General features: G+C 32.4%; 1 protein-coding gene and 1 long non-coding RNA gene across 2 annotated transcripts; one reads left to right on the top strand and one right to left on the bottom strand.

The window, feature by feature from the left end:
• Positions 1–40,925: 40,925 nt before the first annotated feature.
• Positions 40,926–41,543, bottom strand: LOC127115459 (uncharacterized). The gene is made up of 2 exons (XR_007800736.1): positions 41,429–41,543; positions 40,926–41,246 (listed from the first exon to the last, which is right to left on the bottom strand). It is a non-coding gene; the product is annotated as an uncharacterized LOC127115459 (long non-coding RNA).
• Positions 41,544–65,882: 24,339 nt separating this feature from the next.
• Positions 65,883–66,776, top strand: LOC127117552 (lachrymatory-factor synthase). The gene has a single exon (XM_051047611.1). The coding sequence runs from the start codon at positions 66,135–66,137 to the stop codon at positions 66,642–66,644; it is 510 nt and encodes a 169-aa protein (XP_050903568.1). The 5' UTR covers positions 65,883–66,134; the 3' UTR covers positions 66,645–66,776.
• The last annotated feature ends 5,313 nt before the right edge of the window (positions 66,777–72,089 follow it).

Raw genomic sequence — 72,089 nt, 5'->3', positions numbered from 1 at the left:
GAAAACCGATGGTATAGGTAGCGGGAGCGCCTGCTTTTATTTATAAAAAAATAAATACGTTACCTCGGTTTTATGAAAAAACGACATAAATATATGCACAGGGTTTGAGATTTGATTCTCAGCTCCTTCAATTTTATGTTTTATATGGAACCAAAAATACACCTTTAATTTTTATAGATTTTACATCGGATATGTTACCTTGGTTTTCATTAAAACCGAGATAAATACTCTCTAATTTTTTTATTCTTTTTGGAATCAAAAAAGAGCCTTTTATTTTTATAGATATTACATCAGATATGTTACCTAGGTTTTCAGTATAACCGCGGAAAATAATCTTTATATTTTTTATCATTCAGTGTCAACCTCATTCACTTCTCGAGCTCTAGCGAAAGAACACTTCTTCTTCGTCCAATAAAAGAACACTTATTCTCCAATGAGCCATAGCGAACCAAAAAAATATCTCACCATTATTCATCGGTATGTTATTATTGTTGTTGTTCTTGTTGTTGCTTTGGTCCATTACTGTTGTTCTTGTTATTCTCCATAACTATTGTTATTTTTATTCTCTTTATATTTTTATTCCCTTAGTGTCTACCTCATTCACTTATTGAGCCCTAGAAAAAGAACACTTATTCTCCAAGGAGCCCTAGCGAACGAAAAAACTCCCTCACCATTATTCTCTGTTATGTTATTATTGTTGTTGTTCTTGTTGTTGCTTTAGTCCATTACTATTGTTCTTGTTATTCTCCATTATTGTTGTTATTGTTGTTTTTGTTCTTGTTGTTGTTCTTGTTGTTGAGAAGCTTTATTTTTGTTGGTTGTGTACTATTTTTATTTTTGTTAGAAGCTTTATGTGATTATGGATTTTAGTTGGATGAAAGCCAATAGATTAAGTAAAGAGTATGAAAATGGAGTGAAACGATTTCTTGATTTCGCAGGAAAAAAAACCTTCTCGATAGAAGAATCTATTGAGTTTTGTACAAACTATTTGTCAAAATCTTGCTTTATAGGAATTCTTGAGTCCCGTTATGATGGATTTTATGATGGTAGAGGTATTCAAGGTTTAAATGTTAAGACATTTTTCCGAGAAGTAGTTTTTCAAGCACATTTGTATATATTGAATAACCTTACTGAAGTTCAACCTTACTTGACCTCTCACAAAAGTCTTTTAAAGGAAAAATTCCCCCGGATGAATGAAAAATGGTTGTTGACAGAGCATAACAAAAATTTCATAAATTGGTTAAATGAAAGTATTTCTAAAGAGAGTAGTGCACCAGATCTTTGCAAATGGTTGTCATGTGTGCCTAAGTTTAATGTAATTACTTGGAGAGCATACGGTATTTCAAAATATTCATTCTATACAAAATCAAAGGATGATCGTAGCACCATGCAAAATAGTGGGGTTATGGTTGCGGCTGAATCCATGTAATTTTCTAGTTCCAAAGATAACAATCTTGTACTAGCACCTATAGCGTATTTTGGGGTCATTGGGGAGATTTTGGAGATTGACTATGTTTCTTTTAAATTGCCTTTATTTAAGTGAAAATGGATTGACAGTAACATTGGTGTAGAAACCGATGAATCGAGATTCACACGGGTTAATATTCGTAAGGAAACTTATAGGAACGAACCTTTCATCATGGCAACCCAAGCAAAACAAGTTTTTCATGTCACTGATCCTTCTAACACTAGATGGTCAATTGTTCTTCAAGGTAAACATCTTCCTGATAGTACTGATGAAAATCAAGATTTTAACTATGAGACGTCTTGTTTAGCAACACATATACGTTAAACATCTAAAGAAAATTATTCAGATGATGTGCATGCTATTCGTCGTGATCATGAAAGTAAATGTTTTATATCCCTTTGAATTTAATAATTAATCATTTTACTCTTTTTTAATCATTGTACTATATATTTAAAGTTGTTGTTGATTTACCTAATTAGTTTCAAATGTTGTTCAAACTATAAGTGCTTAAGGACCAGTGACAAATCCTATTGGACAACCTACAAAACTTTCCATTTGGTTTTGCTTTTGTTTCATAATCCTTTGTTTTAGTTTTGATGTAAAATTATAAAGTGTGTGTCATTTTGGGTTTGCAATTGGTTCAATCAATGAATATTTGTGGTACAATGTTTCAGATTGAGAAATTGGTAAAATATACAATGTTTCTGTTTCAGAAATCTGCAAAATATGGTTCTATATTCAGGAATATGATTATATAAATGGTTCTGTAATACAGGTGCAAACGACAGTACAAAAAAAACTTATCCCCTCAGTGTTTACAGAAAACCAAGGTAATAACATTGAGATATTACCTCGGTGTTTACATAAAACTGAGGTAATAACATTGAGCGCGTCATCCAAATCTGAAAATAATAAAAATGTTGATGATAGAGATCAAACCCACGACCTTTTAATTTCTAACCTCGGTTTTAAAAACACCGAGGTGACAAGTGATTGCTTTTAATGTCGTCATTCGTTACCTCGCATGTGTAGCTGAAATTAAATGCATTTTGCGGCCGACGTTATATGTGTTATTTATAGTAGTGCTTCTCGCCATGTTTGATTTCAACATAGGACATCAATAATATCTCTTTTTCTTCTTTCTCTTCAAATTCAACATAGTTGACCTTTTGCTCCCAATCAGGACACTCATATTGATAGTATCCTAACCGATGACACCCAAAACACTCTACAACAGCTTTATTGTAGGTTTGTCGTCCCTTCCTCTTCCCCGACCTCCTTTAAACACACCTCAACCTCCTCCTCTTCCAGTTCTATCTTCATGAGATATCTTAAAAACCTTCTCTTCTTCTTTATGGCGTGTCATCCATTGTTCATGAACAAGAAGACTACTTTGCAACTCATCAATAATCATTGTATCCAAGTTGTTGGGTTCTTCAATTGAGCATACAACATAATTAAATTTTGAGACCATTGATCTCAAAATCTTTTAAGTAATGATTGTTTGATTCATACTTTCACCATGAACTTTCATTTTGTTAGCAATGGTTAGAGTGCGAGAGAAATAAGCATTAACAGTTTCTCCTTCTTTCATATGAAAAATCTCAAAATCCTTTCGTAAAGCTTGAAGTTGTGCCCTTTTGACTAGGTTTGAAGCCTAGAATTTTTACTTCATTGAATCCCATATACTTTTCGACATGTCCTTATTGAGGATTTTTTCAAGCACGTCACTAGAAATTGTTTGAAAAAGGTAATATTTTTCCTTCAAGTCCTTAAACTTTTGCTCTTCAATCGATAGATTTGTGTTGCTCCTCTGTTGGCTCTACTCCCGCTGTCATAACCAATATTCCATTCTCAATGAAATCCCAATATTTTTCGAACGGAGAAATTTTTCCATCAACTTCGTCCAATGATCATAATGATCCATCAAACTTTGGAATAGCCGACAGTACAAAACTATTACTATCACTTTCCGCCATTCTCCTAAACTCCTTCTACTTTAAAGAAAATTGCAATTTTTTCTTTCTTGATATAGACTTTTTTTTCACTCCAATGGTTTCTCTCATACAGTAATGTAAATCTAAGCCATTGAAAAATATTGAATGTTATATATTAAAACAAAGTTTAATGATATAAACTTTTCAGTATAGGGAATATGTTTCGGATCAAACCAATTTTCTTTAATTATTATTTTGTGATAGAAAAATTTAATTTCAAATGCATGGTAAACGTCTTATTTCTCAATCAACTCTTCACACATATGTTTTAGATTAGAAACTAAAACTAGTAAATACCCGTGCTATTGCACGGGATTGTTGTTATAAATAATATTATTATATATGTTTACCATTATACCTGTTTTTTTAATCATAATACGTAAAATTTGTAAAGGGCATTTTAACATTTTCTTTGTGAATACTACATTAAACTGATTAATTTAATAATATCAATTTGTTGTACTATATTAATTTTATAATATTATTCAATTAACCCTGCATATATTTTTGACACATATTTATTTATATATAATTTTTTTAATATTATCTTTATTTTCTTTTTCATATTTGACATAAAAATAAATAAATAACATTTTACTTTTAAAATTATATATAAAATAAATACCCATTTGATATAAATATTTTTTAATATCATTAATATAAAAAAATTATAGTAATTATAATAAATTAATTATAATTTTTAAAAATTAATTTTAAATATTAACAACTAAAAAAATTGTTAGAACATACAAAAATGTATGGAGTGTTGGTCAATAACTAATTAGTTCAATTTTATAATTCATAAATAATTGGTTTATGAATTATAAATTTTTAGAAAAATGAAAATAAATTATAATTCATAAACCAATTTTTCATATAATATTACAAAAAGTAATAATTCTAATTAAATTTTAGTGATAAAATATTTTTTCCTATGTATATTACCTGAAAACCATGTTATAGTTTGTATTTTTTTTTTAAAATAATTTCTGTATTATAAATATTTTCATTTCAATTTTTAAGTATATTAAAAAATATTAAACTTAACAAATTAGTTAGTGACATAACATTTGTTCAGAGTATGAATTGTAAGTTTTATTGAATTTTCAAGTAACTTTAAAATATAACTTTAAAAAATTATGATTAATGTAATATAATTATTTTCATTTTTGTTGTTAACTAATAATTTATTGACCAACACTTCATACATTTTTCTATGTTCTAACAAATTTTTTAGTGATTAATTTTTAAAAATTATAATTAATTTATTATAATTACTATTATTTTATTATATTAATGATATTAACAAATATTTATGTCAACTAATCTTACAGCTATGGATATTTATTTTATATATGATTTAAAAAAATATAATTTATTTATTTTTATGTCAAACATGAAAAATAAAATAGAAATAATACTAAAAAAACATATAAACTAAAGCCCTTTGGAAATTTAACGTGTCTTGATAAATAAATAAAAGGGTATAATGGTAAATTTGGTGGCAACGTGTTTTCTCATGGTTTGAATTTTGATTCTATGATAGTTTTAATTTGATGTTTGTATCATTTAGTCAATACCTCACCTTAGAGGTCATCTATAATTTAATTTAATTTTTTTAATTTTAAATCAAATGTCATCGCCATGAATGTTACTCGTATCTTCTTCTTATTATTACTATCAAATCATAGTAGTTTAATTGTTATAAAAGTAGAATAACCAAACATAAATCTCTTCAAACAATACAACAACAAAATCCTGTGCCTTCTTGACACTGTCCACCTTTAGGGTGATGCCTTTCCTTCACACAATAATTGTAGCATTGACCTGAACCATCTGGACATGCTCCCATTATAACGCAATGTCCCCAAGCTAACACCTCACCTTCAACTACAATCAAAGATAAAATAATATTATTGTTAATTTAAAATTTAAAATAAAACTCTAAAATTCTACCATGGTAAGTTATTATTATATTAAAAAGATAACCGAGTTTATTTAGAGATTTAGTTTACTACCTGCCACCATTGATGAAGCAATGCACAAAATTGCAAAGATGAAAAGAAGAGAGTTGATGCGAGTTGCCATTGTCTTTGAATGAGATGACAAATAAAACATTGCAAGAGGCAATTTATAGCAAAACAACATAAAATATTTTAATGGAAATTTTGCAAACATGAAATAATATTCAATATTATGAATTTTCAATAAAATTAAATTAAGAAACAAAAGATACTTCTATTTTAAAAATATATTACGCATTATTCTAGTTATTTTGAATTATTAATTTTCCAAAATTAAAATAAACAAACAGTTGATTTAGTTCTACTATCAATATTTAATTATTTAGTCTTTACATTATTTAAATCTACTAAAAAAGTCTTGAAACTATTATTTTATTTAAGTATTTAATTTCTTTGAGGGATTATATATTTGTAGAAAAGCCTAGATAGGGCAAGAGAGTTGAGAGACGAAGCTCAAATGTCACTTATCATTATGGGTTCTCTCGTCCCCTAAGTGCTCCCTACTCGTCTAATCGGGAAAAACGTGGAAAAAGATGTTCTTCGGTTAGAGAGAAGTCAGAGTGAATAGTCTAATCTACGTCTTCTTAGAAAATAGGGATTTAACGATCCATTATTGACCGAGTGTGTGGTTATCATTTCCAAGGAAACCCTAGGCCCAAAAGCCTTTACAAATTCTCTAACCTTATGATTGAGGAGGGCAAATCATTACATACAAACAACTACGCATAAACACAAAGCTTCTCGCCTCACACGAGTCAACTCTCTCCATAGCCAAAATATCACCTAATAGGGCCTCTCGCTATTGAGGGAAAGCCCTACACCACAATCAAATACAAATGTATTTGGTTATCTCATACCCGCGTAGGGATTCAACACATTCCTGTACTTTTTAACAAGTAATATGACATCCACCGTGGCCCCCCTTAAAACTCATTTGGGTCACACTTCCATCATCATCACTCTCACCACCCGCCCTCAAAGGATTCCACCAAAACTTCATCACTCGTGGTAACACCATAGCTCGAAGTTTCATCGATAGAGGGAGTTCTAACTATTCATGAAGGAAATACGCCAGGAAAGTGCTTACCGCGAACGTAATATTCCTCAGGTTCTCTAGAGTCGATCAGGAAGAATCAAGGGCCAATATCACCTTTCTAGTAGTGACCTTGTTAAAATTTGTTGCAGAGACTAGAACAGATCTATATTAGTGTGATTGTGAAATTAGATGGTATTCTGTCGATGATTGATTTTGACAGAGATCCGAGGTTCACGTTCAGGTTTTGGGAGAGTTTGCAGGAAGCTTTGGGCACTAAGTTAAGGTTGAGTTTTTCCTACCATTTGCAAACGCACGGTCATACTAAGAGGACCATTCAGTCTTTAGAGGACTTGTTAAGGGATTGTGTTTCAGAGCAAGAAGGTACTTGGGACAATTATCTATCGCTGATTGAGTTTACTTATAATAACAGTTTCTATTCTAGTATTAGAATGACACCTTTTGAGGCCTTGTATGGCAGGAGATGTAGAACACCTTTGTGTTCGTTTGAGTCTGGAGAGAGTGTGGTGCTTGGACCTGAGATTGTTCAACAGACTACTGAGACAGTCAAGATGAACTTAGAGAAGATGAAGGCCTCACAGAGCAGGCAAAAAAGCTACCATGATGAGCGGAGTAAGGCCCTTGAGTTCTGAGAGGGTGACCATGTGTTTTTTAGAGTCACTCTTGTGACTGATGTTGGTTGTATGCTGAAGTATAAAAAGCTCGCTCCTCTCTTCACTAGTCCTTATCAAATTGCCCAGAGAGTTGGAGTGGTTGCCTACCAAGTGATCTTACCCCATCTCTTTCGAACCTCCATGATATTTTCCATGTGTCCCAGCTTCAAAAGTATGTACATAATCCATCACATGTGAACAAAATGGATGATGTATAAGTAAGAGATAATTTAACTGTTAAGGAATTGATAAGTGCAAATTTTGACTATTTTTGTACATAAAACTTGGCATTTTCAGCTTTGATTTGAGATTTCAATGATTAATTTCCCCGATTTTTTATAGAATATTCTATATTTTAAATTTGGCATTGGTATCCTTGATGTGTGTGATAAGTATGGAGGAAACCAAATAATAAAGGAACAAAACCAAGAAGTTAGGAGCAAAGTAAATTTGTTAAAAATAAGGCATGCTCGTCGGGCGAGCATTGGCAAAAAGGAAGCGAGCTTTCCAGGCAAGCGTTGGCGAGCTGAAAGAAATGAAATCCAGGGGAAAAACTTGCCTTGGTTTCTCGAAAAGGGCTTGTGATTTTGAGTTTGCCGGTTGAGGCCTTGGTCGCCGAGCGAGAGAAGATATTTTGCTGAAGGCGGTTTGATACATTTTTAAGTGACAGATGGGCAGTAAAGTGATTTCGTCAGGCGAGACAGAAAATTCCCAATTTTGTATAAATAGGTCCAAATCAAATTTTAAGGTATGTCTTGGGGAACTTTTAACCTCATTTCCATCAACACAATTCTTTGTGGAGAGTAGCTTAGAAACAACATTAGGGGTTGCAACATGAAGATCCGGAGTTGAATTTGCATCAATCTTCTGTACACGGCGAAAGATTCTTCTTTATATTCCTTCTTCTCTTTGTACCTTTCTTATTGGAATTGTATGTAAGTTTACTTTGAAAGTATGCATATTTATTTATCATGGCGTTGTATACGATCTATTTTATGAATCTATATCGATGTCATCTTTGTTTACTTGTTTTATATTTGGATTTGAACCGCTATTGAGAAATACTCTTCAAATCTTGATCTAAGATGAACATATGTTAGATTCTAAACTCTATACATAGATTTATATTTCACATTCGTGTGAGTATCGAATCTTAATGCTCCATATTGTTTGATAGGCTGAGAGATCATCGACTAAATAATACGGTAGAACCCTCATCAGTGCTTCAGACATGAACACTGATGTGAGCGATACATGATGATATTGATAAGTGTTTTAGGTTGTGTACAACTAATTAGTAAATTTACGTATTAGATAGGTGGATGAAATTCATTCCTGATGACTTCTCTCTATTACTTTAATTACTTATGCATATGTTTTACTTTCCGCATCTGTACGCTTTCAAATCTTACAAACCCAAGCTTAAAATCGTAGAGATCGTTGAACGTCATTGATATCACACTAATCCCTGTGAAGACGATAAAAATCAAAATACTTACTTTTTCTTACTTCTTTACCGCTTCAATAAAATGACGTCATTGTCGGGGATTGATGTTTAGATATTAAAGCATTGCAATAGTTCTATTTTATTTAGCTTTATACATTTTGTATATTGTATATATACTTGTTTTCCATCACGTTTTCTTAAGTGATTGGTTAAAGGTAACTACGGAAGAAGGAACCAATAACTATCCAAGCACAAAGAAGCAACAAGAGGGAGCATCTACTTCAAAGGCGTCGAGCTAACAACGTTAAAGAAGCGCTTTTGGGGAGGCAACCTATATTAGTAAGTATTTAATAGCTTTTCGTTAATTAGTTTAGATTGTGTTTTGTTTAATTTGTTCAAGTAGATAGTATAGAAATTTTTATGTTTGTTCTAAAAGTTTGTTTTTGAAATGGCTTGAAAAAGCATTGAGTGATTATTCAATGTTTGAATGTTTTAACTTGCATCTCTATGGTAATGATATGAGTTGAAAATTTGATACATTATCAAGGTACATGTTTAATACTTTCTATAACATAATATGTATATGAAACTTAGGTTTTGTACAAATTTCATGTCATTCATTCTTTTTCTATACATGTTTATGTTTGATTTTAGATCATAACCAAATTGCAGGAAACTTTCCCTTATTTACTATATGCACAGACGACCAAAAATTCTTGTTTTAACTCGTTTGAATTATGTGTAATCTTACATTTGTGTTGATTTGTATGAAAGTAATAAAATGATCAAGGAATTTTGTTTGGTTTTGAGCACAACCACTTGACCAAAAAGTAGCCTACCTTGTGAGTGAATGAGTATTCATTAACCCCTTTGAGCCTTAGTATCATGATCTATATCAATTTTAAACTGTGTGATTTTTCCTTTGGACGCAAATAGTAGTTTATCATTGATTTTAGATTGGATTCTGAGATTTTTTCTTGAACCCTCAACCATAAATTGGGGTTTGAATTTTTACCATTGCCTTAGAAATTTTGGGAGCATTCACATTACAATATTTGATTGTATTCAAGTTAGGGAGAAAATGTTGGTTGATATGAGGTTGAGAAAGAAAAAGAAAATTTTGAAAAAAAGAAAGAAAAGAAAAGTGAAAAATAAAAGAAAAAAGGAAAATTCTTGAAAAAACAAAGGACCAAATGTATTGTGTTAATAAGTTGTGTGCAATGGTGTAACAATTGGGAAAAGAGAAAAAATGAATGAATTTGTGAATGCTTGAGATTGTGAGAAATGGTCACTCTCATTTGATTAGGAAGTTTTTGTTTCAATTACCTTGAGATAAGACTCTTCTTTGTTAACCAAGCCACACTAAAACCATTTAAAGTCCTTAGTGATTTATGCTTTTATACTTTCAATATGGGTTTTTTAAATGAATGCATAATTTGGTTATGATGTTAACAAAATTGTTGGGTTTTGATTTAAGTCCCTCATGTTTGTTTTTCGTCCCTTGATGAATTTGTGTGTTAGTTGTGATTCATTCTTGTAGTATAGTGGTAAGCATTACTTTGCTTGGACTTTTTCAATTTGAACCATACATTTATTTTCGTTTCTAAAAACTTATTGATCATGATTTCTTGGTAGTTGATCTTGTTTATTTAGGTTTGATTGACCACTGTTTGAGGACAAACAAAGTTTTAAGTTGGGGAGAGTTTGATAAGTGAAAATTTCGACTTTTGTACATAAAAACTTGACATTTTCAGCTCTAACTTATGATTTGAATGATTAATTTCCCCGATTTTTTTATAGAATGTTATATATTTTGAATTTATCTTTGGTAACCTTGATGTGTGTGCTAAGCATGCAGAAAATCAAATAATAAAGGCACAAAACCAAGAAGTTAGAAGCAAAGCAAGTTTTTTGAAACTAAGGCATGGTCGTCGGACGAGTATTAACGAAGAGGAAGTGAGTTCGTCAGGAGAGCATTGGCGAGCTCGGGGCAAGCTAAAATAAAAGAAATACAACGGAAAATCTTGCCTTGGTCTCCCGACGAAGGATTGTGATTTTGAGTTCATCGGGCGAGGCCTTGGTCGCCGGACAAGAGAAGATATTTTGCTGAAGGCGGTTTGATGCATTTCTGAGTGACAGATGGGCAATAAAGTGACTTTCGTCGAAAGAGACCTAGCTTGCCGAGCGAGACAACAAATTTCCAATTTTGTATAAATAGGTCAAAATCATATTTTTAGTTATGGTTTTGGGAATTTTTAACCCCATTTCCACCAACGCAAATCTTTGTGGAGAGTAGCTTAGAAATAACATTAAGGGTTACATTGTGAAGATCGGAAGTTAGATTTGCATCATTCTTCTTGACATGGCAAGAGATTCTTCTTCATATTCCTTCTTCTCTTTGTACCTTTCTTGTTTGAATTGTATGTAAGTTTACTTTGATAATATGTATATTTATTGATCATGGCGTTGTATACAATCTATTTTATGAATCCATATCGATGTCATCTTTGTTTACTTGTTTTATATTTGGATTTGAATCGCTATTGAGAAATACTCTTCAGATCTTGATCTAAGATGAACATATGTTAGATTCTAAACTCTATACATACATTTAGATTTAACATTCGCGTGAGTATGGAATCTTAATGCTCCATATTATTTGATAGGCTGAGAGATCATCGATTAGACAATACTGTAGAACTCTTGTTAGCGCTTCAGACATGAGCACTGATGTGACTGATACGTGAAGATATTGATAAGTGTTTTAGGTTGCGTACAACTGATTGATAAATTTACGTATTGTATAGGTGGATAAAATTCATTCCTGACGAGTTCTCTCTGCTACTTTAATAACTTGTGCATATGTTTTACTTTTTGCATTTGTTTGCTTCCAAATCTTACAAACCCAAGCTTAAAAGCATAAAGACCATTGAAAAACATTGATATCGCATTAATCCCTGTGGAGACCCTAAAAATCAAAATACTTACTTTTCCTTGTTGCTTTACCGCTTCAACAAATTGGCGCCATTGTCGGGGATTGATGTTTAGATATTAATGCATTGCAATAGTTCTATTTTTTTAGCTTTGTAGATTTGTCTACATTGTATATATACTTATTTTCCATCCCATTTGCTCAAGTGGTTGGTTAGAGGTGACTGCGGGAGAAGGAACCAACAACTATCCAAGCACAAAGAAGCAACAAGATGGAGTATCTTCTTGAAAAAGGCGTTGAGCTAACGATGTTAAAGAAGCCCTTTTTGAGAGGCAACCCAACTTAGTAAGTATTTAATAGCTTTGCATTAATTAGTTTAAATTGTGTTTTGTTTAATTTGTTCAAGTAGATAGTATAGAAATTTTTGTGTTTGTTCTCAAAGTTTGTTTTTAAACTGGCTTGGAAAAGCATTTAGTGATTATTCTAAGTTTGAATATTTCAACTTGCATTTGAATGGTAATGATATGAGCTGAAATTTTGATACATTGTCAAGGTACATATTTAATACTTTCTATAACATAACATGAATATGAAACTTAGGCTTTGTACAAATTCCATGTCATTCATTCTTTTGCTATACATGTTTATGTTTGAATCACTTTAGATCATAACCAAATGGGAGGAAACTTTCAATTGTTTACTATATGCACAAGCGACCAACAATTCTTATTTTAACTCGTTTGAATCATGTTTAATCTTGCATTTATGTTTATTTGTATGAAAGCACTAAAATGATCAAGACATTTTGTTTGGTTTTGAGCATAACCACTTGACCAAAAAGTAGCCTACCTTATGAGTGAGTGAGTAAGGGTATATATGTCTTGCTTGAGTTGTTGTTATTATTTGTTATTTGGGATTTAAGGGTATTCTAGTAATTTAATAAATAATAGGAATATAAAATATTGATAGCGGAGAAATAAAATAGAATTATTTAATTTAAAAATAATTAGATGTTTTAATTGTTTAAAGATAACTAGAGAAATTATCAGATTAAATAGAACATGAGTATTTTATAGTCAGTATATAATTTAGATTTTTATTAAATAATTATTTAGTGCGATATTCTTAAATAAAATGAAAATTTTATTTTAATCAGATATTAGAGTGGGTGAAAATAATTTGGAACTATTAGCGTTATATATTCTAAAGCGAGGGCTTGAGAGTTTTACATGGAAAAATTAGAATTTGGAAAAAGAGGCGGATATGATGTGGAAAGAGAGCAACGTTGGAGCGCTCATGAGAAAAGGGGGAGAATTTCATCAACCTTCAAACTTCGAGGTAAGGGGAGATTTTTTTACTCATGGGTGACTTTATGTAGTCAGGATGGTGAGGGGTCCTTACCCTCATGTGTCTGCATTTTCATTGTTCATGGTTTGTGACCTTGTTTGTGACCAAATGGGTTTGGCCAAAATCCATGAGATTACTTATTGATGTATTTCCTTGTATTTTGTTACTGTAACAAAAAATGTGTATGAATATGTGAATATTATGATATACCCTTTTGATATTTTTGTGATGTATGGTATTGTTAATGTGTATTTATCGATGAATGTTTGTGCCACCCTTTTGGTCTCTTTACTAAATACTGTAAATTGTTTAAAAAAAAAGTAAAAAAATAAGGAAAACTAGAATTTTATCAAAAAATTGAAAAAAGTCGGGACATGGGCCAAACTCGGTGGCCAGAAAATTGGATGTCGAGTCACGATGGCGGCGGTCGGAGATCGGTGTCGCGACAACGAGTTGCGCCATGATGGCGACAAGCCACACTACGTTGATGCTGGGCTGCACCACGATGGAGGAAAATAGTAGGGATGCGGCACCACGATGGTGGCAGCGAGGGCGCAGGCCAACGTCAATGTAAGGCAAGTTTTGCGGTCCCGAATCGGGGTTAGTCGTTAGGTGAGTCAACGACGCTTTCGGCAGCTTTCATGTTCGTGGTACAGTTTGGTGATTTGTTAGCAATTTAGTGCCAGTGACATTTTTGTTACCTTTGTGTTATTTTTCAATAATTTTGAGTCAAGCTGTCAGTTCTTAGAGTTCGCTAGATTTATCACCTAAGAAAGGCTGTCAAAAGATAATTTTTTTAGCACTTTAGAGTACTTTTGAATACTTGAGAGTCATTTTTGAGATTTAGGAATGATTTTAGAGTTTTTTAGAGTTCTTTGAGAATTCTTCTGAATTGTACATATGAATAGTTATAACCATTGATGAGCTATGCGTATATAATAAAAATGATAAAATCTTCTATTGAGATGTTTTGAGTATGTTGGCTGATTTTTGAGTTGGTGAGTAACAACACAATTTTACTTCATTGTTGGTAAATTTTTAGTTATAATATAATTATTAAAATTAATTATATGAATATAATTGAGTTGAGTGATTTAGATGAATTACAGTATGACCTGATAATTGGTGAATTTATGGTTCAAGATAGGATCCTATTTGAGTATGAAATTTTTAGAAGGATTTTAGTGATTATTTGAGTTCTATTATTATTTTATTCCATAATCATGCATATATATATATATATATATATATATATATATATATATATATATATATATATATATATATATATATAGGAGTTAGATAGGATTTCGGTGTAGTGATGTCAGGCTAAGAGAGAAACCATGACGGTCTCATATCCAGAGATGCACGTGGTTCAGAGAGAAACCGAAGACAAGGATAAATCAGTAATACACCTCTGATTCCCAAAAAAATTGGTATCACATGCATATTGGAGGAGAAGCGGGTGCATTTCATATTTGTATTATTAATTGTATTGTTGTTGTTGCTGTGTGAGAATGATCTATGTCTTTTTATAAATATCCTACTGTTTACTTTCAAAGCTAAAAGTTGTTAGGATTATTCTCACCACCTTTTTTTGCGCATAACTTTTATGCCCTTGTTGCAGATACATGTATCACGTAGTGTTGTTGTGTTAAAGAATGATGGTCATTGCCTCTTTTTTTTGTCTACTACCTTTTCTGTTGTTCTGGTATTGTAAGACAGTGGATGAGACATTATTATTTTTTATTTTGAGAATTACTATGTTAATTTCAAAAACTGATGCTATTTGAGTAATTTCATTCTATGAGACTGTGTGAAGGTGTTGTTGAATGTTACATTTTCCGCTGCAAGATGTTTAATTTAATAACATGTGTTTTATTTGAGAATGTGTGACACTCTTGAGTGAAAATATACTTTGGGTTATTATATTATTATGCGAGTCGAGAAACAGGGTGTTACGTTGGACATGAAGTTCAAAGTTGATCTAATTTGTATTTACCTTACGCGTCTATGAGTGATTCTCGGAATGGACTTTAATACAAATAACACATCTTACCTTGGTCGCAGAATTACTTTTAACTCGGTTACACATGCGAGGTAATGAAGGGTAACATGATAACTTGCCACTTTTACCTCGGCTTTTTTAAAATCGAGGTTAGAAAGTAAATGGTTATGGGTTTGATCCCTAGCAACAACATACTTTTCTTTTCAAACTTTTGTTGGACGCAACATATATCTCTCGGTTTTATTTAAAAATCGAGGTAATAAGATATATTTTTACATCAGTTTTAATAATTTGTTTTAAATCTCATTTTCACTGGCTTGTATCATTCATTATAAATCTTGTAAACACATAATATCAAATTTACATTGTTTTAAATCTTATTTTCACTGGCATGTACCATTTTTTACATAGAAACAAAAAAATATGTGATAGAATTGGAATATATCATATCAATTTAAATCTTGTAAACACTTAATAATAAATAATCATTGTTTTCAAAACCAAAGGTACAAATTTATATTGTTCTCGTCAAGACAGAATACACACATTTACATATTTACACATAAAAATGACAAAACCTCTGTGCATATACAAATTAAGATTATAACAACCAAGAAAACCTATTGTTGTCGATATTCAAAACAAGATAAGAAGGCAATGATCCAAGGTGATCGGATGTCATCTATATCTTCTTTTGAGTATGATGTTCTATCGTTAAATTCCTATAATTAGAACAAAATTTAATTATGATAAGCTAACAACAACATTAACTTAATATATATATATATATATATATATATATATATATATATATATATATATATATATATATATATATATATTGTGTGTGTGTGTGTGTGTGTGTGTGTGTGTGTGTGTGTGTGTGTGTGTGTGTGTGTGCGCGCGCGCGCGCGCGCGTATACCTGATACTTCAACCATCCATTTGTAATGCCTACATAGACAATAGGGAGCATATATCTCATAACATAGTATCCATAAGAATAATTGTTGGATTTTTTCGCTACTACAAATAATTTTCATTTATTTATATCAGTAATACACACAAATAATATAAGTAAAAAAACACAAGTAATATACTTACTTTTGGGTATAAAAAGTTTGGATTTTTACCAAGTAAATTCCATTTGATTGCATTATGTCCCTCCATAGTTTTACACATGTCAATTAAAATTAAACATGAATAAAAACTATTCAGATCTAAATTTAAAATTTAAGTATTAAGAACAATACCACTTACACATTCAAAGCGTTAACCACAACTTTAGGCAGCACAAAATGCAACAAACAAAACAAATCTATAGCATTTTTCCTCAGACATATAGTAATTAGTTACCAATGATCACTATATAAATATTCAGAATAATTAATAATATGTATAATATTGATTTATAAATGAAAACACAAATTAATATATATTTGCTCACGGTAAAATGGGGCCAAATAAGTAAACAAAGATATTTTTTCTGTCGAACCACGAGTAAGACCAAACAGCGATGGATCTAAGAAATAATACTTATTTATATTCCTTTCAACATAGAACTCATGCATGAACCTGCAAAAGTCAAATTTTTATGTTAAAGTACAAGAACATATGAATATAAATAGAAATCAACATAAAAATTATACTTACGAGCACCAAATTTGTAATACGGAATTATCTAGGTACTCATCTTCCTTCAAAAATTCATTAATAGAATCCTTAGAAATTACGAATAACTAACTTGGATCATGCCTTAATTTTAATACTCAAGCATATGTCATGAATACTTTTGAATATCATTGATAGTCTCTCAATGATGAACATTTTTGGTGGTGTGGTTTCAATACTGCACTAGTTGGTAGAAAAAAATTTATTTTGTGCTTGTACCACCCGTAACTTTATCAACTACATTATCTTGAATTTCCAAATGATTTGAATTTGTGTGGTTGAGTAGACCCAACTGTAGCGGTAAATTCATGATCATCAAGCTATGGATAAGCAAGACATCAAATAACAAGAGTCGTCATCGCGCTTTTATTGTTTCCAAGGGAAAAGGGAAAAAGTACGAACAAAACCCAAAATAAGAAGTTTTCAAATCAAAACTAATAAAATTCCAGAGATTACAAGTAAGGGGGTTGGTTACACATAGCGAAGGTGTTAGCACCCAAAGTGTCCTAGGTACTCCTAGGATGCCCTTTTTTGTGTGCATATGTATTTTTGTACAAAATGATGTTTGCAATAAATAGAGTGGAGGGATGAGAAAAGAATTCATTAATTATATTTTTGTGTTTGACAAGACCTTCGGACTTGTGCCTACGTACCAACATAAGAATGAGGGATCAAAACCTCGTAGTTCGTGGTATCAATTTCAAAGTGGGTGCATTGCTTTTTAACAAAAATTTAAGTTTGAAAGGCACAAAGGCCTAAAAATGGTTTGAATGAGTTAGTTCTTTTTGACTTTTGAAATTTTTAAGTCATGTATAGTTAAGTTTATTTACAAGTTTGATTAGGAAAATAAGTTTAAAAATGCAATGGCTTAAGGCCAAAGTTTCTAGCTTGCAAAAGTGGTCAAAGTTTGAAAATCTAAAAACACAAGCAAAGAATATTTTTGAAATGAGGTACAGATTTTGAAATTAAAGAAGTGGGGAGGAGATGAAGAGAGTAATCCTAAGCAAAAATTTAAAAGTTAAGAGTTGAAAAGATCCGACTAATGGACTACAATCCATAGACAAGAATGTCATATAGAAACCCAAATTCCCTTGGACTTTTAGAATCAAGCAACAAATAATGCACAAAATCTCAATTTGAAGAGCAAGACATCAAATAAAGATAGCCACATCCAAGCTTAGCAACTCCATGATCTTCCTCAAAGTTTCCCATGCATCAGATGAATTCTAAGATGGCAGAAATCACAGGTTCAAAATAACAGCTTCATAATGATCATGTTGCAGATGAACTTAAATGGATCTTCAATGATGTATCAGATGAAGTTTCAAATCACAAGCACTTGGTTACATGAAAGTTGGCATTGTCCAAGTCCGTTGCATAGGGAGTGTTGCCCAAATTCTAACTCCAATTGTCTCATATCAAACCAATAGTCCACACAAGATATTTTTTAGGTTTTTTTTGTTCTTATTATGTACATTAATGGTCAAAGACCATACAAACAAACACAATATACACAATCAAAATATATCACATAATATGGTCCAAGTGGACAAAGTGAAAATGACATTAACATACACAATTAGAATGATATGAATAATGACAAATGAATAAGGCTTAAAAAAATTAAATTGCATTGGAAGTAAAGGACTTGGAAATAAATGTTAGTTGTTAATGAGTTAGAAGTTAGTATTGCTTTTGCTTTGCTTTTGTTTAAGTCATTCGTTGGAGAACACTCAACCCACTTATCACAAGCATGAATCCTTGAACCAAGACATCTTCCAAAGGAAGGAAAAAATGTCAAGTTTTCACACAATACCATGAAAGATGGGAGACTTACAATCTCACTAACTAGAATGATATGCCTTTTGGATCAAAATTTAGCGTTATGTTAAGCAATCGTAATTGAACTTATGTAGAAGTCACAACTATTTGAGGTCGGGCAATAGAATTTTGGTGTTAATGCATGTTAGAGACATAGTATGATGAACTATGCTCATGAAACATACCACACACAAAAATAATATGCAAAGTGGGGAACCTAATCTCATCCATACTTATGCTGATTTTGCAATTAACTAGTCTTAGGATATTGAGATATCATAGGTCCAATGACATGAATGCATAAAGAAGGGGAATGAGATGAAAAGGGAGGGGAAATAAATCAAACTCAAATTGGAAAAAGGAGGACTTTTACCAAATTAAGATCATTCATTTATTTTGAGAGATGGAATGTACATTCCATCAATCCCTTAAATCTAATGATCTTAATCTAACAAAGTCAAATCAACCTTGACCAAGGCCCAACAACATAAGTCAAACTCACAAAGTCAATCAAAATGGTTCTACACAATTAATTTGGCATTTAAGCAATTAAAAATAATAAAAATAATGCATTAAATTAAATGTGGTTGATAAATTTCCTAAAACCTCATCAAAATACCAATGAAATGACCATGAGATTTATCATAGGTTAAACAAGGTCAAAGGACCTTGGAGATTTTTTTTTAGAATTTTTGGAAATTTGAAAGTATTTTTAAACAATTAAAAATATTCACAAAATCAATTAAGTCATGAAAAATATTAATAATGATCCAAAAAATAAATTTAATTCATAAAATGAAAGAGGATTTTATTTAAATTTTTTTTGGTGAAACTCTCATATTTTTTGGATCAATATTAAAATTAATATGAATTAATGAAAATCAAAGGAATAAAAAATAAAATCAGATAACCAAAAAAATGTGGACCACTTGATTTGCCTCATTAATTGAGGTGGCAGATCAAATGGTGGAGCGCGCGAGTTCCATGATGCGCTTGAGTCAAACATCCACACGCCCGGTAATCACAATGTACGCTCCTGATTAAAACATTTTAAACTCATCTAATGGCTCTAAATGCTTCCAGCGTATCACTGGAGCCAAAGGTCGATCATCTTCTCCGATGACCCTGGCCGGACTGGTTCAGTCATCACCACATCATAAATGAAAAAAGAGAACATGATCTTAAAGATAAAATGGCGTAGATCACAAATATCACCTCAATTTTAACTAACTCCAAATATATAGAGAGATACGTGGAGTTGAATTTTGAGGTGTGTCAACTGAGTTGCTTCGATTTGACCTCAAAGCAACTCAATCTTCTTGTCTACATTAGTAGGACTTCAGACAACCAAGGATCCAAGATAATTGATGAGTATTAAGAGAGAATCGAAGAGAAGAAAAATCTGGAAAATTACCTTCAATGTTGTGTAGAAATGGATCTCTCTTGCTTCAATTCGTGCTTGATCTTGCTTATGGAGCTTGTGGAAGTGGCTTAAGAACAATGCAAACCTTTGGATCCTGGAGTTTTTGAATCTCCAAACAGTGAGATTCAAACTCAAATTTCAAATGAAATTTCTCAGGTTTTCCTTTGAATTGAGAGGGTTTTGAAGATTGGGGGCAAAGCTGGCGCGTAAGGGTCCTTTGAATTGATGCAGGGGACCTCTATTTATAGCAAAAGGAAGTGTTATTTGCACATTTGAAAAATTGTCCAAATTTGGTAATGCAATGCACATGCTTGCATGGGCGTGTGCAGGCCTATGAAGCAATCCATTTAGGTCCAAAATCAACTAAAATGAGGTTTGCATGAAGCTTGAATGGCAAGGCAAAGTTATTTGAACATTTGAAGCTTTGATTTTGCCAACTGATACAGGTCTGTTTACACCATGCGCGTACCTATCAAACTTAGTCCAAAATGAATGAATTAGGACTCTTTGGAAAGCTTAGATCAAGAGGAACAACTCTTATGTTGAACAATTTTCCATTTGGAACTTTCATATTGATACATTTTGAGGTGTAAGTTTGGAAATTTCAACATGTTAAAATATTTTCTAAGTGTCAAGTAACATATTCAATCATTCCACCTTGCTTAACTTTTTATGTGAGCTCCAAATGAGAAAAGTGTCTTTATCAAAGTTGTATATCTTTAAAATACCTTCAAAATAGTCACAAATTTGACTTCATTTGGATTTAGAATGAGTGAGTTATACACTTTTGAAGTTGAGGAAAATCACTTGTTCAATGGTATTGGTCCAAAATGACCTATAATGTATCCTCATATCACATGCCCATAAAAGTTGATTTAGATTTCACTAAAAACATAAACGTTTAAGTAGACATCTTGAATTTGATTATGCAACTTGGAAATCTTTCATATAATAAGAATTGAGCAAGTTATGACCTTGGGAAGTTGACTTTCAAATTAGGGTTTAGACAAAATGACCTATAATGTTTCAACATAAAAATGACTGTCCAAGCAAAATTAGCTCTATACCTCAACATAAAAGTTGTCTGGAATGTCATTTAAAGTAACTTTTCTCTTGGAATCATTTTCATATGATGAAAATTGTAGGAGATATGATCTAGGGGGACCCAATTTTGATTAGATGAACTCATCTGGCCAACCACCATCAACCAACTTGCTAACTTGAAATTCTCTTGACTTTTTAGGCTCATGGTAGATCACATATGCATAAGATGATGGAATTTGAAGTGTCCCTTGAGATATTTGATAAATTGGTGAGGAAGCTTGTTGAAGAAGTTACTTAAGATACCCGGATGAACTAGGGTTTCCAAATAACATGTAGAGATCATTGGGACTCATATATGATGCTTAGAGCTCTTGCGGATCATTCCTTGGTTGTACTCTTAGCAATGAGGGTCTTAAACCCTAGATGTGGACTTGATAGATCAATGATGATCATGCCCTACCTACAAAAGAGTTAGGCAAATCCAAAGACATATTTTTGGTATTTTGGTTAGTAAAAATGATAATATACAAGAATGATACAATCACATGGTGCTTGGTGATCTCTCCCAAAACAAACCCAATGAACTAGGGGTAAGGAGATGATCCCAATGTTAATTCATATGATGGGATGGCATGAGGGATCTTAGGGTCAAAATTGGGGTATTACACCAACAAATTCAATTTCTGCATCATAAAAACAACATAAATATAATACAAAATTAAATTACGCAAACAATAATAACAATAACATACAACTTATACCTCCTCGGCCATCCTCTTTTGCTCCTCGTCGGCCTTCCTCTTTCACTCGTATTTCCCCTTCTGGACACTCTCCCACACCTTCTGCAACAACCTCTCCATCCCCTCCTCCAATATCCTCTCTCGCTCCTCCTCCAAGATCCTCCACTCCTCCATCCACTTCTCCATATCCTCCCTTAACTTAACAACAATAATCTCTTTAATCTCTCTCACGCGGTTTTCTTCTCTGGATGATTTAGATGGTCCAAAAAATAACTTGAAGCCAATGCCTCTTCCAAGAGTACAAACACACCCAAGATGATCCTTGGTTCGAATCACTTCTACCAAGATGTCACAATGATCTTGTGAAGTGAAGAGGCCGACCTTGGCTTGTTCAACCTAACCAACCTACAACACATATGAAATTTCATCTTTACCAAATTGGTCTAACCAAAATAAATATTATTGAAAAAAGTATCTACTTACGAATCGAATAGTATTTACATTTTAATGGAGTGAGGTTGCAGGACAAGATGGATGTTGTGGTGTTGGCAATGAAGGATAAAGCACTGAACCAATTTAAGTGATGGGAAGAACAGACACCATTGAGGACGTGGGATGAATTTAAGCTAGCCAAAATGAAGAGATTTCAACCAGGATTGTTACATAATCCTTTGGGACCACTACTGGGCCTAAAGCAAAAAGGTATAGTGATGAAGTGCAGTGAGAAGTTTGAAATGATGGTAGCTCCTTTGAGAATGGAATAGAGAGTCATGTTGGATTATATTTTTTAAATGGATTAAATGAAAAGATAAAAGAAAAACTGAAGTTACATGAGAGCCATGAAATAGCTAACTTAATGGACCGTGCCTCACTCATTGAGGAGAAGAATGAGGTGCTAACAAAGAAAAGAAACTCATGGAGAGACATAGGTGCTTCCCAAAGGATTAGGGATCCTGGGGATTATAATGGGCTAAGAAGGATGGTGATAAGAGTAGTATTGTGGGAAATGATAAATTCAAGGGGAGAAGATTGAACCATGCATAATTGGAGGAAAAAAGTAAGAAGGGATTGTAAGTAGATAATTTTTTCAATAATATTTATTTTGGTTAAATAAATTTGGTAAAGATGAAATTTCATGTGTTGTAGGATGGTCTAGTTGGACAAACTAAAGTTGGCCTTGAAAGACTTGTTAGAAGTGAATCAACTTGGCTCTGTAATGACAATTTCATAGTTTTTAATTCCTTTTCTACCTACTCTTCCTTCTTATGCTCAATTTCCACTTCTTCATTGTTTTCTTGATCATTGATGTCCTCAAATTTAACTTATTTTAAATGTGAGAACAACATCGATGAAGAAAACAACGAAGAAGTGACAATTGAGCAAGAGAAGGAAGATGAGGCAGTAGAGGAATTAAAAGCTCTGAAATTGTCATTACAGAGCCAAGCTGATTCACTTCTAACAAGTCTCTCAAATTCGGATTTTGTTTGTTCAACCAAACCATCCTACAACATATATGAAATTTCATATTTACCAAATTGATTTAACCAAAACAAATATTGTTGAAAAATTTATCTACTTACAATCATTTGCGCCACTTCACCTGTAACATATGATGTGAACTTACCGTCTTTTCTTTGACATGTCTTCTTCTACTTCTCGTGACGTGATGATGGAGATGGTATGTGATCAAGGCTTATAGAATCTCTCAACTCTAGTTCCCTTTGTTTTCTTTTTTCTTTAACAATCTTATTTTCAAGTTTTTGATATCCTCCACAAGACAATCTATGTGGATATATTATATATATATATATATATATATATATATATAATATATATATATATATATATATATATATATATATATTTCTAGCTTAATTTTCATTTCCTTTTTGTCTCTTTACCAAGAATTCAGGAGCGGTTCGAGACTTTACAAGTTTCTCCCAAACATCCTGATCAATAAATGAGTACATCAAGTATGGAGGCTTATATTCAGGGTCATCTTCATCTCTTTGATGTTTAATATAATCAAGGGTGAGTTGTGTCTTAAAGTCCCTCAAACGCTCACAAACATATGTAAGCAATTTCTTTTTCACACACTATCATGTGGACTAACATCAAACATATCATATGTTTACAATTGTTATTTGTATTAAAGAAAAAATAAATGATCATATATACTTGTAAAAAAATCATAAAATGCCTTAACATCATCCCATATGGCGTCTTTCAAGTCCTCGTCAACTTCGTGCCAACTATCTATCAAAATACTCACTTTACTTCTATCTTATAATACAATGTAACCCATAAAATCCTCAACATGTTCACCATAAGCCCTGCCGGTTCTTATATTAACTGTAATCGGGTAGCCAACACCACTTTCGTGGGATTTTTTCACCTTGGTATACATTGTGGAACCTCTAGTTTTTCTTTTATGTTTTGTATTAATAGAGGTTGCAGCAAACGTTGTATGGGAGGTGCTTGTCGAATCGGTCATGACTATCTAAATAAACCTCAAAATGACCAAGAGAAACTATTTCAGTGAATAAAAAAATACGTAGAAACATACTAACCAACGTTGCAGTGAAAAAGTAAAATAATGATCAAGAGAAACCACTTCAGTGAATCAAACAACACGTAAAAACATTCTATCTAACATTTCATTGGAAAAAAAAGAACAAATATACCTCAAACGAGTTTTAGTTAGAATAGAGATTATATTCGAGTTTTGAAGAATATCGGTTGGAAGAGTTTTGATGAGAGTGACGATGACAATCGCCGATGTGAAAGTATTAATTAAAAATAGAAAATATAAAAAACACAATATTGCATATTTTGGGAACTCACTTAAAACATATATCACGTCGGTTTTTAATGAAAATCGAGGGATTTTAATATATAAAATAAAAAATTAAAATGGACTTTTGAAAGTAGTAATTTGAATCTTTTTATGCAAAGTATACTACATCTTACTTGGACCATGTAACTGAGGTAAATACTAATAAAAAGTAAAAAATAAAAAAACAAAGAAAAATAGTGAAGCTAGAAAGATGCCAAGTGAGAAATACTAATTAACCATTGAAAAAAAAAACATAAAATTCAGTAACTGGGATTTGAAGCGAGCTCCTTATATTTATTTTCCCTCGGTTTTTAAAACCGAGGAAACAAGTTGTTTATTTATTTTTTAAATAAAACATGGCGCTTCCAGGACCTATACCCTCGTTTTTTTTATTATTTGAGGTATAAGTTTCGTCATAAAAAGCGTAATTTATAGTAGTGAGACTGATTGTCCAATCATTATATCCTTTTGGATTGTGCACATAAGTCTGTAATTTTCCCATATTTGGGCGTTACTTGATTTCTAAAGGTCAGTCAGTTGAAGTTTTCCTCGCATGGAGATATTTAGAGATATGTCTTTTTAAATTCTATGTGTATTAATCTAGAAGTTGACCTAACTGTTAATCCACGGGTGAATGATGTCTCAATGATATTTCCAACAGATGTACTAGGCTTACCACTTGTTCGCGATATTGAATTCTTTATTGGTATCACTTCTGGAACATGACCCGTCACTAGCTCTCCATGCGTAATGTCTCTGGTGGAGTTGGATGAGCTAAAGAAGAATTAGGAGACGTATATTTCAAAGGATTTATAAGATCAAGTGTATCCTATTGGGGAGCTCCGGTTCTCCTAGTGAAAAAGAAGGATGAAAAATCCAGACTTTGTATCGATTACCGACAACTAAACAAAATTACAATAAGGAATAAATACCTTTTACCATTAATGACTAAAAAAAGAATAGAATTGTGGCCGATAAAAATGTCATGGTGGTTTCAACAACCACAATTAACCAAATGGTGGTTTCAAGAAACGCCATAACTTTGATGCTACTAAGATTAAAATGGTGTTTTTCCTTGAACCGCCACAATCTATTTTGTTTAGAATGGAGGTGATTTGTTATTATGTAATTTCAGTTTTAATCGCCATAGCTTACATATTTTGATAAATAAAATTAAGAAAATTGTGGCAGTTTCAAATCCCACAATTTTCATTCATTTAAAATCAATAACTGTTAAATAGATAGCTCAGATCTGTATATTCCATATAATATATATAAATATATATATATATATATATATCATATATATATATATATATATATATATATATATATATATTTATAATAGTAATCACACAATAGGGCAGTACACAAGTCAATATATACATTCGAGAAACAGCAAAAAGCTTATAACTAATTAATTAGAAGTTCCATGGTTAGTACACAATTGTCAGTATATTTTATTTGGTCTTCACCAAACCAAATCATTTTCGTTAATCACATAGCTCCAACACCTCTTTTAGTATGTTTCCACAAGTAGGAAAGAAGGGTTATACTGACACTAGCTTTCACATATTGAAGATTAACTATGGTATTTGAAAGCACAAAGCAATCATATTTCACCACTTTTAAATCATTCTCTAAAGCACTTCGAAAAGATTTAAATTCTTGAATTTGTGAACTCTACGTCCCAGTTTTTCTAATACTCCAACCCTGCAGAATAGTTTCGGTAAGGAATATTAATAATGGAATGCATAAATTAATTCAAGAATAACAAACTAGTTAGTAAGTAAAAACACTGAATCTTTAAAAGGTATGTTACTAATATTGTTTTATCAATAATATGCTATAAAACATCATTGTAGAAGTAGTTGATATTTTAAAGAGAATACAACGGGTCATACATAACAATGCTGTATCATCATAGTATTTAAGATGATTGATTTTGTCATCCAAAATATGATAACAACGTAGTTTGTTGTCAATTTATCTGTTATTTATGTATAATTTGCATGTGTATGCAATTCAGTAATAAAGGAGTTTGGTTTTCAAATGTGTAATAGATTATCATAATTGGTGTAACCGATTACCAATGAAACTTAATTAGTTATGGAATTAATTAGCTTCAGGTGTAACTGGTTATCCACTTTGTCGTAACCGATTATGAGCCCGAGTTTTAGTTTTTTCTGTTATTGTACATAGTCAAAGTGTGATCTAATCATTTTGTAATCTCTATATAAGTGTAATTAGTCTCTCTCTCTCTCATCATCTCGCTCCCTAGTTAATGTAATTAGTCTCTCTCTCTCTCTCTCTCTCTCTCTCTCTCTCTCTCTCTCTCTCTCTCTCTCTCTCTCCCTCCCTCCCTCCCTCCCTCCCTCCCTCCCTCCCTCCCTCCCTCCTCCCTCCCTCCCTCCCTCTCCCTCTCTCTCTCTCTCTCTCTCTCTCTCCTCTCTCTCTCTCTCTTCTCTCTCTCTCTCTTCTCTCTCTCTCTCTCTCTCTCTCTATCTCTCTCTCTCTCTCTCTCTCTCTCTCTCTCTCTCTCTCTCTCTCTCTCTCTCTCTCTCTCTCTCTCTCTCTCTCGCTCTCTCTCTCTCTCTCTCTCTCTCTCTCTCTCTCTCTTCTCTCTCTCTCTCCTCTCTCTTCTCTCTCTCTCTCTCTCTCTCTCTCTCTCTCTCTCTCTCTCTCTCTCTCTCTCCTCTCTCTCTCTCTCTCTCTCTCTCTCTCTCTCTCTCTCTCTCTCTCTCTCTCTCTTCTCTCTCTCTCTCTCTCTCTCTCTCTCTTCTCTCTTCTCTCTCTCTCTCTCTCTCTCTCTCCTCTCTCTCTCTCTCTCTCTCTCTCTCTCACATATATTTTGTGTTTGATTGTTCTAACAAAAATAACTTCTATTTCTATTTGATTGTTCTAACATATATCTTTATTTTGTCTAAGTCTTTCAAGTTAAAGTGTAACTAATACTACAACATCCTACTCATTTTGCAAACGTGTAGAAGCATGAATCGACTAAAAACCTAATTAAGTTAAGAATGATTATATTCTTACACCAAATGTTATTCCCGTATTATATGATGGAAAATATATTTTATTTATTTATTTATAAATAAAAAACAAGATTTATAAAAAAATAACTTTATTTTTAAAATTATTTTTAAAAAATAAATATAAAATTTGTTATTAACCATATATTTTATTTATAGTTTATTAACCAATAAAATATATAATATTAATCAAATTCTTACATTAAAATATAAACTATAATAATTAATTTTTACATTCTATTAATCATGTTCTGAAATACTTATAATTCCATAACCAAGTTTACTACTTCTTTAATCAATAAATTACATAATATTAACCAAATTCTGACATTAAAATATGAAATATAAAAGTCAGTATTTACAATCTATTATCAATATTATTTGTTTTATTTCATATATTTTATATTTTAATATCAGAGCATGATTAATAGAGTGTAAAAACTGATTATTATATTTCATATTTTAATGTCAGAATTTGGTTAATGGTAAGTATTTTATTGGTTAATGAATTAGTAAATTTGATTAATAAATTATAAGTAAAATATGTGGTTAATAACTTTTACTTTTGTAGTTAATGCAATAATAAAACTCGTTAATCACAAGTTTTATATTTGTGTTATAAAAATAATTTTTAAAATAAAAATATTTTTTTTATAAATATTATTATTTTTATTTATAAAAAATAAAAAATATAATGTTTGATGTAAATATTTGGTGTATAATAATAATATTGCTCTTAAATTAAAGACTTTTCATATGTAAAAACATCAGGAAACCTAGTTTAATAAGTCCGAGTTAGCTAGGTACTTAATTATTCCCTCCTTTTTTATAGGTTGTTTTCAAAAAAACAAAGTATAAAATATAATTCATTTTATAAATTATAAATGTTATTTTTCATGTTATATCCTTAAATATTTATTATATTTTCTTTTTTTTTAAATTTATCTTTTTCATACTATAAATGAAAAACAAATTTGTAAAATTATTAATTATTTTTCTTTCAAATATAATAATGATAATTTTTCTTAATAAATGTGAAAAATAAAAAACAATTTATAAATAAAAGAGGGAGTACAAATCAAAGATACTTTTTGACATTGGAATATGCACGTTCTCGAAATGACACGATTGTTTGTAGTCAACGAGATTCTTTCATATTTTCGACAATGAAAAATAACTTTGTATCAACCATGCAAATACTCCCTCCATTTTAAAATGACACTCATTTTATAAATAAAAAATTATTTACTGTATAGATACAGTAAATAGTGTTTGATGTAAATATAAACTTAGATGTAAGAATAATAATGCTCTTAAGTTAAAGACTTTTCATTTGCACAAACCTGAGGAACCTAGCTTAATAAGTCTAGTTAGCTAGGTACTCCCTCTGTACCAATTTATAAATAAAAAACATTCATTTTTCTTGTGATAAATTATAAGCAAAAAAAAATATTAATTTGTTTCATTTAACCATTTTATTCTAAAAAATTTATCTTTTTCAAGATAAAATTAAATGTAAAATGCATTTTATTTGATTTCTCTCTCATATTTTCTATAAACAACAACCAACCAAAATTGTTTTTACATCTTTCCAAAATAACATATTTCAAAAAAGACATCAAATTTTAAATTTTCTTAATAAATGTGAAATATTGGATTTTTGCTTATAAATTAATACGGGTTAGTACTTAATTATTCCCTCTGTTTTTTTATAGGTTGCTTTTGAAAAAAATGTATATCATAATATAAGTCCTTTTATAAATTATATATGTTATTTTTTATGTTATACCCTTAAATATTTATTATATATTTTTTATTTTAAATTTACCTTTTCATACTATAAATGAAAGGCAATTTTATAAAATTATTAATTATTTTTCTTTCCAATATAACAATGATAACTTTTCTTAATAATTAATAAGTGTGAAAAATAAAAAATGATTTATAAATAAAAGAGGGAGTAAAAAGTAAGGTATGTTGCCTACAAATCAAAGATATTTTGACATTGGAATATGCAAGTCCTCGAAGTGATAAGATTGTTTATAGTCAACGAGATTCCTCCCTATTCCGACAATGAAGAATAAGTTTCTATCAACCATGTAAATACTTCCTCTGTTTTTTAATATAATAATTACAAATTTTTAAATTGTGTATTTTAATTATTACTCTATATACTATTTTCAATAGTTTAATAATGTTAATTTAATAAAAGTATAATGTTTTATGATAATATTATTGCATTATAAATTTGTGTGTAAAATCTTTAAACCAGAATCATTTTAAATCGAAGGCAATACTCCTTATAATATATCTTTAATAAACATTTTTTTAAAGCATATGTTTGTCAGGTCAAGCCCAATACATGTAAAAATGCATAACTAAACAACAGGCCCACAAACACTTGGCTATTTCTCTCTCTCAAATTATTACTAACAAACCCATTTTTGCAGCTAGATTTTGGAATCATCACTCCACAGTCCACACCATCTGTGTTACTGTCACAAATATGACTATTTTCATGTAAACCATCCAAATTTCACATGCCAAATTCTCAAGAAGAAAAGTTAAAACCATTTTCATCATTCCATTCACTAGACTAATCTTATGGCAAGAATAGCATGGAAAAAGGAGGGAACTACATAGTAGATTTGAAACTTATATGTAGTACAATAATTTCAAGATATACTGTACACTGTATATACTGTAGAACTTCAATTTAAAATTATATGTAGTACAATAATAATATGTAGTACAATAATTTCACGATATACTGTAGAACTTCAAGATATACTGTACATGTACATAATTTCAAAATTATATGTAGTACAATAACTCACAACATAGAGAAGATTAGATCAATACTACCTCCGATTTAAAATGACCGTTTAAGATTTTATATACAAATTAAGAAATTTAATGATATTATTATAAAATATTACACTTTTATTAAATTAATCATATTAATATATTGGAAGTGGTATAAAGAGTAATAATTAAGAGATTAATTACTATGCAATGTCAATGTAAAACGTCCCTGAAATTTACTCAGTGCCTTTACTTGTCTCAATTAAACCAAAGAAACGAAATAAATATTGAATTATTATTTCTTGAAGAGATGTATATGACGAAAATACCTACTTTTTTTTTAAAATCTTCATATGAATACTAAAACAGAAAATACACTTTTTATTAGAAAATAACAACAGCAAAACAAGGATAAAACAAAAACCAACAAAACATTGGTTTGATAACATATTGGTTTTCTTAATTTTCATATTTTATATAGTTAATAGCTTACTGCTAAAACAATATCAAAACTCTATAAGACATTGAGATCAACATCCCAAACTGTCAACCCACTACAGAGCCGGAGCTGCCTGTGATCACAACTTTCCTACTACAGGCCCAAAGCCACTGAAAATCACAACAAATTAGTAACACTCCTGGTTTTAGTCTCTTCTATATCTACTTCTTGCAAATCACAAGAATGGTGATAAAATAAAAGTTCAAGCATTTTAGTGATAAAATTTCAAGCATTTTTGCAAAAACAAAAGTAATGATAAGTTGATTCTTTGGATCTCTGCACCAATCTGCAAAGTAAACACACGACTTAGACGAAAAAGCTTATATAGTTAGAAGAAAAATAAATAACAAAACACATAAATAATAGGTAGGTCACTACCCTGAGTCTGATAGTGCGCGAGACACTTTTAGTTAGGAGAGAAAGGGAGGGAATACGTAAATAAAAATTACTATTATTGAAGAATGATTGTGTTACAAAACTGAATTATAAAATATCTATTTATATACACATAAGTGACTTGATTACTAAGTAACAAATATAACAACCATAAATCTTAATTAACTTTGGGATTTGGCCTTACACAACTTGGATTATATTACATATCTCAACATACCCTCCTATAATCCAAGTTGTCGAACATACACTAATCATAGTCGATCTGAACTATTCCTAATTTTTTTCTCAAATTCAGAAATTTGTCGATCTTTAATCATTAGATGAAAATGTCGACCAACTGTGCTTCACTTAAGCAATGCCTTACTTCAAGTTCACCTCAATTTACCTTCTACCTTAAGAAGTAAAATCTAACTTCGGTGTGTTTACTCCTTCCATACAAAACTGGATTCTTCGCAAGATTTATGACTGACTTGATGTCGATCTGCAACACGAGGGATTTCTTTATTTCGAATTTCATTTCTTCAAGCATAGATCTGATCCAAATTGCTTGACAAGCATCATAGGCTCATGCTATATATTCAGCCTCACAACATGATAATGCAGCCACGAGTGGCTTTCTCGAGCACCACGAGAGTGGATCACCAAATACTTGAAAGAAATAACCAGTCGTGCTTCTTCGATCTTCCTTATTTTCACACTAATCAACATCTGAATAGCAAGTGACCATAGTTTCTTTGCTTTCAGAGTCTCTTTGAAATAGAATTTCATAGTTTATGGATCCTTTTAAGCATCCCAGAATTCTTCTTGCAGCCTTCATGTGTGACAGCCTTGGTTCACTCGTGTATCTGCTCACTAATCTGATTGAGAAACTTATATCAGGTCGACTGTTGCACACATATCTCAGATATCTGACAATTTATTTGAACAAAGTTGCATCGACTTTGTCTTCCTCTCCATGCTTCTCCAACTTCAAATTTAGTTCGACATGTGAAGATACAGGAGTCGAATCGTCCATTAGGAATCTCTTGAATATCTCTTTGAAATACTTGCTTTGATGTAACATTATACTTTGCTTTGATATTTGAAATTCCATGTCTAGGAAGTACCAAAACATTCTCAGATCCAACATTTCAAATTCCTTCTTCATTAGCTCTTTGAACTTCGACAGGTTCTCCAAGCTATTTCCAATCACTAGCAAATCATTGACATATAATCAGACGATTGTTATATGTTGTACCATAACCTGAACATATACACCATATTCAAATTTGCATTTGATGAATCCCAATTCGACTAAGTATGAGTCGATCTTCTTGTTCCATGCCCTAGGTGCCTGCTTGAGACCATAAAGCGTTTTGTGCAACTTGTATACTTTCGTTGCTTCTTTCTGAATCACAAATCCAGGAGGTTATGTGATATATACCTCTTAATCTATAGGACAATTAAAAAATGTTGATTTCACATCTAAGTGAAACGTGGACCAGCCTAGAGTTGCATGCCAAGGCGACTACTAGTCGAACAGTCTCCAATATTACTACTGGTGCGTATACTTCAGAGTAGTCGACTCATTCTCTCTGAAGAAACCCTTGAGTTACTAATCTCGCCTTATGTCTTGCTATTAACCCATCAACATTGTGCTTCAACTTGAACACCCAGTTCACTTCGATAGATTTTGTATGTGTTGGCAACTCGATTAACTCACATGTGTTGTTTCCTTCAATTACTTGTAACTCTCCGACAATAGCTAACTTCCACTTTTTATCGTTTAAGGCTTCACTATAGTTGATTGGTTCAACACCTGCAAGTAAGGATAAACGAACTAATTCTCCATCTGGCGTGACTTCATCATCACCAGTCACTTCATAGTCTTGAAGTCTTGTTGGTCGAGATCTAGTTCTTTGAGGTGTTTGATGAGTACTAGCTACAACATCTTTGACTTTGACTATGTCGGGTATGTCAGTAACTACTTCAACTTAGATTAGAATATCAACAATATCTTCGATTTTGACATCAATACTTGCTTCGTCGAAATCATAGCTCATCATTGACTTGTCAATTGCATCACTAGAATTCCAATCCTATGCAAATTTTCATCAATCACATTTTCTTGACTCATCACAATCTTCTGATTAATTGGATTTAACAACCTGTATGTACTAGTTTTATGATATCCTAACAAAATAATAGGTTCACTCTTATCATAAATCTTCCTTCTTCTAGCATCAGGAACATGCTTGTAACAAATAGATCCAAAAACCATCAGATGATTCGCTGGTGATCGTTTACCGCTCCAAATTTATTCAGGAACCCTTGTTCTTTAACTTCTTGGTAGGGCACCTATTCAGAATATAAACAACAGCGGAAACAACTTCACCCCACAAGGACTTTGGAAAATTCTTCTACTTCAGCATGCATCTCGCCATGTCCAATATGGTCATGTTTCTTCTTTATGCTATTCCATTATATTGAGGCATGTAAGAAGCGGTTACCTTATGATTAATACCATGTTTTGCACAGAATACTTCAATCATTATGTAAATGTATTCGCCACCTCTATATGTTTGCAAAAATTTGATCTTCTTCTCACTCTGGTTTTCACAAGCATCTTGAATCTCTTATAGATTTTGAATACTTCGTCATTTCGCTTGATCACATAGATCCACGGATTTCGACCAAAGTCATCGACAAATGAAACAAAAAAACTTGCAACCATGAATGGTATGTTCTTCAAAAGGGCCATATACATCTGAATGTACAACTTTGAGTATCCAAGAGCATCTAATTGGCATTGTAGAAACGAAAGACTTTCTAGATTGCTTTTTGACTAGACAACCTTCATAGAGTTTGTCGGACATCTCCAGTTGGAGGAGCAAATTGGTTTGATATCTACAAAGTGTGATAGTTTGTTTTTTCCGTTGGAGGAGAAGGGTGGTTTGATACTGATGAAATGTCGTCAGCATCATTTGTGTGGGGGATGCTGATTGCAAACATGACAATGTTTGAAGGGAGAGAAACGGTGGTTGAGAGAAAAAAATTAGGTTAGGATTTGTAAGGATGATACCATATAAGAATGCAATCCCCTGATTATCATCGATAAGTTTTCTGATTATAAGAATATTTAAGTCTCATTGGGTTACCATTTTATGCCAAACACATTAATAATAATAATGATTTATATTTAAATTAATAAAATTTATTTAAGATCAACATTGTCTCAGTAGATATTGAACAAATTGATGTTATTACCGCTTCAAAAAATATCTACTTTTAATATATAAAAATTTACTACTATCAAATTTACGTCAAAACCTAATTAAAATTAATAAAATATGTTTTTTCATGTCTCTAATTGTCTTTTTGGATTATATGTATTTGCTAATTCAATATTAATAATTATTACACCGTATCTATATTTTAAAGGAAAACATATTAATTATTCTGAATCCAACTTAATTAGGCGTGCAAACACAATTTCATATACCAATAAGCCCTTTCATATTCTTTGCAAATACACTGTATCCCTTTCAATTACAAATACTAATAAACATAATTTCATCTTTCCAAAGATATTTTTTTAGGAATTCTTTTACTCTTCCAATGTCTTTCTCTATTTCCATTAACCATAAACATCATTGATTCTCCCATAATAACCAATTTTCATCTATCACTGCATTGGTTTGGCAAAGTTTCAAATTGAAAAAGGAGAAAATGCATGTTTTTTATTTTCTTCATCTTTGAATCTCATCATTTTTTACAAAAATAAAATCAAAAATTGAATGGTATATAGTGTTGCATATTAGTTTAGGTTGATTACAATCCCTTCTGATTCAATTTCAATGCTCGTTGATTTGTTCATCCATCAGTGCATTTGTGTGTCAGGGGGAGAAAATGTAAGATTTTTTATTTTCTTGATCTATCAATCTCATCCTTTTTTACAAAATCGAAAATTAAATGCTATATATATTTGAAATGGATTTTGATTTAATGGGTTGCTTTCAGTTTCCTTTGATTAAGATTATAGGAATCCCTTCCTTTTCAATTTGGGTTCCTTTTTAATTTGGGTTTTCAATTCTGTCAATTTCTGAAGTTGTATTGCTTTTGGTTTCCATTTAAAAGTCATAAATCATAAATTTCAATTTCCTCATCTTTTTCTTTTCATGTACTCATCTATTGTTTCAATCAATTTATTTTTTAGTTTTTATTCTCTCACTATTTTCCTTTTCACATATCTCAAATCAAGATTTCACTGATTCCATTATTATTATTATTATTATTATTATTATTATTATTATTATTATTATTATTATTATTATTATTATTATGTTTCCAAATCAACAAAAAAAGATGGAACCCATGAACATGTTGCAAAATTAAAGGAAGACGCTTGACTTCCTAAAGGTATATTTTTTTCTCCTTTTTATTTTAAAAAAATTGAAATTTATGTCTATTAACAAGATGTTACCACCAGATGTGTGAGTTGCAAGAGATACCCATAATTTGTTGATGGAATGATGTATAGGTAAAGTTTTTCAGCCCTTTTACTATTCTCCTGATCAAAATAAGTGACTTGTTGTTACCCATTGAATCTTGAGGTTAATGTTCTGTTAACGTAAGATTGGGTTGCCACCACTGTCGGAACTCTTACTCAAGGAGTTTCAAGCCCATACCTCTCAAGGTTGTTTTCACTAAGTCTTTGGCTAGTGGCTTCGTAAATGGAGTCAAATTATAGCTCATTCATATATAGGTGAGTGAAATGATTCCATCTTTAATCAATTTTCTGACAAAAGGAATGTCTAAGTCCTATGTGTCTAGAATTTCCAATATACACTTTACTGAATGCTCTAGCTAAAGTGGCTTGGCTATTGTAGTGTATCAACACCTTTGAAACATTGTCTTTTACTAATGGAACTTCTAACAAAAGGTCCCTCAACCATTCCGTTTCTTGACTGGCGGAAACAAGAGCCACCAATTCTGATTCCATGGTTGAAAGAGTAATGCATGTTTGTTTCTTGCTCTTCCAAGAAATTTCTCCTCCAGCTAGTGTAAATATCCACCCAGTTGTGGATTTATGATCTCCAATATTGGATATCCAACTTGCATAGGTATATCCTTCTAGTATGACGGGAAACCTTCCATAGTGAAGGCCAAAATTTTGGTCTTTTGTAGATAGCCAAAAATCCTTGTGATTTCCTTCCAATGTTCTTTATTTGGATTACTAGTAAATCTACTCATTTTACTAACTGCAAATGATATGTTTGGTCTAGTACACTGCATTAAGTACATAAGACACCCTATTGCACTTGCATTCTCCAATTGAGCCATTTCTCTTCCATTGTTCTTTTGAAGTTTGACAACATGATCAAAAGGAGTGGTTACTTCCTTAAAATTTAGGTGTTTGAACTTATCAAACATTTTTCTAATATAATATGTTTGACTAAGTTCGTAACCCTCACTATTTCTCCTTACTTTGATCCCTAAAATTGTGTCAATTAATCCAAGATCTTTCATCTTGAATGTGGAAGTCATAAACTTTTTTGTCTCTAAAATTCCATCCATGTTGTTTCTAATTATCAACATGTCATCAACGTATAGACAAAGGAATATTACAATATTTTTCTGTACCTTTGTGTATAAACATTTGTCACACAAGTTAGGAGTAAATCCATTTGAAAGTATGACATACTCAAATTTTTGATGTCATTACTTTGGTGCCTGTTTTAGTCCATATAGGGATTTGACAAGTTTACACACCTTTTGTTCAGTTCCAAGAAGCACGTAACCTCTGGTTGTTCCATGTAGATTTCCTCATCGAGATCTCCATTTAGGAATAATTTTTTTAACATCCATTTGATGAACTATAAGATCAGATGCTACAATATTCTAATTGTTGTTGTTCTTGCTACTTGTGCATATGTGTCAAAGTAATCAACACCCTTTTTTGTCTAAATTCTTTTGCTACTAATCTTGCCTTATATGTGTTTAATGTACCATCACTATGATACTTCTTTTTAAACACCCATTTGCATCCAATGGGCCTTGATCCCTTTGGTAAGTCAACAAGTTCCCAAGTATGATTTGACGTGATTGAATCCATTTCATCTTGGATAGCATCCTTCTAAAAGGAAGAGTGTCTCGAAACCATTGCTTCCTTATAAGTTTTAGTATCATCTTCTACTTAAAGAATATTAGGAGTATTCAGTATCTCATAGTTTCCTTCAACTAGATAAAAATAAATAAGTTGATAATTGGTTTCGATTGGTCCTAGAACCTTTTTTCTGGAGTCTTTTGCTTATCCTAGGCTCGGGTTGTGTTTCAATGATCCGAGAGGTACTTTCGGGTTGTATCTTGATACTCCGAGAAGAATCTTCCTCACGAGATTATTTGTTTGCGGGAGACTCAAATTATCTATCCTTAGTGATAAGATTTTCAAAGAATTCTACATCCCTAGATTCAAGGATTACATTATACTCTAAGTTTAAAAGTCTATATGCTTTACTATTTGATCCGTAATCTATAAAGGAACATTTTATCCCACGAGGACCTAATTTGGTTCTCTTAGGATCCATATATTTATAGTAGGCTACACATCCCCACACCCTTAAGTAACCTATATTTGGTGTTCTGCGTTTCCGTAACTCATATGACGAAATACTAGTTTTCTTCAAAGGAATTCTGTCAATTATGTGGCAAGCGGTTAGTAAGGCCAAACCCCACAAATTAAATGGAAATTTGGAATGTATTAACATGGCATTCATAATCTCTTGATATGTTTGATTCTTCCTCTCGGCTACACCATTTTGTTATGGTGTCTGAGGTACAGAGCATTCATATATAATTCCATGTTCTTCACAAAATATATCACCGCCTCTATCACTCCTAAGGACTTTGATACTTTTATATAATTGATTGTCTACTTATGCTTTGTAAATTTTGAAGGCATTAAAAGCATCATCTTCATGCCTTACAAGATATACATATGTGAACCTATAAGAACCATTGATGAGTGTAATGAAATATCTGTTTCCCCCACATGTTAACATGCTATTAAATTCACACAAATATGAATGTACAAGATCAAGGAGTTTTGAATGTCTTTCAACGGTTTCGAAAGGTTTCTTAATCATCTTTGATTTAACGCATAATTTACATTTTTCAAAATCATTTATATTACATGAGATCAAACCAGATTTAATTAGTCTCTTCATAGAACTAATACCGGCATGTGCTAATTTATCATGCCATAAAGAAAAAGACTCAAGCATGTAAGCAAAATTATAAAATTCATTAATAATATTGTCGGTAGTACATAATTTGATCATTCCCTCAACGGAATATCCTTTTCCTATAAATACACCATTACATGTGAATGTAAGTTTACTCGATTCATGTATAGATTTAATTCCCGATTTACCCAATATATCCCTACTAATAAATTCCTATTCATATCGGGGACATGAAGCACATTAACAAGAGTGACTTTCTTTTTGGAAGTGAAGTTTAGTTAGACGAATATGGTTCCAATAACTTTATATTGTACTTCACTTCCCATTTGTACTTCCTATCCATCACTGGCTTCAGAATATGTTTTAAAAGCAGGCTTGTCATAAGAGACGTGCATTGTAGCACATGTGTCATACCACCATCATTGCACTTTGCCTTTGATTGCCATTATTTCGCTTACCGTAGCAATCATGTTTTCATTTGTATTAACAACATTGATCTCATTTTTTGACTTATTGAGCCTGTAATCTCGGGCATAGTGTCTGGGTTTTCCACACACAAAACAACCTCTTTTCGGACCTTTAGGACCGTCAGAATGTTTGAACTTTTTATGTTCCTTTTTAGGTCCAATATGACTCTTCATGCCATCATGTTTCTATTTTACTCAAATTTTCCTTTTGACTTATGTTCCTTTCCACACACGTGCGAGTTTTTATTTTACTCAATTGTGATTTCCAATGAGAAATTGTCTCAACATGCTCTCAATCATTGTTAACACAAAAGACAGATGTGTAAAATATAAACTGAAACCATTAACATGAAAATCTATTAATAATCTTTACTATAATACATATTCAAATTTTATGAAAATTTTAATTATTTTACATTTGAATTCTAAACAAAACACATGTTAATTTTTTTTTGACGAACTTACTAACCCATTAATTAAGAGGGTTGAGTTAGATATTTGTCTTAGCAATGTAAAGTAGAGGTTTTTAATCACTTAAAGCAGCGTTTTTCTGAACCAATTTTGGATTCTCTAATTTTGGATGGGGCCTTCTTTAATTCCTTATCTAATGATGATAGATTGTTTCTTGAAGCTCCTTTTTTGTTGGAAGAAATCAAGGAGGTTGTGTGGTTGAGTGATTGTGACAAAAGCCTCGGTCCTGGTGATTTTCCTCTCGGGCTTTTCAAGAAGTGTTAGGAGTTTGTGAAGAGGTTGTGGTTAAGTTTGTCCATGAGTTTTATTCTCGTGGGTTTCTTCGACGGGCAGCTACTGCTTCTTTTTTAGCTCTTATTCCAAAGTCTGCTAACCTCATTTGTCTGGAGGAGTTTAGGCAAAATTGTTTGGATGGTTGATTGTACCGTCTCATCTCAAAATTACTAGCTTCTAGATTGAGAGTGGTGATTGGTAAGTTGGTGTCTCCTACTAAAATAAAGTTTATTGAAGGAAGACAATTGTTTGATGGTGTGTTAGTTCTTAATGAGGTGCTGGATTTTTCTTAGAGGATGAAGAGGAAATGTATTATTTTGAAGGTGAATTTCGAGAAGGCTTACAATTGTGTTTCATGGGATTTTCTTAAGTTTATAATGTTGAAGACGAGGTTTGGTTTGAAATGGATGTCTTGGATGGAAGCCTCAGTTTTTTCCAGTTCGGTATCAATTTTGGTGAATGGTAATCCTATCGATGAGTTCATGGCATCAAGAGGGTTGCGTAAGGGGGTTCCTCTTTCTCCCTTCTTGTTTCTTTTGGTAGTAGAAGGTCTTGCTGGTATGATGAGGAATGTCGTTTCTTTAGGTTATTTTAAAGGCTTTCAGGTTTCGGATGGTATCCGTTTTGAGATGTTACAATTTGCAGATGACACAATTCTTATTTGTGAAGGCTCGTAGGATAATTTGTGGTGCATTAAATCTATCTTGCATGGATTTGAATTGGTGTCAAGCTTGTGTATCAATCTGAATAAAAGCAAGCTTTATGGGGTTCACTTGGATGATCATTTGGTCGGGTGTTTTATCTAAGTTGAAGAAGAGATTAGGCGTTTGGAGGGGGAAGTTTTTATCTTTGGGGGGAAGGTAACGTTATTGAATTCCTTTCTTAATAGCATCCATATCTTCATGCTTTCCTTTTACAAAGTTCTGAAGTGCGTCCTTGAGGATATTATTAAGATTCAAAAGAATTTCTTATGGGGGAATGGGGATAGGAGGTGGAAGATTTGTTGGGTTAGTTCGGATGAGATTTGTCTTGCGGTGAAGGAGGGTGGCTCATGTGTCAAGAAAATTGAAACTTGCAATTATTCTTTGATGAGTAAATGAGGGTGGAAGTTTTTGTCGGATAAGAAGACCTTGTGGTATAATTTAGTTCGAATGCGATGAACCTAAATATAACGGCCATACTTGTTTTGATATTCTTACAATTAACATTAGTCTATGTTTTAGTTCCTTATTTATATTGTGTATAAAATATATTATCGATATTTTTGTCATTATTATTATTAGAGAATTCACATTTACTATGTTAAAACATAACTTTTTATTTACATTATAAATCATAGTACTATTATTTTCAATTGAAATTACACTTTTTTTTTATCTTATTTTTGTGAATTTCATAAAGACTTTATTGTCGATATGTTTGTATAAACATATTGAAAAAGTGCAATTATCCAACATAAATATTTTCAAGTAATGTAACAACAAAAGTTTGTATCTTTCACACACTCGCCACCTTTAGAGAAGCCTCTTGACTTCCAATAGTCGTAACACTGTTTTGCTCCATCTGGACATGCTCCCATAATAACACATTTTCCTCTCCCTGTCAATCCACCTTCTGATACAATAAATTAATCACCATTGTAAATATTTGGGATTTCAAACATAGTATATAGTACATAAAAATTAAAGACTAAAAACAAAAATATTTGCACTTAAAACATCATGCTCATGTTCTACCATTGTGTAATTATTCCATTGAGAAATATAACAATGTTTGGTTAAATAACTAGTTATTACCTGTAGCCATGGTTGAAGCAATGCACATAATTGCAAAGATAAAAATAAGAGAATTGATGCGGGTTGCCATTATTTTTTGCTAGGATGACAAGTAACATATTGGAATAGGTTATTTATCTGACTAGGGAAATTAATGCAATTATTTAAAATATATTAAATAAGCTATTTAAAAAAGATTTTATTTGACTAAAATATAATATTATTTCACTTTTTAAATATTTTTTTGTTTCACATGCTTTTCTTATTTTATGTTATATAACTCATTTTTGTCTTACACGTGTAAATTCATTATAAAATTCATATTTTTGTCTTAACAAATAAATTAAATTAGATATCTAAATTTTAATTATAAAAAACTTTCTTTTTATTATTTAAATCATTTTTAAAGACTTGGAATGTTTTGAATTGGGCAAAAAAAAATATTATTGTTTAAGTATAATGTGTTTCTTTGGTAAGTAGGAGCAACAATGGGATCAATATCCTCTACAACTTCTCTTTACATGACAAGAACCAATTATACTTGAAGGATCATCAAACGTTTGAAGACATTATAGGTCATTTGTGGACTTAGTGAAATTTGACCTATTTTCAAGTAACTTTTTCTCAACTTTCAAAGATTATAACTTCTTCAATTTTCAACACTTGATGCTGATTCTTTTTGTACAAAATCGTTTGTGATGCCCTCTACATGTTTACATCAAGGATTAAAGTCTAATTGTGCTTGAAATACCATGGAATTCCTTGAGACATTATAGGTCATTTTCATCCATTTGAGACTTAGAATTTTCTAAGTTACATTACCAGATCCTCATGCCAACTTCAACATGTCATAACTTTGTGCTCAAGCATCCAAATTCAACCTTTATTGGCACATTGTAATCTTTGATATGACGTCAACACATTGCAAGAAGAATGAGATAAAAAAACCTCTTGAGGAAGATGTTCCATTAAGTTGAATATGGTGACTTGGAACTGAAGAAATCACCATGATCCGAATTTGAACTTCAATAATTTTCAATTACAAGCCAAATTACCATGTGTCTTGGACCTAAACATGTTTAATCAAGTCGCCAGAAGTTAATTAACCCTTGAAACACATGATTTGACTTAGTTTTGATGGATTACAAGTCACACTTTCCACACTTTCTGATCAAATTTGTTTTGCACGAATTGAGCTTCATTTCATACGTATTTGGATCCAAACATATTCCCTATAAATAGAGCAACTTAATTGCATTCATTGGAAGCTTTTGAGAGCTAAAAGACTCTAGTTGCGCTCTGAAATTTTTCCAGAAATTTGAGCTACCGTGTTTTGAAATCTAGCTTGTTTCAATCCAATTTCTTGATTCCATTAGCAAGTTCGGTCTTCTCTGAAGCTTTTACAACAATTCCCAATCTCTAAGACCTTCTGAAGTGCCATGACCAGATCGAGCTTCAACAACTTCTGATCACCATTTGGACAAGGTAGTTCTGAGCATCATTTGAACTCAAACAAGTTACCATAATATAGTCCTTCACTCTTTGATGATTTCCCCTAAGTTTTCCGGTGTTGATTAATCGTGTTCATCATTTAATTTAATTTTTCGTGGCTTGCTTATTTCTTAAACTTCTCTGAAATAAATTTGAAGCATGAGGTTGAATTCGTGATGAGGAGGCGATCACAATGGTGGTAGTCTCACGCTCCGAATTTACCAAATGCTGAAACTCCGTAGAGGGACCATCAGGGAAGATGGCCGAAGTTATCTCAGATCATCTGAGCTTGGTTGGACACGTTGCACTACGCCAAATAAGGGAAAAGAGGGCGCTTATTTTGGCCTATAACAGCGCTTTTAAGCGCCCTCTAATCTGGCGCTGGCATAGGTAAAGACAGCGCTTTGTTTTCCTGGAGAAAGCGCTGTCTAAAGGCCCACATTATAGTGCGCTTTATGAAAAAAGCGCCCTCTGGAGTGGTCCATAAAGGGACACCTTAGAGGGCGCTTTCTGGAAAAAGCGCCCTCTAAAGTTGTCAATGTAAAGTGTTTAGAGGGCGCTTTCTGGAAAAAGCGCCCTCTAAAGTTGTCAATGTAAAGTGTTTAGAGGGCGCTTATTTTTTTTAAATAACTAACACTTTAGAGGGCGCTTTCTGCAGAAAGTGCCCTCTAAAGTTGTCAATGTAAAGTGTTTAGAGGGCGCTTTCTGGACAAAGCGCCCTCTAAAGTTCTCAATGTAAAGTGTTTAGAGGGCGCTTCCTACAGAAAGCGCCCTCTAAAGTGTTAGTTATTTTAAAAAAATTTGTTTGAAAAACAGTGGATATTTAATTGGTAACCTGTTCGCATGCTGCAAAAGTGTAAAATTCATATTGATTTCATCCTTTAATCCAATGTTATACACCATTAATCCATTGATATATACAACATGAATCCATTTATATACAACATTAATCCTCCATATATACAACATTAATATATGATTCTTTGATCAACAATATACAACAACATATTCATGATTTAGTAAAAGTACAACAACAATATACAACATATATACAACAACAGCATACAACAACAACATTCCATACATATATGTACAACAATATACAACCTAGCTATATGATTCTTTGATCAACAATGAATTGACACAATTCATCCTTCATTTCATCCAAATGAGCTCTTGAGTAAGATTTGTATTCCTCAAAGTACTACAATTAAGAGAATAAAACATATTCATGATTTAGTAACAAATTAGATTAGTTATCCGATAATATTAAAATAAACCCTAAGTTATTATTCCATACCATTTTTGGGATGTCTATACGATTCAATGCAATGATATCTCTCATAAATCTCAATACAAAAAATCCGCAATCGACCGAATTATTTTGCTGAGGACACTACACAGAAAAACAAACAATATATATATAGTTAATTTCTTACAAACACTATTATAAGCAAAAAAACAAACACTATTATAAGCAAAAATAAGATACTTAATATATACCTGAACTCTGACCCAGGTAATGTCCTTCCTAATGCGGTAATTCTTTTTCGATCTAAATTTTATTATTGCCCTAACAAAATAAAAACGTATATTGAGATCAATCTGACAGACATAATTAAATATAGAAATACACACGAATATTTAGGGGAATTTCACTTACGTGTCAACCGTCTTCTTCAAACCCGGATATTTACTCCAATCACCCGATAACGAATCGAGATAATACACTATTAGTCTCGAAAGATCCATAGCAACCAACACCCAGTGGCCACTGTAAAATAAAACAAAAATTTAGATGAATGAAAATTTTCTACGTAAAAGATATACATAGATTAGAATGAAATTATTAGAAAGAAAATCTAACCCGTTGCCAGAATTAAACGGTAAAAAATACAAACTGCGTGTAGTATTATCGCCGGCCGCCATGAATCTATCGACTAGATCATTCTTTACGGATGTTGGATTTTTCGATATTAACGTTGCGTTGACACGGGAAGCAGCAATAAAATTGAAACGGTTACACAATTCAGTTCCCCGCATCAATTTGTCATACATATACCTTAAATAGAAACATAATAAATATTAGACTACTCATTGAAATGTGTAAATAAATTGTTCAACTAAGTAAATTATAGATTGATCGGAGTACCATATGTATGTATGAATGATAGCGATGCCCAATTCGTCGTGCTCAAAAAGTTGTTGCATGTCCTCCTTTCCAATTATTTCGAAATGAGCTTTTCCGAAAACACCTTCATCAAAATCTATACTACGAATGGACCCGTCCATAATATCGGACTCTTCCACCATTTTCTCAAGACGCATCATAATTTGAGATTTTGTCCCGGCCGTCGTTGGAATATCCTTCGTTGGAATATCCTTCGTTGGAATATCCTTACCATCGCTTTTCAACTTTCGACCGGGAACCTAAAAATTCATATAAAATAAATCATTACTTTTTGTGATGTAAAAGAATCGTTGTGTATATAATTCAATGGGTATATATATTTGTACCTCTTTTTGAGATGCAACCGACTCGATGCGTCTTGAAATCCCTTTACCAGCTTTAGGGGTGGGTCTTGTAGGAGTCTAACATTACCATGTAATAAGGATTGATTAAATATCATAATTGTAGCTGAATTGAAATGTGAATTCTAAATATTCATAATCATTTAGAACATATATACCTCGGCATCAGGGAAAATTAGATCTGACGGCCAACCAACAAAGGATCCGACTGCATCTCGCATCAACGTTGTCTCTGAAACAACGTCGGGTAATGGTAGACGGGCGTCCGTATCTAATACGAGGTCAACCGAAACTTTCATAAATCCCACCGGGAGGGGATTATGGTGAAGTAATTCACCCGAAGTATTGTGCACTTTTTCCTTGCCAACCATGCGATAAGTTGGTGACGATAGATACAGCTGACAAGGTGAAATGCCCTAAACCAATAATAAATGTTATTGTTAACTTGTATATGTGTCAAGTAAAAAAGTGTTATTTTAATTTCATAATAACATATATAATTACCTCGGGAAATTTCGGTTGATGATTGATACTAGCTCGGTCACTAGTATCTTTTGCCTCGGAAGCGCACCTTTCCTCTCTATACCTTGCATTCTCGTTTTGCAGTTGGAGTACTTGTGCCCTTAACTCCGCCAAGGTCTCCATCACCTCTTTGTTGGTAGGATTTTTTGTTTTTGTTTTTTATAAAATGACGACGGAGTCACACCAAAACCCTTACCCCTCACACGACCGGAATACTCAGGAACATTTAGTACTCGACTAAGTACGCTCCTGCAATCCTGGACCTCGGTTGAAGGTACGGTTTGGGATAAAGTCTCCTGAAATATTATTAGAGGAGATTAAAAATGAATTATATGTCTAACAAAATTTTCGATATAATTAAAGAAATAATGTTACATATACTTACACATTCGTCATAAACATTTTGGACCGCTTCAACGACAGCCCCATCCTTCCCAACCCGAGCAGCCTTCCATAATACGTGGTCCGGAAGAGATGTTGCGTCACTTTTCTCCTCGTCTAGCTACACATTGAATTAGATTATAAGATCATCAATTATAACATATTGTGACAATGTATAAGCTCATAGCATTTGAATATACTCACAATTCTTTGTTGTAACCGTGCATAACCCGTACGCCCTTTTTTGTACGGATACGCGGGTTTTGATGCCCTTTTCCTATTTATGTCGCTTACTTCCTGGATAAAAAAGTTTAAGGCATATTAGAACCAAGTAACTTAACAATTGTATAATACCATAATTAATAGACATTACATGGAATTTTTCGTTTCTTCGTTTGGCGACAAAGTTATCCCATTCATCGGCTGAAATAATCTCGGCATACTTCATTGGCCGTTCTCCTTCAACAAATTTTCCTTCCTCATCCTTGAGAAATTTGTTGCACAAAAAGGATCGAAATCCTCGGAGTCTTTTTCCGGCCAATTGAATACAATATTTTTGCCGGCTTTCATCGATGTGAAAGGATCTCTAAAAAACATACAAATGGAGTGTGTTATTATAAAGTAATATTATAACAATATATGGTTAACAAATAGTCAACAAAAAAAACATATAACAATATATGGTAAGTACCTGTATCTCCGACCATATTTTTTCCTTGCCAACCTTCAAGTCCGGACTTCTCCAATTATCACATGTAATCGGAATATGTTGGCGAACAAGGAAACCAATGTAACTTGCCAACATTGAACCGTTAGGCTCAATTAGTTGGTCTTCAGCACTCCAATGTACTTCAAATTTTACACCCTTGTCTCTTGCACGAATGATTGACTTCATAACAGTCAATCCTCGTTTGATTTCTTTTTCAACATTATTACGTGATTCATTCGCGGCATGGGCATCGTCTTGGTTAGCCATTTTATCTGTAATATAGAAATGATTCAATAAGACCCAAGTAAGACAATGATTCAATACGTGAACACATTTACTGCATGCACAAACTTACTGCATACACATTTACTCACACACACCTACTGCATGCAAAAGACCAATGCAAATTTATGGTGTTTGGAACATGAACAAACTTGCATCCATAATCATCAAACTTCCAAGCACAAGCTCAAACACACTTCAAATATATCAGTTTTCAATCAGAATTAAAAAACTCAGTTTGCCCTAAACAACATTAATCAACATAATGCACAAAATGAAAAACTAAGTTTAGAAAATGCCCTAATCAAACACATGAAGAAAGTGAACGGTAACGATGGAGAAGAGAAATACCTTAAAGGTGACGGTAACGATGGAGAAGAGAAATACCTTAAAGGTGACGGTAACGATGGAGAAGAAAGTGAACAGTGACGGTGGAAGAGGTTAACGCAGTGAACGTGAACGGTGAGGGAGGGAGAACGAACGGCGACGATGACGGTGAGGGAGGGAGAACGAACGGAGGACGAGAGTAATCGCAGTAGAGAGTAATCGCAGTTGAGAGAAAACCCAGTTACGTAAACGAAATAGCTTATAGAGAGGGAAAATAAAGAGACATGCAGTATATGTTATAATTTTAATGTTTACTAAAGGGGACCTTAGAGGGCGCTTTTTTAAAAAAAGCGCCCTCTAAAGGGGGCCTAAGAGGGCGCTTCTGAAAGCGCTCTCTAAGGCTTTCCAAAAGCGCCTTCTAAACTGGAAATGTACATGGACTTAGAGAGCTCTTTTTCAAAAGCGCCCTCTAAGGGTAACCTTAGAGGGCGCTTTCACAAAAGCGCCCTCTATTGTTGTCCCTCCATTTTTTTTTTGGCTTCACTTTAGAGGGCGCTTAGTTACAAAAGCGCCCTCTAAAGGGGCCTAAGAGGGCGCTTCTAAAAGCGCTCTCTAAGGCTTTCCAAAAGCGCCTTATAAACTGGAAATGTACATGGACATAGAGAGCGCTTTTTTAGAAGCGCCCTCTAAGGTTACCCTTAGAGGGCGCTTTCAATAAAGCGTCCTCTATTGGTGTCCCTCCATTTCCTCATTATTTTTTCGCTTCACTTTAGAGTGCGCTTTGTTACAAAAGCGCCCTCTAAAGTGCGTTGTCTATTCCAATAGTATGCTCCTTATTTTTTCTCTTTACTTTAGAGTGCGCTTTTGTAATAAAGCGCCCTCTAAGGGGCGCTGTCTATTCCAGTTTTTGGCGTAGTGTTGGCCATTTGGAATGTTTTGATTGGTCCAACTTGAATTAGATCTCGTGTTTTAATTTGATTAATTTCCATTGTAGGCCCTAGCATGATGATTGTTAGATTTGTCACGTCAATTAATGAGGTATGATCAAACTCTCCATGTTTTTTATAATTTTTATTCCTTTTCTATTTTCATTTTAAATTGTTTTTTCTTTAAAAATTCATAGTAATTTTATTTTTATCCAAAAAATCTCATCTCTAAAATTTTCTTTTATTTTTCTTCATATGATTTTTATTTTTCCATATTTATTTTCTTGAATTTCTATTTTTTTTATGGATTTTCTCTTTTTTCCTTTATTTTGATTGGTTTAAAAATAATTTTAGGCATTTAAAATTTTTGAAAAAATTATTTTATGTATGTTATTTTATTTCCAACCTTCCATAATTTCTTGGCTATTTGATTTGTGTTTTGAAGGACTTTGTGGATTTTCTATTTTATTTCCCTTTTAAAATTCATTTTAAAAATGTTTTTGATGCATTTTAATTTATTTTATTGCATTTTCTATTTGTTTGACCTTTGGCCTTGGATCATGGTTGTTTTGATCATAGATCTCATAAAACTCAATGGATCTTGGATGTTGATGGGGTGAAAATCCTAATCCACCAAAATAGATGATTGATGTTGATGATGACTTGATCAACCCTCTGATCCAATTCGGATTTGGTTTCTCTTGTCCTCTTCTTCTTCATCCCCTTCTCTTCCTTTTTATTTTGATCAATTGGATGGTTTATGTCCTTCTTGACCATGATGTGTGGATTGGTGCTTGATGAATTTTCATCATTTCAAATCTACCTATTAATTGATCATTGATCATTTAAGATACTTTGGTTTGATGTATAAGTTTATCCTAAGTATCATGAAGTATGGATTGATGTAATGGACCACTCTCCTAGCCTTTGTGCTTGATCAATCCTCTTTTCTTTTTTCGTGTGGCATAACTTTAGGAGAATGATTTACATATCATTTCTCTAACATGTATTTACACAAATATTATTATTGACATGCCTCAGATAATTGTGACTTCTACATAAGTACAATTATAATTGCTTAACATAATGCTAAGTTTGTCCCGAAAGATAGTCATTTTAATAAATGAGATTGTAAGTCTCATACTCCTCACGGTATTAAAGGAAGATAAATGTTGGATGGTGTGTTAGTTCTTAATGAGGTGCTGGATTTTTCTAAGAGGATGAAGAGGAAATGTATTATTTTGAAGGTGAATTTCGAGAAGGCTTACAATTGTGTTTCATGAGATTTTCTTAAGTTTATAATGTTGAAGACGAGGTTTGGTATGAAATGGATGTCTTGGATGGAAGCCTCGGTTTTTTCCAGTTCGGTATCAATTTTGGTGAATGGTAATCCTATCGATGAGTTCATGGCATCAAGAGGGTTGCGTAAGGGGGATCCTCTTTCTCCCTTCTTGTTTCTTTTGGTAGTAGAAGGTCTTGCTGGTATGATGAGGAATGTCATTTCTTTAGGTTATTTTAAAGGCTTTCAGGTTTCAGATGGTATCCGTTTTGAGATGTTACAATTTGCAGATGACACAATTCTTATTTGTGAAGGCTCGTAGGATAATTTGTGGTGCATTAAATCTATCTTGCGTGGATTTGAATTGGTGTCAAGCTTGTGTATCAATCTGAATAAAAGCAAGCTTTATGGGGTTCACTTGGATGATCATTTGGTCGGGTGTTTTATCTAAGTTGAAGAAGAGATTAGGCGTTTGGAGGGGGAAGTTTTTATCTTTGGGGGGAAGGTAACGTTATTGAATTCCTTTCTTAATAACATCCATATCTTCATGCTTTTCTTTTACAAAGTTCTGAAGTGCATCCTTGAGGATATTATTAAGATTCAACAGAATTTCTTATGGGGGAATGGGGATAGGAGGTGGAAGATTTGTTGGGTTAGTTCGGATGAGATTTGTCTTGCGGTGAAGGAGGGTGGCTCATGTGTCAAGAATATTGAAACTTGCAATTATTCTTTGATGAGTAAATGAGGGTGGAAGTTTTGTCGGATAAGAATACCTTGTGGTATAATTTAATTCACTTTAGGTATGACGGGGTTTTGAAGGATTTGTGTGGTAATGAGGCTAATAGTTTTTTTAAAATCGTGTCTTTAGTGGAGGGAGGTGTGAGCGGTTTGCAGTTCCAATTTTCTCGGTCAACCTTGGTTTTCCAATTACATCTCTTGCAAGTTGGGGAATGGCGAGTCCTTTCGTTTTTGGGATCATTGTTGGTTAGGATATATTCCTTTTAGGGAGATTTTTCATCGTGTGTATGGTGTTTGTTCAACTCAATCCTTTAGTGTGACTAATATGGGCCTGTGTGTGTATGCTTGTTTGGACCACGTTCCGATACCAAGTTAATGTGGTAACTTTTGTGATGTAAGGTACTCATTCTCATTATGATCAAAGCAAGGTAAAACTTGCATAAAAAAATACCATGGTGGTTCTGTTTATAGATAAAGTCCAATAATCAGTTGGTTAGAAACAGACTTAACAAGCAAGTGATCAACTGTCTAACAAATTATTTGAACAAAGAAGAATAAAAGAAAACTTGCATAGTAAGTAAGTGAGTAATCTAACAGCAGGATTCAAGACTCCTGTAGATAAGCAAGGCAAACAAACTTTGAATTAGACTAAGCTGAAAATTGATCCCATTCAAAAGGTGTTTAGTTATTCAATTATTGATGGAATGTTGGATTTCATTCCTATGTTTCATCTATTAAGGTAGTGGCAAAAGAAAATGGATGTGAGATTGGTGTGTTTTGTATTTCTAGCGAAAAGTAAGATTGATAAATATAAAAGTGTGTTTATGATTCTATTGGTTATGTTGAATGCTCTTTATCTTTTCAATCACTTCTTTTATTCTTCTTTCAATCTCAAAAAGTTCAATTTCTTTTAAGGCTATTGAGATTCCAATGAACTGCTGACATTTACTTGGGAATTCAATTATATACTACTTTGTTTTATTTGGGTGAGTGAGTTTTAGATGAACTTGCACTTCATTTTTTGGTTTGGTTGCAAGAAGAAAATCAATGAAGAAGATGGATAGAATGTAAATATAACTAGATGAAAAAATAGTTTTAATTCGTTTGGTTAGGGAAATTTATAAAAAATATTACTTTGAAAAATTAATTTATTAAAAAAAAAATTATTAAAAATGTCTATTTGGTTTCAACTTGTATTTGTTTTTAAAATTGTAATGTATTGTCTCCTTTCTCGTGACGTCCTTCTTCCTATTGACATGTTTGTGTATGTGTTAGTCAATTTAGTAATAACAAAAAAAAAAATAGTTTACAATTTTTTATTATTTTTGTTTGTCTAGATAACTTACAATATTGTTGTCTAGATTACCAAGAGACAATTTTTATATTTAGGTTTCTTATAAAAGATAGATTTCACCTCAAACATTTTTTTACTTCTTCTTTTGTTCTGACTTTAAATAAGAGATAAATAATTATTTTAAATTATAAATCATTTTATAAAAATAAATTTGTATTTTACAATTTCAATGCAATATTAAAGATATTTTTTTTAAATCCAAATTATATTTTTTTTCAATTCTATAATTTTTTTCCATATATAATAAATAAAAGATTAAAATTATACATAATTTATTTTTGTATATATAAAATTAATTATTTTTTAATTTGTGTTAAATGTTCGAAAACAAGATATAATTTGGGTCGGTATTTTGATATCGTTTTTATGGAAACGCTAAGCTTATTTAAGGTAGTATGAAATGTTGCTTTCTTTATTTTTTTATGAGAGGATATGTCATTTCTTTGGCACCTCACAAAAACTTATTTTCTTATTTATTGTTGGATATCATTATCTTCAATCTATGGTTGTTCTCGCATGGCCATTGTCTTTTGTGATTTTAATAGCTTGAGCTAACAAACTCAAAAGCATTTACACTGCTAAAAATATATATAATTTAGTGACAAGATTTTGTGATGGAAATAAATTTCTTACTGATGCGACGAATTTAGTCACAAAAAACTGTATTTAAGATAAGATATAAATTACTGAATATTAGTGATGAAATTTTTGTCGAAAATATTTTGTCATAAGTAATTCGACAATAATTTTCTCGCATATATAATCGGATTAGATATTCATTCACTACTACAAATAAGTAATTTTACCTTGGTTTGTTGGTCGAGGTAAAGACGGATGTCATAGAAAGTGTCACTACTACGAAAAAAAATCTTTAATTTTTGTTGGATATGAGGTGTTATCGAAGTTTCATATGTGAGCTAACCAAAGACATCATTAAAAGTGTGTCACTTTACCTCTCGGTTGTACATATTACAAGCTTTGAGGCCAATTGTTGATATCATGAAAATAGATTACAAACAAAAGCGAAAAATAGCGGCAGTTTTATAAGACATTCGATTAAATGGATATTGCGGTTTGTTGGTGCACAAGATGGAGAAGATGAAGATGAGAGAGAGAGAGAGAGAGAGAGAGAGAGAGAGAGAGAGAGAGAGAGAGAGAGAGAGAGAGAGAGAGAATAATAAACTTCCACTACTCTGCTAAAATGGTTACAAAAAAATGGTTGCACACACATTGTCCTACTGTGTACAGACTGTTACATTACATTACTTAATGGCTAAGCACACTGCTACTTATATACACAAACAATAATGTCACATAGGCAAAATACTAAAATAATGAATTACTCTTCAACACCATCCCTTAATTCAGGATTTAACTAATCAAAACCAATTTCATCCCTCAGGTGAAGAAATTGATCAGTCTTGATCGCTTTTGTCATAACATCTTCCAACTGCTTTTGCATGCTACAATGCATAACTTCTAGCACTCTATTCTGAATATGATTTCTTAGAAAATGATACTTAGTCTCAATCTGCTTGCTTCTCCCATGCAACACTGGGTTCTTGACAAGATTGATTGCAGACTTGTTATCAATCATCAACTTCAGAGGCTTATTTACCTTGATCTTCAGATCCTGCAGTAAATTCAGAAGCCAAACATCTTGACATGCAGCCCTAACACCTGCTATATATTTAGCTTCACAGATTGACAAGGTAATAACTGGTTGCTTCTTGGGATACTAAGAAATAGGAACAGCTAGATACTTAAGCAAATATCCAAAATTATTTCTTCTGTCAACTCTGTCTCCACACCAATCAGAGTATGAGTAACACATCAGCTCTGAATTAGTCTTCTCTCCAGAAGGGAAAAAACTCCATACTTTAGAGTTTCCTTTATATACCTCAGAATCCTGACAACAACTTGGTAATGAGACCACTTTCGTTTACTCATGAACCTACTAACCATTTCAACTGCATAAAAAATACCATGTCTGGTATTACACAAATACCTAAAAGATCCAGCCAACTGCTTGAAAGTTATGGCATCTACATCATTGCCTTCAGAATCAGAATCCAATTTGTGATTTGTTTTTGATGGTGCGACAACAACCTTACAACTCAGCAGCTCGAATCTCTTCAGAAGCTCAAGTTCATATTTCAGCTTATGCAAAATGATACCCTTCCCAGAGTACATAAACTACATCCTAAGAAATATGTCATCTTTCCTATATCAGTTATCTCAAACTCATTCATCAACACCTTCTTAAACTTAGCTAACCCATGTTCATAACTCCCTATTAGCAATATGTCATCAACATACAGACCCACCCGAATCATATTTCCTTCACAAGTATGTTGAACATAAACGTCATACTCCATCTCACACTTTCTGAATCCTTTGAGTTTAAAAAATGAATCAATTTTCAGATTCTAAGTTGTAGGAGCTTGTTTCAGTCCATACAAGGCTTTACTCAACTTGTGTACCAACCCATCCTGATCCTTTTTCAAAAATCCAGGAGGTTGTGACACGTATACCTCTTCTTGCAATGGACCATTCAGAAATGCAAATTTCACATCTAAATGCATCAGAGGCCAATTCCTGTTAGCGGTTATCGCAATCACCAGTCTGATTGTCTCATGTCCCGCTACAGGAGCAAACACTTCAAAGTAATCTAACCTAGGTTTTTGTAGAAATCCTTTTGCTACTAATCTTGCTTTGTGTTTGCCAATTGATCCATCTGACTTTAGTTTCTCCTTGAAAACCCATCTGACGTTGATGGCTTTCTTGTTCTTTGGAAGCTTAGTCAACTTATAAGTGTTGTTTCTTTCTAAATCCTCGAGTTCTTCTTTCATTGCCTTCAGCCACACTTTCTTCTTGAGCGCTTCTTCAACACTGACTGGTTCGGAGTCTACTAACATGGCACACTGAATGACTTCTCCTTCAGAGTCTACTTTAGTATCTTGCAGTGTGTCAAACTCTACAAACCTTCTTGGTATTTGTTTGATTCTTTGTGGCCTTTGAACTTGTTCAGAATCTTCTTCGGACGCTGGAATAGTATTAGATGCTGGAACCCCAGAAGTACCACCTTCAAAGCCATAACCACCTTTAGAGTCTGGAATATTCTCAGAGTATGGATCTCCACCAGAGTCTGAATCACCATCAGAATCTGGACCAGAATCAGATTCACCATCAGAGTCAGACTCCCCTTTAGAGTCAGACTCACCTTCATAATCATTTTATGATTCTGACTCATCTTCAGAATCTTTAGATTCTGAAGTATCTTTAGAGGTTAACTCTACAGCAGAGTTGGATTGAGATTTACTCCAATCCTACACTTCTAATTATTTCATAATGACATCTCTATTGAATTCAACCTTGTTAGTGATATGACATTAGAGCTCATAAGCACATGTACTATGGTACCCTACACGCAACATAACTCTGTTTCTGTCATCCAACTTCCTTCTCTTAGCATCTGGAACATGTTTGTAACAAACAGAACCAAACAACTTCAGATGGATCACACGTTGCTTATCTCCAGTCGACTTCTCTAAAGGAATAATTCCTTTAGCTTCTTGGTTGGACACATGTTGAGCATATATGCTGCAGTGGTAACAACTTCTCCCTACAAAGTGTGAGGTAGCTTATTCTCCTTCAGCATGCTCGTTGCTATATCAAGCAAGGTTCAATTTCTTTTTTCAGCAAGACCATTGTATTGACGAGTGGATGGAGCAGTCACCTCATGCTCAATTCAATTCTCCTCATAGAATTTTCTGAACTATGTAGATTTATACTCACCTCCACCATCAGTTCTAAGAATCTTCAGAGTATAACCACTCTGATTCTTATCCCTAATTCTAAATTTCTTAAATTCAGCAAACACCTCATGTTTGAACTTTATAAGGTAACTATCATGCAAAGTAAATAACAAGGGGGAGGTGTTTAAGATTTATTTGGTTCACAAATAAAATGAGAAAATACTTAGAATAAAATTCAATGACTAAAGGCCACTATATCTTCTTTCAACTCCCATACTCATACTTGTTGATTAACTGTGCATTAATCAAATGTATAATATGTTAGAGTATTATGACGATTTAACATGTCCACTACACCGAATTCCTTGGTTATAACTCACTAATATACAAAATAACTCCCTAATTCCTTAGGTCAATTCAGAGTTAAAATAGGTGTTCTAAGTTGTTATAACAAAATTGGTTGATACCATATCCCTTGTGTTTTGATGACAACAAAGTATTTAAAGAACAATTGGGTATTCTAACAGATATTCAAGTATGCATGTTTATATGACTAAGAACAACTAAAGATAAGATTGGTTATTCTGCATCTAAAGTTGAGACTCTGACCCTGAAGATCACTTATGTAGACTATGGCTCTGATGGAAGATCCAGACTCTAAAGAAGTCAACTCTCAAGAAAGTCAGCCTCTGGTGATCTAGACTCTAATTTTTCAGACGCCAATGAATGGACTCTAAAGTGATCAGCCTCTGAAGAGTGAAGTCTGAAGAAAGTCAACCTCTGAAGTAGAGTCTCTTCAATCAAGGAAACTCTGACAGACTCAAAGACCTTTTGATCATGTGAAGACTTAAGGAAAAATCTCTTTTAGGTTGTCTATGCTTCAACAGATAATTCCTCTTGTAGAAAGTTGTTTTCTTGATGTGTTTATTCAAGTACAAAGGTTATCCAACCTTTTGGTGGAAGTCTTCAACGTCTCTTTCTCTCTTCTCTATTTAAGGAGAAGATGGCCTAAAGAACAATTACAACAATATAACACACCGCATTACAAACTCTCAACCTAGACATTTCAAAGAGAAGATACTCTGTCAAATTTTCCATACACAGAGCCTCTTAACACTTGTATATTTTAGAATTTCTTCATTATTAGAGTCTTTATAAGTTTTTTTTATCTACATGCCTGATTGTATATCAAGTTCAGTGTTTACCCAAATCTCTTAACATTTTCTTATAGAGTCAGAAGTTTCTTGCTTTAGTGCTTGAGCATTTGAAGTCTCTTGCTTTAGTGATTGAGCATTTTAAGTCTCTTACTTATGTTCTTGAGCATAGAAGTTTCTTACTTGTGAGTTTGAGCATTAGAAGTCTCTTGCGTGTGTCCTTGAGCATAAAAGTGTCTTACTTGTGGGTTTGAGCATTGTAAGTCTCTTGCTTGGTGCTTGAGCATTTGTAATTAGTTTGGTTAGTGAAAATACTTTGGAAGTACAAGGGGGATGGACTACTCTCAAGTAGTGAGAGGACCTAGACAACTACTGATGTATTTTCTTTTACTTTCCTTGCTTCTTCCCTTAATATTCCACTGCTGTCAACTCTGATCCTCTAAGTAATATTCTAGTTCAGAATCTGATAAGGTCTTTCAGAAGTAAACCAAGGTTTTCTGAGTCAAACTCTGAACCAAGTGATATAGAAACTGGTAAAGAACAATCAGAAGCATAAGACGAAAAATATTTAAGGAGAAAAAGCCAACACAATTCACCCCCCTCTTGTGTTTTTCTCACCTTAAGTTGGCATCAAAACAAGGTTTGTGCGAAACACTTAAAAATGATGCATAAAAGATCATGATAAAAACACTTCTTTCTTTATCATGGGTGATTCTGAAGCTGAATCCGATCACTCTGGTGAGGGTGGTCCTAGTCCACAACCCACTCCTCTTAGTAATATTAATAATGATTATAGTGCATCTGAAAAGAACAACTATGTTGCTAGACCTCCAACATTCAGTGGAGATTCTACTTGATTTGAATGATGTAAAAGCAAGATGTACACACATATCATAAATTCTTGATGATGATTTGTGGGAAATTCTTGAAGATGGAATTGATATTCCTACAAATGGAGTAGGAATGTTAGCTGATAAAAAAGCTCTCACACCGCTCTAATGAATATTTATAGAAAACACCACAGAGTGAGAGGCGTTCTTGTAGATGATTTGTATCATTCTTAGTACATAAAGATCATTGACAAATCCACTACCAAAACTATTTTTGAATCTTTATGTGATACATATGTAGGAAACCGGCCAATCAAGGAAGCCAAAGCTAATCTTCTAGTTCAACAATATGATTTGTTCAAGATGAAAAAGGATGAAAACATTGAAACCATATTCTCAAGGTTTCAATTTGTTGTGTATGGACTTCGAGTCTTAAAAAAGAGCTATATCACCTCTGATCATGTCAAAAAGATTCTTAGGAGTCTTCCTGTCAGATACAGACCCAAGGTGACAACTATTCAGGAAGCTAAAGACCTGAACAATATTAGTCTTGAAAGTATGATCAGTAATCTCCAAGGCCATGAGTTAGAACTCAATGGAGATGAAGAACCAATTAAGAAATCAAAGTCTCTGACTTTGAAATCTATTGGGAGTCCTGTTAAATCTTCACGGACTTGGGAGCAAAAATAAGCCACTCATACCGAAGCCTCTTATGAAGATTCATATGATGATGAAATGGTTTTCATGATAAAGAGATTTCAGTATCTTGCTAACAAGAACAAGAGGTTCTCTGACAAAAGATCTGACTTCAGAGGAACAAACTCCAAAGTTAACAAAGATGATCAAAATGGGTGCTTCAAATCTAAGAAGCATGATCATTTTATAATTGATTGTCCAGAGCTTCAGAAGGAAAAAGCCAAAAAGGGAAGCTTCCAGAAGAACAACTTCAGAAGCAAGCTGAAGAAAAGTCTCATGGTAACATCGAATGAACTTGATGATGAAGAATAAGTTGAAAAGAATGAAGAAGATACCAATCTATCTTTGATGGCTTCAACATTCTCAGACACAAAATAAGAAGTTGGTCCTGACATAGATTCAGAGGATGCAGATAATGTATTCTCTAAACTCTCTATGTCTGATTTTTTAATTACCTTATGTCAAGATCTTATGGATAGATGTCAGGAGAAAGCCATACACATGATAACTATAAAGATCAATGTGGTCTTATAAAAGATGAATTAAATTTCTCTAAAAACAAGATTGAAAAACATGAAAGAGATCAGATTGCTTTAATAAAGGATATGCCTGACAAACCACTTGATGAGTATGAACTGGCTCTTCAAGAGTTTATCATAAATGGTTCCCACTCTTCAGGTCTATCATATTTGCATGAGCTAAATCCACTCTTCAATTGTTTCCCACTGAAAATCATTTTCTTCCCCTATAAAACAATAGGAAAATTGTTTACATAAATTATACAACCACTTGATACAAGATACTTATGAAAATAACTAGTCTTCTTATCTTAATCCTCTCTTATTGTATATGGTGTCTTCTTTATTTATCTTTCAAGATCCACCTTATCACCACATTCTCTATGAATTCATAAGCAAATGATGTTAGTCTTGATAATAGTTAAAAATGACTTCAGATGCAAACATTAGATGTGAAAAGGTGTTCTTTGAAAATGAGTTTCCAAGTTTTAGAAAGACTTTCAAAGATGTGATTATCATCACAATAATCACTCTCATATTTATTACTAATGGTAAGGGAGAGGGGAAATAAATATATATAGGTGCTTGAGATTATGCACAAAAAATAAGTAAAAACACCCTTTAGATTCGAGTCAAGAGCAATGGGTATGATTTGAGTCAAAGAGTGAAATGGTTTGAATCAATAACTAAAAACTCAAATTATGCACTATGATTGGAATCAAGTACAATCTATGATTTAAATAATGGTAGATTGTGATTCTAATTAAGTACAACCTTTGATTCGAATCAAATTGGACATAATCAAAAGATAACTCAGATTTTTCACTGTGATTCGAATCATGGATGGCAAAGGCAAAATCTGATTTTCACATTCTTGTTTGATTAGAATCGTGCCTAACCCTGATTCGAATCACACTTCTTAAAATTTATTTTAAGAGTAAATTGAAGTGTAATTATGAATCTAAATATAGTATGATAGGAACCATTCATTCATGAGTTTCTTGACCCAAATAATCGACTAATTTGACTTTAACCATATTGCATTGACTTTCACCTAAGGGGTTTGATTTATGCATGCAAAAACACAATTTTATGCAAAAAAGAAACTTATTTAAAAATAATTTCACTCAACTCTGAGATATTTGAAAAGATCTAACTATTGAAGACTTGATTGTGAAAGTGATAAATGATAAACGATAATAAACGAGAAACGCAACAAAACCAAAGCCTTAGAGGATATATCAACTTAATCATTTCCCTCTGTTTTTTCATTTAACTGACTAGTAAAAAAACAATTGGGTTTATTATATCTAATGTGGATAGTTTATTTCACCAAACCCTAATTGAACATAAAACTTTTTAAATTGGGTTACAAAATAATTATATGAACAATTATGTTATATTTGAAAAACAACTTACACTAATCAATGATTTTCGAGAATCCTATAACTCATTAGTCATCTCTTGTTCTTTAATGATTCAAATCCCATTTAATGTTTCAAGTTCTTCATTCAACACTTCCTTGTCTACTAATTCATTCTTCAAAGCATAAAATTTGATGCTTTACAAAATGAACAAGTATAGAAGAAAGTTGAACGGAGACCAGAAGCATTGAGAGAGATTTTAACCATTAAGTAACGTGAGATGAATGATGAGTTAAAAAATTATGGAAAAACATTAATTAGTGTAAGATGCTTTTCAAATACAACATAATTTTTCATATTATTATTTTCAAAATCAATTTAATAATTTATATGTTCAAACAAGGGTTAGTGAAACAAACAATCGACATTAACTATAATAAACTCAAATTTATTTTGTTGTCACTATAATGTTCTTTTAACACGTACAGCGGAACAAGATGAGAGCTTTAAAAGAATAAAAAACTAGATGTGTTGTCAATTGAAGTACAATTATGGAACAATACCTTATTTAGTCCCTAATAACATAAATAAAAACACATTTTATTTAGTGAACATGTTATAACCATGAATAACTTCTACACCACACAACATTTATGTAGTATTTGGATCAAACTCTAGCATCAACAGGGATAGCTTCATGGTTCGTCAGAAGTCGAAGATGTGCATGTCATATTCGAAGTTTGTTCTAGCATGTAGATGTCTAAGTTAGCTTATTGTTTAAGTTAGCATGTTAAATTGGACCAGTCTTTTGGGCTAATTGTTTAGTATGTTAGTTCAAAGTTAGGGTTTTGTTTTCTTATAAATAGCATACTAGTCGTCACTTCTAAAAAAAACAATCCATGATAATCCTGATTAAGGGAGAAAGTGGTGTGGTTAAGATTCAATTTTAAACACTGAACTTAATGTGTAATTGAATCAAGAATCTAGGGTTTTATACCACTTTGAATTGTTCATATATTATCTATTCTCAGTTTTTCTTATCTTTTTTGGTTTCTTGCTGCTAAAGAAATCAATCATACTTTGTTATTCTGTTACCGATTTCACAACAAATTGGTGCGGTGAGCATGGAGAAAGATGTCGTCAACGAAGTATGAGATTAAGAAATTCACCGGTATGAATGATTTTATTTTGTGAAGCTTAAAGATGTAAGCCCTACTGGTTCAATAGGGTTTGATGTAAACGTTGAAAGGATCATAAATGATGGATGCTTCCTTAATGGAGAAGGAGAAAATGAAGATTGTGGAGAAAGCCCACAGTGCAATCATCTTGAGCATTGATGATATGGTTATGAGGAAAGTTTCAAAGGAGAAAACTGCAGTGTGTGTGTGGAGAAAACTTGAAGGTTTGTATGTGACTAAATCTTTGGTTAATCGTCTCTACCTAAAGCAAGCTTTGGATTTATTCAAGATGTGTAAAGATAAATTCTTGACTAAAAAGTTGGATATGTTCAACAAGTTAATTCTTAATCTTGAGAATATCGATGTCAAGATTGATTATGAAGATCAAGTGTTGCTTCTGTGTGTTCTTTACAAAGATTCCATGCTCATCTCAAAGAAACCCTCTTATATATAAGAGAGTCCCTAACCTTGTAAGAAGTTGAATCAGCCTTGTACTCGAAGGAACTAAATAAAAGAAATGAGAATAAACCATCTTCTGTTGGTGAAGGATTGTTCGTAAAAGGAAAATTTACAAAGAAAGATGGTAGGTTTGAGAAGAAGAAGAAGGGTAAAGATCATCATAAGTCTTATGGTGGTGATGCTTCTTCTATTAGGTGTTATCAATGTAATAAGGAGGGTCACACAAGAAAGGTATACCCCTATCGACTGAATAATCATGGAGGTAAGAATAACGGTAATGAAACCATTGAACAAGATGATCATGAATCATCTGATGTTCTGGTAGTTTCAAGCAGCAACTCTAGGAAGGAGTGGATTGTGAATTCAGGTAATACTTGACACATGACTCCAAACAAAGATGTGTTTGAGGAATTATATGATCAAGATGGTGGATATATGTTCTTAGGAAATAATAGAGCCTACAAGATTCCAGGAATTAGATCTTTCAGATTCAAGCTCCATGATGAGTCAATAAGGCTATTGACTGATGTCAGGTATATACCTGATCTTAAAAGGAATTTGATTTCTCTTGGTGAATTTGACAAGAAAGGAAATGTTTTCAAAGGAGAAAAGTATCCTAAGGGTAATGAAGGGGTCTAAGGAATTCTTGAGAGGCATCAAGAGGCAAGGCATGTATATCCCTGAGGTTGAGGTTGTAAGTAGTTCAACAGATGTGGCATCCACAAAATCTATGTTGAAGACTGGGCTCTGGCACAAGAGAATTAGCCATTCCAGTGAAAGAGGCCTAGTTGAATTGTCGAAACAAAATCTTCTATGTGGTGACAAGGTCGAAAAATTGGAGTTTTGTGAACCTTGTGTATTTGGTAAATCCTACAGGGTAAAGTGTAACAAAGGTAAACAAAAAACACATGGATCCCTTGATTATATCCATGGTGATCTTTAAGGGCCTGCAAGAAAATCTTCACACTCAGGGGCAAGCCATTTCCTATCCATAGTTGATGATTACTCATGAAATTTGTGGGTATTCATTCAAAAAGCTAAGGGTGAAACTTTTGAAAGTTTCAAAAGTTGGAAGACTCTGGTCGAAAACCAAACTGGAAGGAAGGTCAAGAGATTAAGGACCGACAATGGTCTTGGAGTTTTCAATGAGGATTTTGACAACTATTATTCTATGTCTGGTATTGTAAGGCACATAACTATTGCAGGTACACCCCATCAAAATGGTTTGGGTGAAAGGTTTAATCGAACCATTCTGAAAAGATTGAGGTGAATGTTGGTTAGTGGGAGATTAAAGAAGGTTTTTTTTGGGCTGAGGTTGTCATGAATGCAACTTACCTGATAAATTGGTGTCCCTCGATTTCCTAGGGATGAAAACATCTGAATAATTTTGGTCAGGATATCCACCTAATTTCAGTAGACTTAAAGTATTTTGATATTTAGCATATGCTCACATTAGGCAAGATAAGGTCGAACCTAGAGCTCTGAGATGTACGTTTCATGGATACCTTGAAGGAGTCAAAGCTTATAGGATATGGTGCCTAGAGCCAAGCCACAAGAGGTGTATCACAAGTCGAGATGTAGTTTTCAATGAAGTTGAGATGGTTTTCAAGAAAACTGATGACATTTTTCGAAGTACGAAGATCTCTATAAAGGAGCAGGAAGAGGAAGAGATTCTTGTTGAGGTGGAACATAGTGATGCTAAATTGCATAACCCATATGAAGTCGAAGAACAAGTTACTGACGAAGTTGAGGAGACTGATAATGAGTATCTGCTGGCAAGAGACAAGACGGGAAGAGTCATCAAGCCACCTCAGAGACTTGGTTATGCAGATCTTATAGCCTTTGCCTTAATCTACACAAGTGAGGTCCTTGATGAAGAACCTAGAGACAACAAGGAAGTTGTGAGGAGTCGAAATAAGATTGACTAGCTGAAAGCCATGAATAATAAGATGAAATCTCCTCATGATAATAAGACTTTGGAGATAATCGAGAAACTTGCAGGGGACATGTTAGTCAATTGTAAGATATTTAAGGCAAGGTTTATTGCTAGGGGGGTCACTTAGAAAGAAAGAGTTGACTTCAATGATGTGTTCTCACTTGTTTTAAAGCATAGACCCATTAGAATGTTGTTAGCCATGGTGGAAAAGTTTCACCTAGAACTTGAACAGATAGATGTGAAGACCGCCTTCTTGTATGGCGATTTAGATGAAACAATCCTGATGAGGAAACTTGATGGGTATGCAGAAAAAGGAGAGGAAGATTATGTGCGCAATATAAATAGGTCGTTATACGGCCTCAAACAATCTCCTCGTTAATGAAATAGGAGATTCGACAAGTTCACGACACACATAGGTTTCACTAGAAGCTAGTTAGACCATTATGCTTACTTCAGATTTCTACCTGGAAATTCACTTGTTATTTTGTTGCTTTATACGGATGACATCATCAAAGCAAGCAACTGTGTCGAAGATGTACTTAAGGTGAAGGTTGAACATGATAAGGAGTTCAACATAAAGGATTTGGGAGTTGCCTCCAGAATCTTTGGGATTGAAATCCAGAGAGATAAAAATCAGTCGAGATTATGCTTATCTCAAGCGACATACCTGAATAAGATTCTCGACAAATTTTGTATGTCGAATTCAAAGCTTGTTGTAGCACCGACCAATCCTCAGTTCAAGTTGAGTTAATTTAAAGTCCTAGTACTGAAGTCGAAAGAGCCTATATGAATAACCTTTCATATGATAGTAAAGTAGGTTTTTTGATGTATGTTATGGTGTGTACGAGGCCAGACATAGTGTTCGGAGTGAGCCTTATAAGCAGCTATATGGTCAATCCTTGAAAGGCACACTGGCAAGCATTCAAGTAGATTCTAAGGTACATAAATGGGTATGTGATAAGAGTCCTAATTTATGGTAGAGCCTGTGATGATGATAGCAAAGTAGAAATCGAAGGATTTGTCGACTCCGATTATACAGGTCGTATGGATTCTAGAAAATCTATTTATGGATATGTGTTCACTATGTTTGGCACAAGAATCAGTTGGAAAACAACACTTCAGAAGGTTGTTTCCTTATCAACCGCTAAAGCAAAATATATTTCCTTCATTGAGGTTGTAAAAGAAACATAGTGGCTTGAAGGTTTTTCTATGGAGTTGAAATTTCAAGGTTAAGCAATCACTGTTAAATGTGATAGTCAAAGTGCAATACACCTGTCAAAGAATTTAGCCTATCATAAGTGAACCAAGCACATTGATGTGAGGATGCATTTCATCAGAGAGATAATCGAGCAAGGAGAAGTCCAAGTACTGAAGGTTTTGACTGATGACGATGTTGCTAATATGATCACCAAGACATTTCCAAGTAGCAAGTTCTTCCACTGTATGCAATTGATAAAGTTGCATGATGAACGTAGTTTGTTCCCATGTTGACGTAGAGTTTGTTCCATGGCGGAGATTTGTGTTATTTGGATCGAACTCTAGCCTCGACAAGGACAACTTCATGGTTCGACAGTAGTCGAAGATGTGCATGCCGTAGTCGGAGTTTGTTCTAGCATGTGTCTAAGTTAAGATATTGTTTAAGTTAGCATGTTAAATTAGGTCAGTCTGTTGGATCAATTATTTAGTATGTTAGTTGAAAGCTACGACTTGGTTTTCTTATAAATAGCATACTAGTCATCATTTCTAAAAAAATCCCTGATAATCCTGATTAAAAGAAAAATTTATGTGATTAAGATTCAATTGTAAACATTGAACATAATGTGTAATTGAATCAAAAATCCAGGATTTTATACCACTTTGAATTATTATTCTTTTCTCTATTCTCAATGTTTTCTATATTTGTTGGTTTCTTGCTCATAAAAAAAACGATCATACTCTCTATTGATTTCACAATAATTTCAATATTAAATAACTAATATTTTGTGCACATGGAATTCATAGTGAGTTTAATAGAATCACTTTATGTCACTTCGATTAAGTAAAAATATTATTAAAAGTTTAAACAAAACACAATATTATCGTGGTTTCACCAAAGTCATCACTATCAATCCAAACCAAACATGCAATTAATGATTTCTCGAAAAACAATAGATTAGTTTCTATTTTTTGTATTTGTTTTTTAAGATTTATATTCCATTTTCTATTATATATAAAAGGCTATACACTTTCATAAGATATTCACTTCTTCCTAACTTGTGTTTCTGTACCTCATTGTATCTTCCTACTTGAAACCATGAACTCTATTCAACAAACAAATGAAAAATGGAAGGGCAAAGCCAAAACAGAAATACTAGGATGCAAATCTGAACAAGTATGGCCACTTTTAGAGGATTTTTTTGGCCTTGACAAATGGTTTCCAACTCTCTCAACATGCATACCAATTGAAGGAACATCAGGCAAACCAGGTTGTGTCCGTTTCTGTGCAGGTTTCAAGACTCCTATAGATAAACATGACAAAAAAACTTTGAATTGGACTAAGCAGAAACTTCTTTCAATTGATCCAATTCAAAAGGTGTTTAGTTATTCAATTATTGATGGAAATGTTGGATTTCATTCCTATGTTTCAACTGTTAAGGTAGTGAGAAAAGAAAAAGGATGTGAGATTGAGTGGATATATGAAGTTGAACCTGTTGAAGGATGGAGATTGGAAGATCTTGATTTTTTCATAGGTTCTGGCTTGGATGTCATGGCTCAAAGAATTCAACAAGCTTTCAAGACCATGGAAGATGCACTTCAAGCTTAATATTCATGTCATCTATTAATGGTATTAGTAAGTTTATAAATAAGGTGTTATATAAATTATCTTTGTTTGGTGTGTTTTGTATTTCTAGCAAAAACTAAGCTTGATTAATATAAAAGTGTGTTTATGATTCTATTGGTTATGTTGAATACTCTTTATCTTGTCAATCACTTCTTTTGTTCTCCTTTCAATCTTAAGATGTTCAAATTCTTTTAAGGTTGTTAAGATTCAAATGAACTGTTGACACTGACTTGAGAATTCAATTATGTAGTTTTGTTTGGGAGAGTGAGTTTGAGATGAACTTGAAATTTAACATAAACTATAAAACTTTTGCACTTCATTTGTTGGTTTGGTTGTAAGAGGAAAATCATTGAAAAAGATAGATAGAATAGAGGTAGGAGGAGGAGTTCAAGTGGAATCCGTCACTTGAATTAAATGAGTGTAAATTAGGGGTACATGTATATGTATAATTATTGGTTTTAAGATTTAAATATATTTATGTATCAATATAAAATGATGTTGATATTATATAAATTAACAATATTTTAAAAAATAAAATGAGATGAAAAAAAAATAGTTTTAATTTGTTTGGTTAAGAATTTCTTTTTTAAATTATATCATTTTTTAATAGATTTAATGGTAATATTCTGACAATGTAAAAAAAAATTATATTATCATCCATAAAAAATATATCTTTTTTCCATTTCATAGTAGTTTAAAGTTTTTAAACTAAATTGACGGAATGCATGATCATAATCATAATTGATTCACAGTGTAAAATAATTTTTAAATAAACTATAAAACTTTTGCACTGTTGATTTGGTTGTAAGAAGAAAATCATTGAAAGACATAGATAGAATAGAGGTAGGAGGAGGAGTTCAAGTGGTATGTGTCACTTGAGTAAAATAAGTGCAAATTAATGGTATATGGTTTAATTATTGGCTTTAAGATTTAATTATATTTATGTATCAATATAAAATATTGTTGATATTTATAAATCTAACAATATTTTATAATATAAAATGAGATGAAAAAAATTAATTTTCATTTGTTTGGTTAAGAAATTTTAAAAAATAATTTATACCAATTTTTAATTTGAGAATTTTTATTTTATTTTTATTAACTTTTTTCATTTTAAAAAAAAAATTATTTATTTTCAAGTTCTATTTGTTTTTAAATATTTTTATAAAAAAATAGCCTTAAAAATATTTGTTCCAAAAATTACAATGAAAAGGTAAGCATTTCCTCTTCCTCTTGAAGGTATTTATGAATGTGTTATTCAATAACAATAAAAGTAGTTTATAAATTTTTATTATATCTTTTCATCTAGATAGTCTATAATCTTTATCAAAACTATAAATGAAAATTAATATTAATATATTTTACAATTTTGGTTCCCCTATTCTAATTTTTTTAATTTTAATTCTCAATTTTAAAAAATACGATTTTCATATTTTTTTTTATAATTTTGTATTAAATTTTAATTTTTAAAAGAGACCAAAATCCAATACAAAATTTAAAAAAGATAAAATTTAAATTTTTAAAATTAAGGATATATATATATATATATATATATATATATATATATATATATATATATATATATATATATATATATATATATATATATATATATATATATATTGCAAATAAATCTAATATTTTGTTTCGGATGACATTTGAATGGTATTTCTTGAATTTATAATTTTAAATACTTTAACCAAAAAATAATTAAAGTGATATAATTCTGTATAATAAAGAAACAAAAACTATAAATTTATTTTTAAAAATCCGCGTATAAGACAGATTCATGTGGCATGGAGAAGTGGAAGGCAATAAAGTTGAAAGAGACTATAAAAAATAGTCTCTTTCTTTATTTTGGCTCTAATATTTTTCCACCCCTTCCTTTATGTTGGCTCTAAACAAGGGATAAATAGTTAGTATTTTAATCTTCTTTATTTTGTTTTATTCAAAATGTTAGTGGTAGCATGAATTAAGGTAGTGTGAAATGTCACTTTCTTTTTCTTATTTTTAATGAGAGGATATGTCACTTTGGTACATCACCAAAATATTTTTTTACCAGTGAGAGGATATGTCACTTTCTTGGCACATTACAAACATATTTTCTCAATTATTGTTGGATATTATTAACTTCTATGAATGGTTGTTGTCACATGTCAATTGTACTTTGTGATTTTAGTAACTTGAGTTAACAAACTCAAATTACTTAAATTCAATATTTTAAACATGATCATGGAGATAATTATTCTTCACGAAATTTTATGATCACAGCAATTTTGATGTGGACTTTAATTATTTCTTAGTTTATTGGATGTTACTAAAATGAGAGAAACTTGGTAAATTAAGAACTCCTATTTGCATGGATCGTGACAAATCGAATTTAAGAAAGAAAAATGGACGAATATGTATACCACAATATGTACATCTTAATGTCTACAATAGAACTAAACACTACCAGAGTTAAATGGTAACAAGAAAAAAAAAATGAAAAAAGACATATATAAAAATGAAACAAAAGGTGTAGAAATCAACAAGGGAGGTACATGAAAAAGAAACTAAATGGGCTTAAAAAATTATGGTAAATTGGCCCAATAATGTGTAAGTCTTCTAACCCTAATTGATTAAATAATAATAAATAATTTAATAAACAATAAAAAAAAGGATACGTTAACTTGTTAGTTCTTCACATAAGATTCCCACTGAATCTTCTTTATATATTTAGTCCAATATCATTCCTTAAATTCATCTATGATCACGTCTCTACTGATCACTACTTGCTTGTTCACTTGGTCGAACAACTTGTAACCACCAGTCGACTGATATCCTATTAGGATCATTTGACTCGACTTGTCATCAAGTTTTTCTTCTCAACTGATCAGGCACGTGTCTATGTGTTATAGACCCAAACACTTTCAAATGACTTAAGCTAGGTTTGACATCAGACCAACATTATTCTGGTGTGATTCCTTCTAGCTTCTTCGTCAGACATCTGTTCAGTGCGTATGTTGCAGTCAACACAACTTCTCCCCATAATTCTTTGGGTAGATGCTTTCCTTTCAACATAATTCTCACCATATTCATGATGATTCTATTCTTCCTTTCGACAGTTCCATTTTGTTGTGGAGTGTAGGATGGCACCACCTCATACATAATCCCTTCATTCTCACATAATGTTTCGAAGTATTTCGAAACATATTCTCCATTACCATCAGTCCTCAGAATCTTGAGCTTTCGACCACTTTATCTTTATACCATAGATTTAAACTTCACAAATACCTCGATCACTTCACTTTTATTCTTGATCAGGTAAGTCCACAGTTTTCGACTGAAATCATCTATGAGTGTGACAAAGTATCTGTTACATCCAAACGAATCCATCTAGATAGGACCGCACACATCAAACTATATGATTTCAAGAATTTCCTTCAACTTGCTTCCTACATCCTTGTTGAATTTGTTCTTGTGTTGCTTTGCCTGCACACATTCCTCACACACTTCATTTGGAATTTTGATTTCTGGTAACCCTGAAACGATATTTCGTCTTTTCAAATCTCTGATGTCTTTGAAGTTGAGATGGCCAAGTGTATAGTGTCACATCTATTCATCCCTGCTAGTTGTAGTTGCAAGACACTTGTGCTTCATCACATTAAGTTCAATCTTGAAGGTTCTATTCTGAGACATGAGAGCCTTCAAGATTAACCATCCACCTGAGTCGAAAACTCTTATCATCTTGTCTTCAAACGACACTTTGTAATTCTTTTTGACCAACTTCCTTATGCTAAGAAAATAACTTTTCATGCATGGTATATACAATACATTTGAAACTACTGACCTCTTTCCATCTTTCCTCATAATCAGAACATCACCAATACCTTCAGCTGCTAGAGTATTGTGATTTGAAAATTTCACCATGTTCTTCATCGAGGGTTTTAGGTTTACAAACCAATCTTTCCTACCAGTCATGTGTCATGAGCATCATAAGTCCAGGTACCATTGGTCCTTGAATCTTTCTTCATCTCTTGTTGTGACCATCAACAACATCTCTTCTTCTTCTTCTTCATGCTTTTCCAGATTTGCATCACTTTCTTAATTCTTATGTTTCTCAGAACAATCATTAGAGTAGTGACCATACTTCTTACAATTGAAACAATGAATATGATTTTTGTCAGCTTTTTATCCACCTCATATTCCTCTACCAACAGAAGCACCTGTGTGGTTACTTTGGTATGAGGGTCTTCTCTAGTTCGACGCATTTCCTTCTTATTGGTTTCCTCTTCCAGTCAAATTGTTGTAGCCTCCTCTACCTTTATTGTCGAACCACTTCACTTTTCCTTTCTTTTCTCTTGCTGATTGCGCCTACAAAGCCACATCGTTCTTTGACTTACTTGTAACTCTTTCAGTCATTCTTTGTTCATGAGATTCAAGCCTTCCTTGAAGCTCTTCCTTTTTCATTGTTGATGGATCTTTTAATTCTTTTATGGCTACTACCACATGGTCGTACTTTTGAGCCAATGACCTCAAGATTTTTGCGACAACTGATCTTGATGTCAATGCTTCTCCACATAGCTTGATTTCATTCACTAGTTTCGTAACCCTAGTGAAAAAAAAGTTTCACTTTCACTTTCTTCCTTCTGAAGCAATTCATACGTTCTTTTGTGAGTTTGTAACCTCACCTCTTACACCTTTTCAGTTCCTCCAAAAGATTTCTCTAAAATTTTCCATGCTTCTTTCGTTGATTGACTTTGTAATATTTCTTCTTCAATTCTATGTGTGCAGCTTTTTGTTCATCCTCGCATTTTCTACAAGAAGCATCACTTCTTCCTTCACATGATCCCAAATATCTTGATAGCAGAAAATAACCTTCATCTACTTACGCCAATTCTTGTAATTCTATTTCTTCAGAATTAGGATACTCGCCAGAAAACTCTCATTCGGATGGTTCATTGCACTATGCATCCCAAGATACCAGATGTTGGAATTACACCAAATCTATGGAGAATTCCGAATCAATCTTGATGAAGAAGAATCAATCTTTCTGATTGATTAGTCCTCTAGTTCTTCACTCTTCACTCAAGTGAATCAACCAACTTTGGTTGCAAGATGATTCTGCTACGTAATTGATAATTAAAGAATAAAATAAAAGATGAATTGGGGAAGAAATAGAAATTAGGGTTTCAACGGAAAAGGGGAAGAAGAAGAGTTTTGAATTCTGTAGAGAAACTTTTTCTCTTTATTTTGCAATCTGCAATATTATTCACACTTTACAATAATAAGGTTATTCCCTATTTATAGGTTGAGATAACTTGGACACCAAGCAATCTCCAATTAACCAACTAACTCAGCTAAAATAAACAAATAAAGCTAAGTCAAAATTATGTCGAGATACACTTCTTTGACATTTTGACAACTTCTTGCTTCTGTCGAGCA

The sequence above is a fragment of the Lathyrus oleraceus genome, chromosome 1 (assembly GCF_024323335.1).
Source record: "Lathyrus oleraceus cultivar Zhongwan6 chromosome 1, CAAS_Psat_ZW6_1.0, whole genome shotgun sequence".
Lineage (NCBI taxonomy): Eukaryota > Viridiplantae > Streptophyta > Magnoliopsida > Fabales > Fabaceae > Lathyrus > Lathyrus oleraceus.
The sequence above is the reverse complement of the archived record's forward strand: the minus strand, read 5'-3'. Positions and strand labels throughout refer to the sequence as shown.

Bases quoted from the DNA above. Each gene is read 5' to 3' on its own strand.
- LOC127117552 (XM_051047611.1), top strand. From the start codon at position 66,135: ATGAACTCTATTCAACAAACAAATGAAAAATGGAAGGGCAAAGCCAAA.